This window comes from Talpa occidentalis, unplaced genomic scaffold (assembly GCF_014898055.3).
Source record: "Talpa occidentalis isolate TD23 unplaced genomic scaffold, MPIMG_talOcc4v2.1 talOcc4.2, whole genome shotgun sequence".
Lineage (NCBI taxonomy): Eukaryota > Metazoa > Chordata > Mammalia > Eulipotyphla > Talpidae > Talpa > Talpa occidentalis.
This window is the reverse complement of record NW_023602073.1, coordinates 23,104,374-23,173,927: the sequence shown is the minus strand read 5'-3', so window position 1 is coordinate 23,173,927 and position 69,554 is coordinate 23,104,374. Positions and strand designations below refer to the sequence as shown.

The window sequence follows — 69,554 nt, the reverse complement described above, 5'->3', positions numbered from 1 at the left end:
CCTGTTCTGCTCCCCACTCTGTCTCTGGTGAAGCCTCTCACGCTGCCCCCACCTCTGGTCTGTACCCTAGTTCTCGTATGCATAAATAAATGAATCTTTAAAAAAAAAGAAAAGGAAATATGACTAAAGAACTAAGGACACTGGAGAGGGTACTGGGGGCGAGAACAAGCCAGGTTGGGCACCGGTGGTCTAAGGTGAAGGACTGTGGGTGTCAGGGGTGGGTGGGGTGTCATTGTATACATCTAAGTATGTGGGAACCTGTTTCCCTTAACCAGCTTATCGTGAACATAATTTACCACATGAATCATCTAGTGTTATAAACCATTGTCTCCTCAAAAAAAATAGTTATAGAAAGAAAAACAGTAGATCTTAAGTGTCTTTCTAGGGACAAAAATTGTGGGTATGTATGGTGACGAATTAAGTAATAAAAAACAATAAAAAATATTAAAAACTAAACTGCCATTTACAAATATATCCTAATGTAAGGCTTAACTTCTCAACCCTGTTATGTTTATATCTACAAGTCAAATTAGTCAAATTTGCTCTTGGCACCTAAAGGTAATTCCTGAGTTTCACCAGGGCCTTTGAAATGATTCTCAACCATAAGGAGCTTGGAGAGTCTGATTGTTCCCTCTGCAAGAGGCAACTCACAATTCTTTAAAAAATCAGCTGGGAAGAAACAGAAGAACCATATTCCTTCACAAAATTGATACATGTTTGTCAAATAAGAACAGGTTAAATATGGGCCTCCCCTGTGGCGCAGGGAAGGTTAAATACAACACCATGAAGCTGTCTGCTGTCTGCAGCCTCTGCAGCACGAGTTCCAACCTTGGTTGTCCAAGGAGCTACCCACATGGTGCAGCAGACCTCGCTGACTCGCCCGCTGCTCCCATCAGCAGTGTTTTTCAGTCAATCTGTCTGTTCTGTTCCCCACTCTTGTCTCTGGTGGGTCCTCTCACCCCCACTCTGGCCTCTACCCTAGCTCTTGTATGCAAAAAAAAATAAATCTTTTTTTTTTTAAAAAAAAAAAGGACAGGGCCTCCCCAGTGGCACAGCGGGTTGAACGCAGTGCTGTGAAGATGTCCACAGCCTCTGCGTCACCAGTTCGATTCCAGGCCAGCCAGGGAGATTCCCACATGATGCAGCAGACCTCTCCTGTCTCACCCACTGCTCCCCTCAGCAGTGCATTTCGATCCTTCTGCCTGTTCTGCTCCTTGCTCTGTCTCTGGTGGATTCTCTTACCACCCCCTCCCCCGCACCTCTTACCTGTACCCCAGTGCTTGTATAAATAAATCTTTTTAAAAAATTAAATAAATAAATAGAACATGTTACATGGTGAAATTATAGCCACACTGGCTTTGTGAAGAAGGCTTTTCAGGATGAATCATTGATCACACCTATGTCAAAGCCCTCAGTGGTGGGGTTCCCACAGCTTCCAGGGTGGTGAGTGTATGGGGGTGCTAGGGGTGGCCAGAGAACACTGGAAACTCTGTGGCCCCCCACACACACCTTGTTCTATGCAGTTATTTCCTTTATGAAGAACCAGTAACTTCAAGTAAAGGACTTTTCTCAGTCCTGAGTCATTCTAGCAAATTATTCTTTTTTTTCTTTTTTTTTTTTTAAATAATAAATTTTATTTTTATATTCCCCCATACAATTGCAAACGCCCCATTCTGACCCCAATCCTTCCCCTCCCGCCCCCCACCCCCAAAAAGTGTCTCTGGTTCATAGTTTTTTGTTGATTTTGATTTTCACTTTCTTATATTCATTTTCCTGGTCCCTTATTTAAGTTTTCTAGATTCCTGCTATGAGTGAGACCATCCGGTATTTTTCTTTTTCATTTTGGCTTATTTCGCTGAGCATGATCCCTTCCAGCGCCATCCATGTTGCTGCAAATTGCATGTGTTTATCTTTTTTGAATGCTGAGTAATATTCCATGGTGTATATGTACCACATCTTCTTGATCCAGTCATCTATTTTTGGGCATTTGGGTTGTTTCCAAAGCTTAGCTATTGTAAACAGTGCTGCTATAAACATAGGTGTGCAGGTGCTCTTTGGAATTGATGTTTCTGTGTCCTTTGGGTAAATACCTAGGAGTGGAATTGCATTCTAGCAAATTATTCTATCAAATGTAAAGGAGGCTGTGAATTTGTAGTAATCTGAGCAGAAAGGTGGGTGTCCTGGGCACCCTGTTTGCATCTGAAACCCCCTACTTCCAGGCGCAGCTTTGTAGGACCTAGCCCTTTCACTTACGGTACCCACTAACTCTGGACCATTGGAGGCCCAGCTGGAGGGCTGGCTGGTGTGAGGAAAGCCTTCTCAGGATCTTCGTCCGACTTCTGAGTGTTGCTAAGTTCATAACTATCGTTTCTTATCAGTCACGAGCTTATTACACATGACCTACTGAGAGGAAACCCTAAGATTTTCCAAAGGGACTGTCAGGCCTTCTAAGTGGGTGCTAAGTGGGTGCATCACAGTCAGTGGTCTGTGATGTGTGTCAGTGAGAAGCCACAGGAAACCGTGGCGAATATCCATCTCTGTTCACAGAAATCACCCCTCAAACAAGAACAAGAGAGCTCCTTCCATGCTGCTCTGCAGTTCCCCAGAGAACAGCGGGTGCTCATCCAGGACATCCTTTCCATGCAGCTCAACAGAGAGATGGGTTGGCTCTGTCTAAGCGGCTCACAGATTCAGGGAAACATCAAGTAATAGAATTAGAAAGACACCCAGCAGCAGTGCCCTGTTCAGGAATTTGAAGCTGCTCTGTGCATGAGCAATTAGCAATGAACAAAATGGCACTGACCCCCTCGCCTCTCACACAAAGGGGAACTGCAAGTGGATCGTGGGTTTACATGGGAGATGCAGAACCCTAAACTCTTAGAGTAACCCAAGGGAACATGGTCAGGACCAGCACTTGGTGAAGAGTTCTCAGGTCTGACCCAAAAAGCACATTCCATAGGAAGTAAATTGGAAGAATTCACATGCAAAGGACTGATCTGTCTGCCCCTCCAGCAAGGGCACCACAGAGGAAGATCTCCAAGCCCCTAAGGCGCTGAAACGTCCACATTCTAACTGTCACGGTGTATTGTGCCAATAAGAGCCCCGCTTAGAACCTATTTTAGACCTAACCCAGGCATTGCAGACAGATAGAAATCGACCAGGGAAGGGGTGCCCAGTGTACAGGACACTCCCCTTCTGCAATTATAAGGGTGGCACCCACTGGACCTTCAGCACAGACCTCACACTCTGCAGTATCCATCCAGCCAAGAACTTGGTAGGACAAGAAGCAGGTGTGCTGCAGGGAGTCAGGTGAGAAGAAAGGCCAGCAGGGGGATCAGGGGCTCAGGGGCTGAGATCAGCACCAGCCCCAGCCCAGCATTCCCTGGTGGGGTGGAGTCAGGACCCTCTGACCATGTCACTCTGGGGGTCCTCGGGTCCTTGGAACAGCTTCCAGGCCAAGCTGCTGTGCCAGGATGGTTGGCTGGGGCGGGGGATCAGCACCTGGCTGCTGGAGGCCCTGAGATCAGATTGCTTTTCCTTTCTCTCTGAACTCCTTCCACAGCTGTTTGTAAATTTCCAGGTAGCCAGGGCCTGAAGCCACTTCTCTCTGTGGTAGAGAAAGAGGGAGGAGGCCGGTGAGATCTAGTGCTTATGCATCAGTCACAGAAAGGATTCATTGCATTACTTGGACGCCAAGCAGCCAGCATACCTTGCATCATCCTGATCAAAAATTGGGGAAACTGGGGTTCAGAGCAGGGACACTGGGGTGACCGGGTGCTTAACCATCCTAAGTGGTCTGCCTTCCGCAGGAGGGACAGAGAAGATCTAGTGACATTAGCCCTTGCAGCTGCCCTGCCAGATGGGTTCTCAAACTCCTACAGCAGCTGCTGGCCTTGGGTGCTTACCCTCTCCCAACACTAGGGCCGGTGCCTCAAAGGTGCACTTGACTGTACCTGCTTTGCTGAAATTTGCTTTAATGCATAGGAGGTGGCTGTGGTTATAGAGTAGAAACTTCCTTACACTCAGAGACTCGTCCTCCTGAGTCAGCTGCTGTAGTGTGCGGCAGATTGCGCTACCCATGCTGTCTCTTGACAAGGTCCGTGCATTGGGGGAGACTCCTGAGTAAAGGGGAGTTCCTGTGCTCCCCAGAAGAGGGAAGTTGTACTTCCCAGAAGAGGGGAGTTCTTGCACTTCCCAAGAAGATCTGAACTAGGGAGTCTCCATGGCAATGCCTGTCTCCTCTTTGTTCTTGGTTAGTGCAAAGGTAAGTTAGTTATAAATTGGCCTGTGAAATCCTAATTGAGACCCAGGTGACAATTGGCTCATAGCATGAACTATCACAAAAGAAGTAAAAATTGTTAAAGATACAGTTAGGATAGAAATGCCCTGGCCCTGAGAACTATGGAGAACAAGCTGCCCTGAACCAGCTGTGCTTGGAAACCATAGCCTAACCTGGGGGGTACGTGTTTGTGGCAACAGTACATCTCGTGGTGTATGCGAAAGGCCAACAGTTCGCAGGCTGTGTGGAGGTTAGGTATTTCTAGTTAAAAGTTCGATTTCTGTAGAACTGAACAGTATTGATGAGTTACTTTAGATCACTTTGAAGTAATTGATAAACAGGCTAGATTAACTGAGTGCTAGGGAATGGGCTGATTTTAGTAAATAGCATAACAATGGACGTTCATGTCCACTCCGAAATCAGGAAGGCTTGACAGGATGATTGATTGTTACTGAACATGGTACCGGCTTAGAAAATTGATTATGTTAGAAAAAGAGTCCTACCAAGGAGCATAATTGTCCCTGTTGATTTTCTTAATCAGATTAAAGAAGTGTCCTTCTGTAGTATGAGATCAAGAGGGTCTTTGTATGTTCATGAGAAAATATGTAATGATTGTCTCTGTTCTGCTCACCTTAAGGTATAAATAAAGACCCGCTGAGACCCTCAGCAGGAGATACTTGCAGGAAAGAAGGTGTCTGTGTCTACCTCACTCCTACCTCGCTCCACTTCCCCTCAGCCCTCCGAAAAATATCACCTATCCCGTCCTCTCCTTTCTGTGATCCCTGACGTGACTTCTAGCTGCAGCTGGTCTCCAGCAGCAGGGTCAGACCCATAAAAAACTGGGACCATCGCTTCTCAGGCCATCGATGGTGCCACATTTGTACACTTGGGAAAGTGTTCTGACCCTCCTGGAAAAAAGAAAAGAGGAAGTGACAGGTCCGGGGCGGGGTGGGGGCTCAGGATGGGTTTTTGTGGCTGAGGATGTGGCTGTAGAAATGCAGTTTCTAAAGGCCTTTGCACAGGAAGATGCAGGCTCGGGTCTGTGTTGCAGCCTCACCATGAAGCAGCTGAGCGCCGCCAACTCTGCCTTCCTCCAGGCCCTGCTCCGCACCTTGAGAGAAGACAGCCCCTGTGGGACCCTCTTCTTCTCCCCCCTGAGCATCGCCTCGGCGCTGGCCATGGTCGTCCTGGGGACCAGAGGCAACACTGCGGCCCAGCTGTCCAAGGTCAGCAGAAACAGACAAAATGAGAGAGAGAGACTCCTTCCTCCCCTGTCAGTGTCTGTGCCGAGGATGGGGAGAGCCGGCCTTGGGGCTCTCCCTGCGCATGTAATTATCTGTTTCTGGGCTCAGATCCCCACTGTGGGGGACACTTTCAGGAAAAGCCCCAGGCATAGTCCATTTGCTGCAGGCTTTCCCTTTGAGTCTCCTGTTTAATGAGCACCTACTAGGTGCCAGGCACTGTGGTGTGACTGGCTGAGGATGGGGGAGCAGCTGGCTAGGACCCCTGAGGCAGGGCAGACCTCTGCTGTTCTGGCTGCCAGACCTGGCTCTGTGGTCTCAGTTGTCCTCCGGGAATCAGCATTTTGCTGTTCAGCTTTGCATGAAGCCTGCTGGCCTGCCGAATAGAGAACACCTGTCACGGACATTACTTCTGAGCAGATGGACACCCCGGAAATGCATTCCAGTGGAAGTTGTTGGACTGGCCTGCTTAGGGGGACAAGGAAACAGGGGACCTGTATCCGGAGGCCCTGTCTGTGCCCAGTGCTGGGTGTGGCTGTAGGTTCTGAAGTCCCGGACACTGTGGCAGGAGGCCCTAGGGAGAACAGGTAGCCAAAGGCATGTGACTGCAGTCAGGGCCGAGCCTTGGGTGACTTACTGCAGGTCACTCTGTCAGCCAGAAAAGGGTGTGATGCCCACCTTCTGCTCCCCTTATAGAAGTGGGGGGCACCTGTGTCAGGTGTGCCTCCTTTCCGAGAGAGGGACCCTGGCTCTCCCTGACAGTGAGGGAAGGAGTGGCCGCAGTGAAGGGCTTTCTGCCACCCCAGTCACACCTGACACTCACCTGAGCCCAGCCAGCCAGCCCTGGGGTCATGTTTATGGGCCTTTCCAGCTGCAAAGCCTCTATGACCCCACTAAATGGAAACATCTCTAAGTGAATGAGACCCGCATCTGCAGAACCACAGATGGAAAGCCTTTTAAAGTTATCAAGAATCCACTAGTGCTAACTGGTACTAATTTGGATTTGCTTCTTAAAAGGTCACGTCAGACTCTATTCTGTGCCTTTCTGGACTCTGTGACCTCAGCGAGAATAGTCTTAAGAGCCTTCCGCTTTGTTTCTATTAAAACAGGTGGATCACAGCGTGAGGCAGACATTCCGTGTCTGTGATAACCTGGCCTTGTGCACTGTGTGGGTTTGCTCTTTGGTTTCTTCAAAGTCAGAAACAGCTCAGGCCTCAAAAGCCATAAGCATTCTTGATTTGCAACTGATCTGTGGGGAATTAAACTTTTGTTAAATGTTATGTTTAAAGAAGTATTTTAAATAAGTGAGTTACTTTTGCTCGCAGTGTAATTAGAAAAAAAATTCCTCAATCTGTCATATCTGTGTTCCTGCAGGGGTGATGATTCTTAGTTTTCAGGATTATTTCTCAGAAATTTCAGTCAAATAATATTGGATAAAATTTTATGATGATATACAATTAGATTTGAGGATTCATGTTTACACACCATTTATGATTTTCTTGGGGAAAAGACTTGTAGAAATATTTAGTTTACTAGCCACTCATATTTGCAGAACTAGAATGATAACCCAAAAAACTGACATAAAAGCTGGCTCTAAGGTGGGATGATTAGGTCTCACAAAGCTGTAAGGTTTGGATTCTCCATCGTGTGTTCTCCAAAGAAAACTCACAAGGTAATAGACTGGAGTCCTCAGTGCTTAGTAATGACGACACATTACCCTCATGGAAGCCAACACCTGGGAATCACTTTATAATTTCAAAGCAAATGTTTATAGAACATGTTTTCTTCATTTTAGACTCTTCAATCTGACGCAGTAGAGAAGGCTCATTCCAGATTTCAGGGTCCGGTCGCCGCTGTCACCAAGCCTGACGCCCCCTATGTGCTGAAAGTGTCTAATAGGTTATTTGGAGAGAAAACCGGTATTTTCCTCCCTGTAAGTACTTTCTGCTTCAGTCCTACTGCTCACTAGACACTGTGCTTTCCCAGCAAAATCAAGGCAGTTCAAATTTTTATAAACAGGGCCTCCCTGGTGGCCCAAGGGGTTAAGCACAGCGCTGAGAGGCTGTCCAAAGTCTCTGCAGCACAAAATTGATCCCGGCCAGGGAGGCGACCCACACAGCCCAGCAGACCTCTCCTGTCTCCCCGCTGGTCCCCTCTGCAGTGTATTTCAGTCAGTCTGCCTGTTCTGCTGCCCACTCTGTCTTGCCCCCAATTTCTATTGTTTAAAGATCTTAGAAAATGACTTCTGTAGATACTGAGTCACTCATAACATTTATTGTCTTCTTTTTTTTAACTGGAGTTCTTAGCTTCAACTCAGGAACTGTATGGCGCTGAGCTGGCCAGTGTGGATTTCCAGGGCGACTCTGAAGGTGCCAGGAGTGTGATTAACCAGTGGGTCCAAGAGCAAACGGAAGGTAAGAGGGTGGACAGAGAGTGGTCCTCACAAAGGGTTCTGCCTCTGTGTCTCCACCCGCCCACCTGCATGGGATCCCCTCTATACAACCTCTCCCTACCTCCTCTGTCCTCCTTCACCCTGGCATGTATCCCCCATTTCCAGTGGGGTACAGCTATCAGACATAGAAATTCCAGGCATCCCTAGTGACACAAGGAGTTCAGCCTCAGAACTATGACGCTATCCCCATCACTGCAGCACTATTTCGATCCTTGGCCAGGGAATTACCCACATGGCACAGCAGACCTCTCCTGTCTCCCCACTGCTCCCCTCGGCAGTATAGTTCAGTCATTCTGCCTGTTCTGCTCCCCACTTTGTCTCTGGTGAATCCTTTCATCCAGAAACCTGATGAACCTGGGGTGCTGAACCTCTGGCCTGCACCCCAGCTCATGCAACATGAACAAAATAAATAAATAAAAAAAATTAGATCCATCATGTGGAATAGCAGACATGATTTAACCAAAGCAGCTAAATATTTCCCCTATGTTCCTCAAAGTGCATTTTAAATTTAAAGCAAAAATGACTGTAGAATCAAAGGAATAAAAATTGGGGTAGTGACAGAGGAAATCCAGCCAGTCCAAATTATTTAATACACCACTAGCATGAAACAAACCCCTCAGATTTTGACTCAGAGCTTATCCACTCATGACCAGTGGTCATGAACCTTTTCCTGCATTCTGGCTCGGGGTGTGATGGGTGGGATGTGCTGTCCAGCTGGGTATCTGTCTCTCCCTAGGTCAGGTATGAGATGAGGCATTTATGGACACTGGGAGTGTGTGAGCATTTGCTTAGTGGAGCCTGCAATTCAGTGGAGGAACCATCCTGCCTTTGCATATTTTGAGGGTTGATGCCACTAGCGGATTGGCAGAAGGACTGACTTACTAGTGACTCAAAAACCCTGTCATGCAAGACTATATATAGTGTTATCCTGAAAAGAATGGCCATTTACAAACAAGGCTCCTTGTGATCACACTCCAGAAAAGGGGCATTTTCCTATTTTCTGCTCTTCTGCACATTAGACTCGTATTGAAGTACAGGCTCTAGTGGGGTGGGTGTGTCATTCTTCAGCCTGGTGAGTTGGTGCAGTCAGACACACTGCGGGGATTTCACTCGACACCATGTTCAAGCGTAATGAAATGGAAAAGGTGCACTGAAATACATTTCTGTGCTGATCTAATGTCAGTTTAGATTTGGAGTGCTGAGAAGTGGATTAACAAAAAACAACTCACTTTATCATTTTAGGGAAGATTCCAGAACTGTTGGCAGCAGGTGTGGAGGATCGCATGACTGTGCTTGAGCTGGTGAATGCCATCTACTTCAAAGGCCCCTGGCAGGATGAATTTAGTAAAGAGGAAGCCAGGGTCCCTCGTTTCTGGTTGAATAAGGTGAGCCCATGCACTGTCTCTTTGCTCTACAAGAGCAAATGTCCTCTTTGCTCTACATGAATGCAGATAACAGTGTTTTTACCTCCATCCTTTCAGCGAAGAGCAAATATGGTGAAAATGATGTACCAGAAGAAGAAACTGCCATTCAGCTACATCCAGGAGCTCCAGTGCCACGTGCTGGAACTGCCGTACAAGGGCGGGGAGCTCAGCATGGTCATCCTGCTGCCCGATGACATAGAGGACCAGTCCACAGGGCTGGAGAAGGTGATGCTCCTGCATTTCGTCCTTCTCTCTCCTTTCCTGTATGTGTCTTCCCGTGTGTGCTGAGTGGTCAGTGCTTGTTATGTGCTTATTGAATCACTTCACTTCCCCATTCTGTTGTAATCCAGTCCATCACATTTACTACCTGGGAGTCCTTCACTTCAAATTTCAGAAACTCTCAGTGAACACTTGTGGGGTCCATGTGGAGACCTATACCAGACGTAATGCTGGTCACGGGCAGCTCATGCAAACTCTTGTAATTAAACTTTAGAGACTGAGGCTTGCTTCATTAAAATGAATTTGTTCAAAATTGAAACCCCTATCATATTGCATAAACCTTCATCTTATGCTCTTAGTTCCTTTTATGACACTCTCCGATCTCCTTACAAGGCACACAGATTGTGAATTCAATTCCCAGTAACTCTATCATAGAAGAAGACTCATGAGACAAGTGAGCTTGAGGGTTAAGCCTATTTCCTAGTGTGAACTTTGTATAAAGTTCTACTATAAGGACTTGAAGGCTATGGAATCTCTTGCCAGGCCTGGAACTAGGCAAAACCTGGAGATTATGTTTTTATCTCAGTGTCTCTAACCTTTTGTGTTATATCGCCAATTCCTACTCTCCAAATTTGCTCTCTGGAAGGCATCTAATGTAGTACCTATTTACATATATAGAGGATGTCAAAAATCAGCATGTGCTTCTTTCAGTTGATTTCCGACTTCATCTGTTCTCTGATTTTAAGGAGTCTCATGAAAGGGATGACCAAGAGCATAGAAGAAGGGTAATGATGGTTCTGTTCTAGTCCCATCATGTAATAAAACAGCAGTGATAACAGTGGACACTTACATAGTCCTTACTGTGTCAACCCATTTAATTCTAATGACAATGTTAGAATAAAGGTCACTGTTATTACCCCCATTTCAGATGAGGAAGTAGGATATTTACTATTTTTCCCTAGGAGCTAAATCTATTAGAGATTATTTCACCTCTGTGTGGTTCACAGAATACCACAGTGATTAGTGGGTTTGGAATAATCACAATAGAATAGATAGAAGAAAATTTTCCCTTACACCACTCAACCATTTAGTTAACATGTAATATAGTCTTCACAGTAATAATAACCCGCAGGCCCCATCACAGTGATTCAGTATATAGGGTGGAGTATTACTGCGTCCTGGAAGAGTGGGTAGATAGATGGGTAGGATGAGGCTGTACTCTGGGTGGGTGGTATATGGATGGTTGTGGGTGGATGCATGGACAAGTGGGTAGATGGAGAGATGGATGGTGGTTGTTTGTTTTAGCTGATGTGCAACTGCCCTGTACTGGGGCCCTGGATGCCTTGGAACATACACTCTCTCATCGTCCCAATTGCTGGAAAGAACTGGCCCAAGAGAGGAAGGAAACAAAGGAGCAACTGACATTCGGGTGTGTTCATTCAAATAACCTTAGCACTTACCTATATAAAATTATTTTCTCTTTGCACATTCTAATTCCAGATCCTGAAGTTGACTCTGGAAAAACAGTGTGAGTGGACCAAGCCTGAGAATATGCATAGTCATATGGATGGCCACGTGCATTTGCCCAAATTCAGGCTGGAGAAGACCTATGATCTCAGGTCCCACCTGGCTCGCATGGGTGTGGGAGATCTCTTTAGCAGGAGCAAGGCTGATCTGTCTGGCATGACAGAAACCAGAGGTATTTTCGTATCAAGAGTTATCCATAAGTCCTTTGTGGAGGTGAGTGAGGTGGGCATAGAGGCAGCAGCTGCCACAGCTGTCACAGTAATGCCGTCCGATGTAGATGAACATTTCAGTGCCGACCATCCATTCACCTTCGTGATTCGTCACAACTCCTCTGGCAGCATCCTGTTCTTGGGCAGATTGCATTCCCCTTAGAGGCTGTAGAAATACAAGGTCTGGGCCTCCCTGGTGGCGCAGCGGTTGAGCGCTGGGTTGTGAAGCTCCCTGCGGCCTCTGCTGTGCAGGTTCGATCCCCGGCTGCTCCCCTGCCACCGGAGGAGGGTCCCACATGGCGCAGACCTCTCCTGCCGCCCACTGCTCCCCTCAGCAGTGTACTTCGGTCCTTCTGCCTGCTCTGCTCCCCGCTCTGGCTCTGGTGAATTCTCTCCCTCCCGTGCTTCTGACTGTACCCAGTGCATGTATAAACAAACAAACAAATAAATAAATAAATAAAATACGTGCCTCTTTATTAAAAAAAAAAAAGAAATACAAGGTCATTCTTAAGAGTTTATGTCTGACTGATAGCACAGATATAACTTCACTAATAAAACTACTCTCTAAAACCAAATGTTTAATTTCCCATGTAAGTGCAACCCTGTTGGGTCTTCACATCCATTTACCTTGGCGGGGTATTGATTTTACTCCTTTTCTATTGAAAAACTCCAGTGGTTATTTCTGAAATCATCAAGTTCTAACAAATACCCTAGATGAGTAGATTCTTGACGAACTGTCATCTGTGCAGGGAAACATGAAGATACTGTGATTAGTTAATAGACAGAACTTCGTGTCTGCAGTCCACACCAGTGAGAGAGTCCCCCATGATCCCATGTATATTCCAGCTGTCCTCACTTCATTCTGTTATTTGGGGTACAGCTGCATCTCCCCAGTGAGGGCCCTGCCAGCTCCTGCAGCTCCACCCCAGCGCCACCCTGGGGACTAAGACTGACCCCCCTCGCCTCTTAAACAAAGGGAAACTGCAAGTGGATCACGGGTTTACATGGGAGATGTAGAACCCTAAACTCTTAGAGTAACCCAAAGGGAAAAGTCAGGACCCAGCACTGGGTGAAGAGTTCTCAGTCTGACCCAAAAAGCACATTCCATAGGAAGTAAATTGGATGAATTCACTTGCAAAGGACTGATCTGTCTGCCTCACCAGCAGGGGTACCACAGAGGAAGATCTCCAGGCCCCTAAGTCACTGAAATGTCCACATTCTAACTGTCACAGTGTATTGCGCCAATAAGAGCCCCGCTCAGAACCTATTTTAGACCCAATTCCAATAAGATCAAGAACACAATTGCCAGAATCCCTAATCCCTGTTCCTGCGTCCACAGGGACCCCGGGCCTATCCCTGTAACACACGAGACACAGACTTGGCTCCAGCCTTTCCTTTCAAAGAAGCCCCTCACTCTAGGCCAGGGCAGCCCCAGCTTCACTGTGAAGGGGGCGGGCGAGGGTCAGGGAGAACAGCGTTGCAGGAGATGGCAGGGGTCAGGAGCGACCTAAGAACCTGAAAGAGTGAGAGCTTTTGTAGGGATTTGGGGCTTGGGCACTCATTGTCCACCTAGTACAGCATCTCCCTGTACAAACCGCCCTGAGGAAGGGCCTCCCATGGGTCGGGGGTCAGGACCAGCTCCTGTGAGAAGGCAAATCTAGGAGTGAAGCGATGGCAGCTCTGGGCACTCCCAGCTGGGCCAGCCTCTGAGTTGGGGGTGTATGTGTCTGTGGAGGCTATGGGTCAGGCAGAGACACCCCTTGGGGAGACCACCTCTTCCCAGGGATTTTATTCCAGATTCTCGGAGGGCAGAGACCCGAGATGACCCCTAGAGCAGTAGCCACTGGCCCAGTTCAGGGCTCCCAGTGGAGCCTCTGCGTGGGGAAAAATCCCTGGGGGATAAGAGGTGAATCCATGCCAGGGGATGATGCCCTCCCCACATCCCCACGAATGTGGGTTTGGTGCTCACAGACCCAGTCTCTGCTGGGTCGATGGTACAACTAAGAATCAGGCCTGTTCCCTCAGATGAGCACCCTGTCCCCCAGCATCTGGAAATCACGCGTTACCTGCCAGAGTGGACATCTTCCTAACACTCCCCACTACTCCTGGGGTGGCCCCTGAGACAGGGAGGGGAAGATCCCCACAGTCATCCCCTGCCCGCCAGCGCCACCGTGTGGCTGGAACAGGAAGGAGCCCTCGCCAGGTCTGGGCCCATGGAGGCCTGGCTGGTCAGCCCTTTGCACTGGGACTTGGCTCTTTTATCTGAGGTGTGGACAGAGAGGGGTGGGGGTCACGGATAAGTCCTGGTGGGGACAAGGGTTTCACCTGCAAGAGTCTGAGCTGGTCCCTGTTGTCCTTGGCTCCTGTCCTCTCCCGGCATCTGGAAGCTGTTTCCCTAGTCAGTGGGGAGCCCTGGCTGTGAGCCCCCAGGAGCCACAGCAGGTCAGTGCACATAGCGCGCCCTCTGCCGCCCCGAGGTGGGATGGCGGATCCCCACATTGCCTGGTCACCCTTAAAGCACACTGATTTGGGTAATGTGGTATCAGCATGTCCTGGGTGTCCTGAGCAACCAGTAGCCGGGATAATCGCCAGGGGAATGAGGGTGATTACACTGGCCCCCCTGCCAGAGGGGGAACTCATGGAAATACCCAGTGCTAGGAGGGATGGAATTTGGGGTACATAGCCATTGCCCCGACTTCCGTGGTTCACTGCATGTGATGAAAGCACCAAACATAGGGGTGTCATCTACTCAGTGGGCAATGAGCCTTTAGGTTTCTTGGCACTGCCGGGTCGGAGGATTAGTGGGTCTGCTATTTGACTGGCCTGCTTGGCTGCCATTCTGGTTGCATGTGGTCCATCCTCCAATACAAGGCCAGAACAGCCTGGTTCATCAGTTATATGAAGAGCAGAATGTAAAATACCAGACCCTACAAGGCTCCTCTCCAATTAAACAAGAGCAGCCCCCTTGATGGCCTGGGACAATGGGTACACATCAGAGGTATGACAGCGATGCCGGGGGCCGTTGACTGAGGTGTGACTTTGCATCCCAGAGACTGATCAGTGCAACACCTTGTTGATACGATTGGAACCATGGGTGAGAGTCTGAGGGATAGTTTTGTTATTTTTTAAGACTTATTTTATTTATGTATACAAGAGCTGGGGTACAGGCCAGAGGTGCAGATAGAGACCAGAGACAGAGTGGGGAACAGAACAGGCAGATCTACTGAAACACACTGCTGAGGGGAACAGCAGCGAGACAGGAGAGGTCCGCTCTGCCATTGGGTAGCTCCTGGCTAGGGATTGAACTTGTGCTGCAGTGGTTACAGATTGCTTCATAGTGCTGATGCTTAAGCCCTTGTGACACCAGGGAGGCCCTGGGGGGTGGTTTTGATTACAACACCTGATTGTCAAGCTGATAAAAAAAACCTGGTCAGCAGACTCACCTCCCCCTGAAGCCCTAATGTCGTAATCACATTTCCCATTTTGACCCAACCTTCCTCCTTGTCCTCCCACCCCACGTAACTGAAGCTGTAGGATTATTGTCACTAAAAAGACCAGGTTCTTGCTTTTTTAGCATCAATTGCATTGTGCTGCCCTCACCATGACATCCGTTTCTCCTTCAGCGCTGTGCAGCTGACACAACAGGGAACCACTCAACCTGTCTCCTTCTGCACGCTGGGTCTGCTGAAGCCACCAGCCTAGCGTGGAGCCAGACCATGAAATCGGGGTCCTGGTCTGGCAGAAACACCCTCCCAACTCTCCCTTCATGCCAGACAGTGTGGCCTCCCCTGTCAATATGGAGGATGTGGAAACCAGGTCAAGGTCATCCAGCAGCGGCCACGTTGACACGCGAGGGCCCCAGACGCAGCCCTCACAGAAGGGGTCCTCCTTACCGAAAGGGATTCCTGGAGAAAGGAGTCCTCTGTCCAGTCCCAAGACGGGCCCCAAGGATGCCTCCAGCTGGCGGTGTGTGGGCAGCGCCTCCCTCGACAGCACCCGATGCTGGACCAGACAGCAATGCAGCAGCCGCACCCAGAGGTGGTCCCGGACGGGCAGGAGGAGTTACCAGCTCCCAGAGGTGGCCCGGACGGAGTGTCGGTCACCACCCGTCACCAGCGTTACAGCTGTTTGTGAGTCGTGGGCTCACCAACACCAAGCAGCTCACTGAGATACTGGGCACGGGCCGGCTGCAGGCCTGAGGGCAGTGGCTTCCCAGACTCCACCCCCGGCCTCTGAGAAGCTCTTTGGTGTCTCTACAAACCTTTTTAGCTTCTTTTCTTTCCTCGGAGTCAACTGCTGTCTTTCCTTCCCCTTTGGAGGTCGAGAACGTAGTAGTGTTCTTTCCCGAGAGGCCAGGAAGAGCATCAGGCCCAGAGTGCGTGTCCCAAGCTGGCGCCTGCCCCGCCTCATCTCCTGTCAGGGCGCCCACCTACCAGGCTGATTGGACCCTTCTCAACCCACTGGCTGACTGGACCATTTGCCAATCAGCTCACAGCCGGCCCCTGATCCAGCACCCTGCACCCTCCATGGGCCTCTCTACTGCCTGCAGCTGGAGGAGCCTCAGTGCTGGGGCTGGCCCCGTGGGGCCCCATGCTCCTCCCTGCAGCCCTGAGCCAGGGCCACTGACCATCAATGCTGGCCTCGGCCTGCAGCCTCAGTGCCAGTGCGGTCTCTACTGGCGGGCAGTGAAATGCCCCCACCCGCTGCCGCTTGCATTGCTGCAAACAGCTTCTGGTGCCAGACAGAAAATAGTCACTGCCTCTCCAGTTGCTCCCACTGCTCAGCCAGGGGCAGGAGAGCTGTCTCTGCCTCCCGCTGGGGCCCGCTGTCACCAACACTGAAATGAGCAAAGCTGTTCTCCAAAGCAGAATGGCCTCGGACCCAGAGTCCCTAGTCACTAGAGCACAAACACTCATGTCAGGTGGAAATAAAAATGCAGAACAGGGCCTCCCTGGTGGCTTAAGGGGACAAAACGCAACCTATGAAGCTATCCGCAGCCCCTGCAGCACGAGTTTGATCCCCGGGCAGGCAGCTACCCTCATGGAGCAGCAGACCTCTTCTGTCTCCCCGCTGCTCCCCTCAGCAGTGTGTTTAAGTAGATCCGCCTATTCTGCTCCCCACTCTGTCTCTGGTGAACACCTCCACACCTCTGGACTGCAGCCCAGTTCTTGTATGAATAAATAAATTAATTAAAAATATGCCCCTGGGGGAGGGCTGCCAGCTGCCAGGGCACTCCCTTTGCACAACTATAAGATCCTCTGCAAGGGGATCTTCAGCACAGATTCCGCCCTTCCTCAGGATCCAACCAGCACAGCAGCAGGTAGGATCTGGAAACAGAGGCGCTGTATGCAGTCGGGGTGAGCAACAGAGGCCAGCAGCTGAGATTGCCCATAGCCCAAGCCCGGATCTCCTTGGCTGGGTGGAGACTCGGTGCTCCCCTGGGAGCTCCCCATGCTGCCTGCACTGTGCACCAAGCTCAGGACCCCGGTGCAGCCTGGGGTCCTCTGCACCCTGGAGTCCTGGGCCAGGCGGGTGGGGAGGGGAGGAAGGCCAGGCTTGGCCAGTGCAGGCCTGAGATCAGGTTGCTTCATTTTCTCCCGGGGCCTCCCTCCTTCCCCTTACTACTTGCCAGTTTCCAGGCAGGCTCGGGTCTGTGTTGCAGCCTCGCCATGGAGCAGCTGAGCGCCGCCAACTCCGCCTTCGCCCTGGCCCTGCTCCGCACCCTGAGTGAAGACAGCCCCGGTGGGAACCTCTTCTTTCCGCTGAGCATCTCCTCGGCACTGGCCATGGTCTTCCTGGGGACCAGAGGCAACACTGCGGCCCAGCTGTCCAAGGTCAGCAGACACAGAGAGAGACCCCTTCCCTGCCAGAGTCTCTGCTGAGGATGTGGAGAGCCGGCCTTGGGGCTCTCCCTGCACATGTAAAATCTGTTTCTGGGCTCAGAGCCCCACTGTGGGGGAGACTTTCAGGACAAACCCCAGGCACAGTCCATTTGCCTTGGGCTTTCCCTTTGTCCCCTGTTTAATGAGCACCTACTAGGTGCCAGGTCTGGTGTGATTAGCTGAGGATGGGGGAGCAGCAGGCCAGGACCCCTGGGGCAATGCAGGCTTCTGCTGTTCTGGCTGCAGACCTGGCTCTGTGGTCTCAGCCTGTTTTCCGGGAATCAGCATTTCGTGGGTCAGCTTTGCATGTGCAGACCTGCTGGGAACAGGGAACGCCTGTCATGGAAATTAATTCTGAGCAGAATGACACTGGAAATGCACTGCTGTGGAAGGTGGTGAACTGGCTTGCTGAGGGCGACCAGGAGACAGGGGAATTCTGTGCTGAGGCCCCGCCTGTGCCCAGTGCTGGGTGTGGCTGTAGGTTCTGATATCCTGGGCCCTGTGGGCAGGAGGCCCTCAGAGAACAGAGAGACTGAGACATGTGGCTTCAGGGGAGGGAGAAGCCCTGGGTGACTCTTCCAGCAGGAAAGGTGGGTGATACTCACCTTCTGCTCCCCTTATAGGTGTGGGGGACACCTGTGCCAGGTATGTCTTATTTCTGAGAGAGGGACTCTGGCTTTCCCTGATTCTGAGGGAAGGGAGTGGCTGCAGAGAAGGGCTTTCTGCCACCCCAGTCACACCTGACACTCACCTGCAGCCAGGACGGCCAGCCCTGGGGTCAGGGTGATGGACCTTCCAGCTGCAAAGCCTCTATGATCCCACTTAAAGGAAACATCTCTAAGTGAATGAGACCCGCATCTGCAGAACCACAGGGGAACTGAAAGTGGATCATGGGTTTACATAGGAGATGTAGAACCCTAAACTCTTAGAGTAACCCAAGGGAACATGGTCAAGACCAGCACTAGGTGAAGAGTTCTCAGGTCTGACCCCAAAGCCCATTCATGGGAGGGAAATCGGGTAAATTCACATGCAAAGGACTGATCTGTCTGCCCCACCAGCAGGGGCATCACAGAGGAAGATCTCCAGGCCCCTAAGATGCTGAAACGTCCACATTCTAACTGTCACGGTGTATTGTGCCAATAAGAGCCCCGCTCAGAACCTATTTTAGACCTAATTCCAATAAAATCAAGAACACAATTTCTAGAACCCCTAATCCCTGTTCCTGCATCCACAGGGCCTCCGGGCCTATCCCTGTAACACATGAGACACAGACTTGGCTCCAGCCTTTCCTTGCAAAGAGGCCCCTCACTCTAGGCCAGGGCAGCCCCAGCTTCACTGTGAGGGGGAGGGAGAGGGTCCAGGAGAGAAGGGGACAGTAGAGGGCCTAAGAACCTGAAAGGGTGAGAGCTTTTGTAGGGATTTGGGGCTTGGGCACTCATTGCCCTCCTGGCACAGCATCTTCCTGTACAAACCTCCCTGAGGAAGGGCCCCCATGGGCCCACGGGTCAGGACCAGCCTCCTGTGAGGACAAAATGATGGCAGCTCTGGGCACCTCCCAGTTGGCCAGCCTCTGAGTTGGGGGTGTCTGTGACTGTGGAGACTACGGGTGAGGCAGACACCCCATGGGGAGACTACCTCTTCCCAGGGATTTTGTTGGGGCTCTGGGAGGAGCAGAGACCTGAGATGCTCCATACAGCATCCCTAGGACATGCTCACCCCTGTGGAGCCTCTGGGTGGGGACAACTTCCCTGGGGGCCAAGGGGTGGATGCTCTCTCCACCCATCTCTGCAAGTTCGTCATGATACGAAGAATCAGGCCTCCTGGCATAAATGAGCACCCTGCTCCCAAGTTTCTAGAAATCAGGAGCTCCTGAGCCCTGTCCTGTGTGGGCATCTTCCTAATGCTTTGCCCTATTCCTGGGGTGGCCCCTAGAGAGGGACAGGGGAAGTTACCCCAATGCCTGCCCTGTAGATGGGGCTAGTGGGGCCACAGTCCCTCCCAGCTCGCCAGCGCCACCGTGTGGCTGGAACAGGAAGGAGCCCGCCCCCTTGGGCTGTGCTCACTGATCCTGAGTCCAGGCTGGTGAACCCTTTGGGAACTGGCTCTTTAGTTTTAGGTGTGGACACAGAGGGGTGGACGGTCACGGATCAGCCCTGGTGTGGAAAATGGATTCACCTCTAGACTCTGAGCTGGTCCTTGCTGTCCCTGGCTCCTGTCCTCTCCTGGCATCGGGAAGTGGTGTCCTAATCAGGGGGGAGCCCTACTGTGAGCCCCCAGGAGCCACAGCAGGGTAGTGCACAGAAGATGCCCTCTGCCACCCCCAGGTGGGATAGCGGGTCCCCATGGTGCCAGGTCACACTTGAGACACCCTGAGTGGGGTAATGTCCTGTGTTTCCTGAACAACTTGTAGCCAGAACCAGTGCACAGGTGCAACCCTTACAGAAGGGGTTCTAAGGCACAAAAAGGGTTCCTGTTCACAGAAGTGGGCCCTCCTCAGAGAAGGCTCCATGCAGACTTGGCTCCTGTGGGTCATACAATATCATGGACTTACCAGCACTTGTGCACCCCAATTTGGGAGCCGACAAAACCACTCCCAACAGGCCCCACCCAGCAGCCCAGGGTCATGGGATGCTGTCACGATCATCACCTGTCAAATAAAGGGCAGTGACTGTGTTGTCATGGCTCGGTGGGCCACTCTGTTACTCACTGGTGGCCCAGAGCGGGACCCAGTGCTCCTGTGGCAGAAATCTATGGCGATGGGTCCTATTCAGTGGCTGATTTAAAATCAGCCCAGGTCTGTGGCACCGTTGCTTTCCCTGAGCCCGGGCAGACTCTGCTTCATAGTCAGAAAACTGCACCTGCCTCTCCCTGAGACACGATGGACGAGCTGTGTCCCAAGGTCTGGCATTAACCACTGTCTCTGTCCTCTAGGTGGGGGGGAGCACAGGGGTCCATACAAGCCTCTACCACATTCACCCTGGAGCCTAAACCACAGCCCACAGGCCGGTCCTCACTGATGGGAGGGTGTGCTGTGGGGGCTACAGCAGGCCCAGGGGACAGGGCCCTTAGGGGGCAGGTCAGTGTCTGTAGGTTCCCCACCCCCTTGAACAATGCATGACCACTCCGGCTCAGGGAAATACAACAATGGGGTGTATTTAACAAATGGGGGAAACATTCCTTAAGCTCAAGAGCGGAGGCTCTCTTACCCAGATAGTGACCACAGTGTCCAGAAGTCCCAGGATGGAGCCACCTGGCCAGCGAGGGCCTGGAGCTGGTGGCCCATGAGCAGCTGCAGCCTGGATCCAAGTCCCCGCAGCTGGGGGTGCTCACAGGCGAGGCTCTGAGATGTCGCAGCAATCGCTGTGTGGCCTGGAGGCCGGGACAGCAGCACTGGATACCGGACCAGACATCAATGGAGCAGCCGTGCTGGGAGGCTGTGCAAGATGGTCAGGAGCATCACCTGCTCTCAGGGGTGACCCCGACACAGATGCTGGTCACCTGTCAGCTGTGCCAGGCCGACTGGGCAGCAGTGGTCACCACAGTCACTAGGAGGGGGCACTGTCAGAAACACCAGCGTCACAGCTGCCTGTGGGTTGTGGGCCACCAGCACCACCAAGCAGCTCCCAGGCCCAGGGCGGCTGCTGCGCCTTCAGGGGATGTCAGAGGCAGGGCCTGAGGGTGGTGGCCCCAGACTCTGTGAAGGTTTTTGGCTTCTCTTCTTTCTTCAGAGGTTGCTGCTTGGGGTTTGTTCTTTTTCTTCTGATCTCAGGAACAGTTAGTCTTTTCTAGGAAGCGTCAGGGCCAGAGCATGGGTCCCAAGCAGCCGCCTGCCCTAACTCATCTCCTGTCAGAGCCCCCCTCAACCCCTACCAGTCTGATTGGACCAGTTACCAATCAGCTCACAGCTCACACCTGGTCAGCCCACTCTGCCCTCCAGGCCACCAGGGGCTCTCTACTGCCTGCAGGTGGAGGAGCAACAGCACTGGGGCTGGCCCCGTGGGGCTTCATGGGCAGCATGCTCCAGGGGCAGGGTAGGGGAACCCCTCTGCTTCCTCGGGCCAGTGTGATCTCTGGTGGCAGCAGTAAGATTCCCACCACTTGCACCTGTTTGCCCTGGCCACAGGCAGCTTCTGGGCTGGAGGGAAAACTCACTGCTCTTCCAATGAAAAGAAAAAAGCTGGTCTTGCCCCATAGCTTGTGCTGTGGGGACCCGCTTTCACTGTCACGGAAATGAGAAATCTGTCCCCAAAGTACAATGGCTTTGGATCTGTTACCTCCTCACAGGGAGCCAGCTGGGCAAAACCCGAGCAGAAGGAGGTGGCCCATCCCCAGGATCTGCGCTGTGTCATCTCTAGGAAATCCTACCTGGACACATGAATGCATCCTGGTTTCAATCCCCAGCCTGCGGGTTGGATAAAACCTGGTGTATGGCACATAATTTTACTTCTGTATACACACCTGGGTGGTTTACAAGCCATCCCTTTACAGTCTGTGCTTCTGGGTGTTTTTCTGGTAGTGTGTGTAAGCGCCATTTGCTACATTCTTGGTTCTATGAGAGGTAGATGTTCTACTTCACATACTGAGAATGTGCAACAACACACTCAGGCTTTTAACTTAGCTATGCAACAACAAATTCAGGCTCTTAGCTAAGCAACAACAAAATCAGGCTCTTGATTTAACTATTAAGAGTATGAGGGTAAGTATAGGAGGAGGGATTAAAACAAAGGTAGAAAGAGCATAAAAGTCTATGGTGATGGGCCTCCCTGCTTGTGTAAGGGGTTAAGCACACACTGCGAAGCTATCCACAGCCTCTGCAGCACAAGTTCCACCTGGCTGGCCAGGGAGCTACCCACATGGTGCAGCAGACCTCTCCTGACTTGCCCGCTGCTCCCCTCAGCAGTGTATTTCAGTCCTTCTGCCTGTTCTGTTCCCCACTCTGTCTCTGGTGAATCCTCTCACCCACCCCTGTGTACCTCTGGCCTGCACACAGTTCTGGTATGCATAAATAAATAAATCTTTAAAAAAAAAAAGAGTCTATGGTGATGGTTCATGGGTGACTTAGCAGTTAAATTTTATGGGGATTATACCTGAGAGGAGAAATCACACATTGTTCAAATATGAACATTGTGTGGAATTCAGCTGTGTGGGGCTAGATAATGCTGTGGTCCATACTTTTCTATTGTCACTTGTTATCCGGCTGTATTCATTATGCATCCTTCATGACTGGCGCTATGAGCTTTCCGGGTCCGGTGTCATTCCAAGAAGGGTGTGCTGAGCATGTCTCACATTCACACACATGTCTGCTGGTGTCTTCCCAGAGTGACATCACTGGGGATGGTCAGGAGGAGCGTGTTTTGGAGCTGAGTCGATACAGCAAACACTGCCCCAAACAGGCAGCCCCATCCCAGAGCTCCAGAGTCTCCCCCTGACCTTGGGGAGTGACCCCTCACATTTTAAAGCCACAAGATGATGCCCAACTACTGGACGGAGCAGTGACTTCCCTCTGACAGTGCAGTATGGGTTGATGAAGGATGGTGTTCAGGGGGACACTGTCCGATCGCTCTACAGTGTGTGTGTGGATTTGGGGAGTGCTTTTCTCTGTGATTGACCCAGATTACTAACTCGCCAGAGCACACACACGTGGTGTCAGGGGGAATGAAAAATGCAGGGCACTGTGTCTTTGGTTCATGCAGGTCAACATTCAATAACTTTTCCAGGCAGCTACTTCTCCTGACTTTCTGACTTTAGCCCCTAGTGGAAGCTGAGAGTGGACCTCCCGTTCCATGGGACATGATGGAGAAGTAACAGATTTACTCAAAGGACTTCAATATAGCTATGACAGGCTTTCCACAAATGATGGTTACTCTCTTCTGACAAGCTGGCAATCAGTCTACCGTCCTAGTATCAAACTCCTGTTTGTTCATTTTTAAACAGTGGAGAGAATTTCACTCTCATTACTGAGGCCTTATTTGCCCCGGTGCATTGTAAAGGGTCTTCCCTCTTCCCCCTTCATGTTGAGACTGCATGAGAGCAGGGGGCAGTTTTGATGGCTGGGGAATTACTTCAAAATTGCTTCAGGGAGAGAGTTTGGAGTGTATCTGTAGGGTGGATTCTCTCTATACTGTGCTGGCTAGCTTGCCTTCTAATTGGTGATAAGTGTCATTTCTCACTCTTAGTTAGAAATAGTCCATCAGGTCCTTGTCAGAGATCCCAATTTGCCTAGAACTCAGCAATGTGTTGATCCCCTGTGGAGGGCGCTGTGTGGTGCTGGTGTTGGATCCACTAGTCACCACTAGCCCTGGCAGTGCAGACTCAAGGAAATCCCCTGGGGGAGGAGCCTCCCTGTTGACAGGACACTCATGTCCCCAGTTATAAGGGTGGCAGGAGAGGACCTGCAGCACAGATCTCACACTTCTGCAGGATCCTGTCCAGCCAAGAAATCAGTAGGACAAGAATCAGGGGGGCTATAGTGGGGTGGGGTGAGCGGGAAAGGCCAGCAAGGGGCTCACGGGCTGAGATCAGGAGCAGTCCCTGCCAGCATGTCCTTGGCAGGGAGAAGACAGTTCCCTCCAATCAGGACAGCTCCCCGCACTGCTGGTGCCCAGCTCCCAGCTCTGGGCAAGCAGCAGTCCTCCCTGATGCTTCAGGGCAGCTCTGCCAGGAGGGTGGGCTGTGGAGGGTGGTTGGGGTGTGGCTGCTCCAAGGCCTGAGAACAGATTGCTTATCCTTTCTCTCTGGAACTCCCTCCACAGCTGTTTGTGAGTTTCCAGGCAGCCAGGCCCTGAAGCCACTTCTCTCCATGGCTGGGGGAAGAGGGAGGAGGCAGGTGTGGTCTAGAGATTACAGCTCAACCAGAGAGGATCTTTGCATTACTACACACCAAGCAGCCAGCACCCCCTGTAGTCATCCTGACCTATATGTGGGGAAACTGGGGGACAGAGAGGGGACAGGATCCGGGGACCAGGTGCTTAGCCATCCTCCTGGGCATTGTGCCTTCCGCTGGAGGGACAGAGAGGATCTCGTCTCCCTAGCGACTGCCCTGACAGACCCTGGGCACTGCAGGGTTTTCAAACTGCAGCTGCTACTGGCTTGGGAGCTACCCTCTCCCCACATTAGGGCTGGAACCTCAAAGGTGCACATTATATACCTGCTTTGATGACTTTTGCTTTAATGCATTGGAGGTGGCTGTGGTTCTAGAGTGGACACCTTCTTACTTTCGGGTGCACGCTGCTCCTGGCTCAGCTGTCTGCAGGCTCAGACGTGTCGGAAAGTGGAGATCATCACTTCTCGGGCCGTCCCTGGATCCACGTTGGTGTGCTCTGGAAAGTGTTCTTACCCTGCAGGAATAAAAAAGAGGAAGTGACAGATTGGGGGGAGGTTCAGGGTGGGTGGCTGGGGCTGAGGATGGGGCTGGGGAAATGCAGTTCTTAACAGCCCATGTACACAAGAGGACACAGGCTCGGGTCTGTGTTGCAGCCTCGCCATGGAGCAGCTGAGCGCCGCCAACTCCGCCTTCGCCCTGGACCTGTTCCGCACCTTGAGTGAAGACAGCCCCCGTGGGAACCTCTTCTTCTCTCCTCTGAGCATCTCCTCAGCACTGGCCATGGTCTTTCTGGGGACCAGAGGCAACACTGCGGCCCAAGTGTCCAAGGTCAGCAGAAAGAAAAAGAGAGAGAGACCCATTCCCTGCCAAAGTCTGTGCCGAAGATGCGGAGAGCCGGCTTTGGGGCTCTCCCTGAGCATGTGAAATCTGTTTCTGTGCTCAGATCCCCACTGTGGGGGAGACTTTCAGGAAAGCCCCAGGCACAGTCCATTTGCTGCAAGTTTTCCCTTTGAGTGACCTGTTTTAGTGAGCAAATACTAGGGGCCAGGCACTGTGGTGTGATTGGCTGAGGATGGGGGAGCAGCAGGCCAGGACCCCTGGCACAGGGCAGATCTCTGCTGTTCAGGCTGCAGACCTGGCTCTGTGGTCTCAGTTGTCCTCCGGGACTAGGCATTTCCTGGGTCAGCTTTGCATGTGCAGACCTGCTGGGAACAGAGAACGCCTGTCATGTAAATTACTTCTGAGCAGAATGACACCCGGAAATGCACTGCTGTGGAAGGTGGTGGACTTGCTTGCTGAGGGGGACAAGGAGACAGGGGACTCTGTATTCTGAGGCCCCGCCTGTGCCCAGTGCTGGGTGTGGCTCTAAGTTCTGATGTCCTGGGCCCTGGGCAGGAGACCCTGTGGAGCCTGATCCTGGGGGCCTGAAGAGCAGGGCCAAACCCTGGGTGACTTACTGCAGGTCACTCTTCAGCCAGAAAGGCGGGCGATGCCACCTTCTGCTCTCCTTATAGGTGTGGAGGGCAACTGTGCCAGGTGTGCCTTGTTTCTGAGAGAGGGACACTGGCTCTCCCTGACAGTGAGTGAAAGGAATGGCCGCAGAGAAGGGCTTTCTGCCACCCCAGTCACACCTGACACTCACCTGCAGCCGGGACGGCCAGCCCTGGGGTCAGGGTTATGGACCTTTCCAGGTGCAAAGCCTCTATGACCCCACTTAACGGAAACATCTCTAAGTGAATGAGACCCGCATCTGCAGAACCACAGAAGAAAAGCATTTTAAAGTTTTCAAGAATCCACTGGTACTAATTTGGATTTGCTTCTTAAAAGGTCACCCCAGCCTCTATTCTGTGGCTTTCTGGGATTGGGTGACCTCAGAGAGAATAGTTTTAGAGCCTTCCGCTCCGTTTCCATTAAAACAGATGGATCACAGCACTCGGCAAACATCCCACTCTGTGAATACCTGGACTTTGTACACACTTTGGGTTTGTTCTGTGTCTTAAAAGCCAGGAACAGCCCAGGCCTCATAAAGCCATAAAAGCATTCTTGTTTTGCAATTGATATGTGGGAAATTAAACCTTTGCCAAATGTTATGCTTAAAGAAGTATTTTAAATAATTGAGTTACTGTTGCTCATGGTGTAATTAGAAAAAAAATTCTCAATCTATAATATCTTTGTTCCCACAGAGGTGATGATTCTTAGTTTTCAGGTTTATTTCTCAGAACGTTCAGTAAAATAATAGTTGATAAAATTTTATGATAATAGAAAATTAGATTTGAGTATTCATGTAAACACACCATTTATGATTTTCTTGGGGAAAAGGAAAGACTTGTAGAAATATTTAGTTTACTAACCACTCATATTTGCAGAACTAGAATGATAACTAAAAAAACTGACATAAAATCTGGCTCTAAGGTGGGATGAGTAAGTTTCACAAAGCTGTAAGTTTTGGATTCTCCATCATTTGTTCTTCAAAGAAAAACTAATAAGATTATAGGTTGGGTCATCAGTGCTTAGTAATGACAACACATTCCTTTGATAGAAACAAACTCTTGGGATTCACTTTATAATTTCAAAGTAAATGTTTATAGAAAATGTTTTCTTCATTGTAGACTCTTCATTTTGACGAGGTAGAGAAGGTTCATTCCAGATTTCAGAGTCTGATCGCTGCTGTCAACAAGCCTGACGCCTCCTATGTGCTGAAACTGGCTAACAGGTTATACGGAGAGACCACCTATAATTTCCTCCCTGTAAGTTCTTTCTCCTGGAGTTCTACTCACTAGACAACGTGTGCTTTTCCCAGCAAAATCAAGTCAGTTTAAATTTTTATAAACATTCAGAAAATAATACCGAATGAAAATGTACGACTCATGATGTTCCCTTGGTTTTCACAAGTGAAGAGATGGTCCTGGCTGTGTCCCTTTAAAACAAGAGTGACGCCATTACTCCCTTCCAAGTGCAATCAGTATTTGTTATTTGTGCAGAAGTTAGGAAACTTTAGGTTATAAGAATCAGATGCCTTGAACTCAATTTTGATTGCTTTCAAAGATCTTAGAAAATGACTTCTGTAGATAGTAAGATTCACTCATAACATTGATTTTCTTCTTCTTTTTTTAATAGGAGTTCTTAGCTTCAACTCAGGAGCTGTATGGTGCTGAGCTGGCCAGTGTGGATTTCCAGGGCAACTCTGAAGGTGCCAGGAAGGTGATCAACCAGTGGGTCAAAGAGCAAACGGAAGGTAAGTGGGTGGACAGAGTGTGGTCCTTGTACAGGGTCCTGCCTCTGCGTCTCCAGCTTCCCACCTGTATAGGATGCCCTCCCCACACCCTCTCCCTACCTCCTCCTTCCGACTTCACCCTGCGGGTGAACCTGTTGTCCAGTGCTGAGCAGCTATCAGACACAGAAATTCTGGGCCTCCCTGATGGCCAAGGGGTTGAGTCTCAGCACTATGAAGCTATCCCCAACTACTGCAGCACGAGTTTGATCCCTGGTCGGGAAACTGACACACATGGTGCAACAGACCTCTCCTGTCTCCCTGCTGCTCCCCTCCGCAGTGTATTTCAGTAGATACCGTTGTCCTGCTCCCCACACTATCTCTGGGAAATTCTTTCTGCACCTCTGGCCTGTACCCCAGCTCATGCATGCATGCAAAATAAAACAAATCTTTAAAAATTTAGATTCTGTCAAGCGGAATCGTAGACATGAATGAACCAAAGCAGCTAAATATTTTCTCTGATGTTCCCTTAAACTACATTTTAAAGTTAAAGCTAATATTATCTGTAGAATAAAAGGAATAAAATTTAGGGGCATGGGAGGGTAATCCAGTCGTCCAAATTATTTAATCCACCATTGTCAGTAAATAACCTGTGGGGCTCACACACTAATATTCATGAACCTCTTTCCTGCATCCTGGCTCCAGGTGCGGCGTGGCGGGTGGGATGTGCTGTCCAGCTGGGCATGTCTTTTCCCTGGTCATGGAATGAAAAGAGGCTACTACAGACACCCTGCATGTAGGAGGGGTGCTTGGTGGAGCCTGTGATCAGTAGAGGAACCTTCCTACCTTTGCATAGTTTGAGGGTTGCTGCCACCTAGCGGATTTGAAGGACTGACTTCCTAGTGATTCAAAACCCTGTCATGCAAGACTATATATATTGTTATCCTGAATAGAATGGCCAATCACAAACAAGACTCCTTGCAATCATACTCCAGAAAAGGGGCATTTTCCTGTTTTCTGCTTTTCAGCACCTTAGACTTGTACTGAAGTACAGGCTCTGGGGGACTGGGTGTGTCATTCATCAGCCTGGTGAGTTGGTGCAGTCAGACACGCCAAGGGAGTTTTCACCTCGACACTATGTTCAAGGGAAATGAAATGGAAACGATGTGTTTGAAATGCATTTCTGTGCTGACCAAATAGTTTAGATTTGGAGTGCTGAGAAGTGGATTAACAAAAAAAAATCTTACTTTATCCTCTCAGGGAAGATTCCAGAAATGTTGGCTGCAGGTGTGGTGGGTAGCATGACTAAGCTTGTGCTGGTGAATGCCATCTACTTCAAAGGCTCCTGGCAGGACGAATTCAGAAAAGAGGAAACCAGGGACGCCCCATTCAGGTTGAATAAGGTGAGCCCATGCATGGTCTCTTTGCTCTACAAGAGCAAACATCCTCTTGCTCTACATGAATGCAGATAATAGAGATTTTTTTTCCAACCTTTCAGCGAGAAACAAAAATAGTGAAAATGATGTACCAGAAGAAGAAACTGCTATTTGGCTTCATCCGGCCACTCAAGTGCCGCGTGCTGGAACTGCCGTACAAGGGCGGGGAGCTCAGCATGGTCATCCTGCTGCCCGATGACATAGAGGACGAGTCCACAGGGCTGGAGAAGGTGATGCTCCTGCGTTTCGTCCTTCTCTCTCCTTTCCTGTGTGAGTCCTCCTGTGTGTGCTGAGTGGTCAGTGCTCGTTATGTGCTTATTGAATCACTTCACTTCCCCATTCTTTTGTAACCTAGTCCATCACATTTACTACCTGGGAGTCCTTCATTTAAAATTTCAGGGACTCTAAGAGAACAGTTGTGGGGACCATGCAAAGACCTACACTAGATGTAATGCTGGTCATGGGCAGCTCATGCAAACTCTCTTAATAGAACTTTAGACTGAGGGTTGTTTTATTAAAATGAATTTGTTCAAAATTGAAACCCAGTAATGTATGACTTATAGCGTCATCCTATGCTCTCAGGGTTCTTTTATGACACTCTCCGATCTCCTTACTATGCACACAGATTGTGAATTCAATTCCCAGTAACTCTATCACAGAAGTCTCCTGAGACAAGTGAGTTTGAAGGTTAAGCCTGTTTCCTAGTGTGAACTTGGTATAAAGTTCTACTATAAGGACTTAAAGGCTATGGAATCTCTTGCCAGGACTGGGACCAGGCAAAACCTGGAGATTATGTTTTTTCTCAGTGTCTCTAGCCTCTGTGTTATATCGCCACTTTCTCCTCACCAAAGTTGCAGTCTGGAGGGGATCCTAATGTAGTATCTATTTGCATATATAGAGGATGGAAATATCAGCATGTCCCTCTTTCAGTTGTTTTCCACCTTCATCTGTTCTCTGATAATAAAAAGAGTCTCATGAAAGGGATGACCAACAGCAACAGAACTAGTGTAATGATGGTTCTGCTCTAGTCCTATCATGCTAATAAAACAGCAGTGATAACAGCGGGCACTTCCATAGTCCTTACTGTGTCCAAATCATTTAATTCTAATGACAATGTTAGAATAAAGGGAGGGTCTGTTATTAGCCCCATTTCAGATGAGGATGTAGGATCTTTTCTATTTTTCCTTAGGAGCTAAATCTATTAGACGTTATTGTAGCTCTGTGTGGTTCACGGATCACCACGGTGTTTAGTGGGTTCAGAATAAATAGAATAGGATAGAAGAAAACTTTTACATTTACCCTTTCACCACACAACCAATTAGTCAACATGTAATATAGCCTTCATGGTCATAACCCATCACAGTGATTCCGTATAATGGTGGAGTAATATTGAGTCCTGGGAGAGTGGGTAGACAGATGGGTAGGATGAGGCTGTACTACGGGGTGTGTGGATGCATGGACAGGTGGGTGGATGGAGAGATGGATGGATGGTTGTTTGTTGGAGCTGATGTCCAGCCTCCCTGACTGGGGCCCTGGATGACTTAGAACACACACTCTCTCATTATCCCAATTGCTGGAAAGAACTGGCACAAAACAGGAAGGAAACAAAGGAGCAACTGATATTAGGGGCTATTCCTATAATAACCCTTTAGTACTTACCTATATAAAATTGTTTTCTCTTTGCACATTCTAATTCCAGATCGAGCAGCAGTTGACATTGGAAAAACTGCATGAGTGGACCAAGCCCAAGAATATGGTTCATAGGGATGTCCACGTGCACTTGCCCAAATTCAAGCTGGAGGAGACCTATGATCTCAGCTCCCACCTGGCTCGCATGGGTGTGGAAGATCTCTTTAGCAGCAGCAAGGCGGATCTGTCTGGCATGACAGATACCACAGATATTTTCATATCAAAAATGATTCACAAGTCCTTTGTGGAGGTGAATGAGGAGGGCACAGAGGCAGTGGCCATCACAGTTGGCATATTCATGCGTAAATCTGGGATAGAGCAAAATTTCGTTGCCGACCACCCATTCATCTTCATGATTCGTCACAACTCCTCTGGCAGCATCCTGTTCTTAGGCAGATTGTGTTCCCCTTAGAGGCTGTAGAAATATATGGTCAAATTAGAGTTTAATCATCTGACTTTTAATGCAGATATAACGTCACCAATAAAACTACTATCTAAATCCAAATGCTTCATTTCCTTTGTAAGTGCAACTCTGCTGGGTCTTGACATCCAAGTCCACTGCCACAGGTGTCATATTTCCTCTCTTTACAATGCACAGCTCCAGGACTAATTTTGAAAGTGTCAAGTTAAAACAGATCTCCCAGATGTGTAGATTCTTGACAAAGCCGTTGTCTGTGCAGGGAAACATGAACACACTGTGGTTCAGTGAATAGAACTTTATACAATTTTAAAAAATATTTATTTATACAAGAACTGGGTATAGGTCAGAGGCACGGGAGGGTAAGAGAATTCACCAGAGACAGAGTGGGGAACAGGCACATGGACCGAAGACACTGCTGAGGGGAGCAGCGGGGGAGGAAGACGAGGTCTACTGCGCCATGTGGGTTTCTCCCTGGCTTGATGGGAATCGAACCCGCACTGCATAGACTGTGGACAGCTTCATATCACTGTGCTCAATCCACTGCACCACAGGGGAGGTCCTTTAAAAAAAAAAAAAAGGATATATTTTATCCATACAAGAGCTGGTGTACAGGTTAGAGGTGTGGGGGGCCCGCCTCAAAGGACAGAGTGGGGAGCAGAACAGGCAGATTGAAATACACTGCTGAGAGGAGTAGTGGGTGAGTCAGGAGAGTCAGGAGAGGTCTGCTGTGCTATGTGGGTTGCTCCCTGGCCAGGGATCGAACTCATGCTGCAAAGGCTGCAAACAGCTTCATAGGTTGTATCTTAACCCCTTGCGCCACCAGGGAAGCCCCAGTTAATAGACCTTTAGCCGTCATCATAGACACTCTGGGAGTTGCAGGGAACCTTAAAAGGAGACAATCAGTTGAAATGGAGGAGAGAATCCCGACTAAGCCTCCATTTAGCAAAGATAACCTTACCTTGATCTTTGTCTTAAAGAGTTACGTGCCATAGGACTGGTTTTCAGGCCACTAATTTTTTTTTATTAATATATTTCTCTTTCATCTTTGTAGTCCCATGTTCTCCCACCACCATATCTCCCATAAACTATCTTCCTATGACCTTTGTTCAAGGCCCCTCCTCCCCACCCCTTCCTTTGCTCTGCACTTCCTTTGCTATGGTCAGCTTGATAGTTTTGACATTTTCTTGACCTTTTGTTTGGTTTCTCTATATTCCACATATAAGTGTTTATCTTTTTTCTTCTGACTTACTTTGGCTGGCATAATGCTCTCCAGCTCCGTCCATGTTGCCACAAGAGGCACAAGTTTTCCTTTTTGACTGCCGAGTCATAGTCCACTGTGTAAATATATCACGTCTTCTTGTTCCATTTGTCTATTTTGGGGCATTTCCATAACTGGGTTATTGTAAATAATGTTGTAAAAAGCATGGGTGTGCAGGTTCCATTCGATTTAGTTTTTTAATGTCCTTTGGGTAGATCCCTAGGAGTGTAATTGCTGGATCAAAGGGTAGATCCAGTTTTAGTGTTTTTAGGGTTCCTCTACCCAGCTTTCCAGAGTGACTGGAGAGTTTAGTTCCCACCAGCAGTGTAAGAAGCTTCCTTTATCTCCACATACTTCCATATTTGTTCTTTCTAGATTTTTTTTAATGTGGGCAATTTTCACTGGAGTGAGGTAGTATCTCCTCGAGGTTTTGATTTGCATTTTCCTGATAATTAGTGATGTCGAACATTTTTTCACATGTCTATGGCCATTTCCGTTTCTTCTTTGGAGAAGTCTCTTTTTCTTTTTCTATCCAACGTTGACTGGGAATTTTGCTTTGTTCAGAACATTAAAGAGCTGCCTGCCAATCCCCTGTGCTCCCTGGTATGTTCTCCTTTATCTGACCCACGTGTCACTCTCATGAGGTCCATGGAGTCAAGAAGTAGGGATTCCCATAAAGATGCCAAGAAACTACCAAAAGAAAACTGGAGTAGGAGAGACTGTTAAGCAAAGATCTCAGCTTCCCCCCCACTACTCGGGTGTTTTCTCATAAAGACTCTCCACATCCATTATGACACTGGTTGCTATGGCAGTGGCTGGCTTATGTGGGCTGTGGTGGAAGATGGGGCTCTCTGCGTGGCAATTTATGGTGGAATGAAAGGAGAAACTTGCCAAGGAATAGTTCTGGGTCCTTTGGGATCATATGTGGATAAAAAATCAAGTTGATTCCTGCCTTAAAACCCAAGCAAACATGAATAACAGAAGGACTATAAAACTAAGGCAAGCCAGCATTTTTTAAAGATTGATTTATTTATGCATACAAGAGCTGGGGAACTGGCCAGAGGTGCAGGGTGTGTGTGGGGAGGGGGGGGGGGTGAGAAGATTCACCAGAGACAGAGCAGGGAACAGAACAGGCAGATTGACTGAAATACACTGCTGAGGGGAGCAGTGGGGGAGTCAGGAGAGGTCTGCTGCACTATGTGGGTAGCTCCCTAGCTGGGGATGGAACTCAGCTGCAGAGGCTGCGGACAGCTTCCCAGTGCTGACACTTAACCCCTTGCGCCACAGAGAGGCCTCAACACAGCATTTTTAGAAGATAATGTAGGAATATACCTTCATGACCTTGTGAAGGGAGTGATAGCTGGGCAGGAGACATACATGCACAGTCATTGTTTGATATTTCTAGTCTTTTGGACATCGTTGAAGGTAAATTGGACTAAGTTCAAAACACAGTGAGACACCATCTCACACCTGTGAGAAAGGCCCTATTAAAAAGACCCCCGACGAGAAGTGTTGGAGGACGGGGAGAACCAGGACCCAATTCCCCTGGACGTAAGCTGGTGTGGCCACTGTGGAAAGTGGGCTGCATTGAAATTAAAATGGAGATACCATATGACCCAAAGTCCCACTCTTGGTTGTCTGTCCATAATTCATCACACTATCAACCCCAAAAGCCACATGCTGTGCAGGGTTTATTCCAGCCCCATGACAACAGCAGCCCAGGGTCCCTGGAATAGCCCGAATGCCTGTCCATAGGAGGCCGGGTCAAGGGTCCACACTGTGGAATACTGTTCACCACAAGGAGCCATGACAGGCAGTGATGGAGCAATGGGACAAGTCCAGGGAAATGCATGCAAGAGCTGGGGTAAAGCAATGAAAAAGACAAACACTGGGTTTAGCTAGTAGACAATAAGACAAAGTAAAACAAGCACTGGGAGACATTAATAAGCAAAGAGGGGGTGTAGGGGAGTATTGGGGAAGGGAGTGTTCAGGACAGTGGCAGAGAATACAACTGAACTTCATGTCCACAACACACACCAACGAGAGTGTGAGAAGAGACACGGAGGGAAGGTTGAGGGTTTACATGGGAGATGTAGAGCCCTAAACTCTTAGAGTAACCCAAAGGGAAATCGTCAGGACTCAGCACTAGGTGAAGATTTCTTAGGCCTGAACCCAAAGCACATTCATGGGAGGGAAATTGGATAAATTCACATGCAGAGGACTGATCTGTCTGCCCCACCAGCAGGGGCATCATAGAAGATGATCTCCCGTACCATTAAGGTGCTGATAATTCCAATAAGAGCCCTGCTTAGAAGCTATTTTAGACCTAATTCCAATAAGTTCAAGAACATAGTTGCTGGAACCCCTAATCCCTGCCCCTGCGTCCACAGAGCCCCCGGGCCTATCTCTGTAACACACGAGACGCAGACTTGGCTCCAGCTTTTCCTTTCAAAGAAGCCCCTCACTCTAGGTCAGGGCAGCCCCAGCTTCACTCTGAAGGGGATGGGAGAGGGTCAGGGAGAGGAGGGGGCAGGAGAGGCCAGGGGTGAGGAGAGACCTAAGAACCTGAAAGGGTGAGAGCTTTTGTAGGGATTTGGGGCTTGGGCACTCATTGCCCACCTGGTACAGCATCTCCCTGTACAAACCGCCCTGAGGAGGGGCCTCACCTGGACCCAGGGATCAGGACCAGCCTCCAGTGAGAAGGCAAAACCAGGAGTGAAGCGATGGCAGCTCTGGGCACCTCCCAGCTGGGCCAGCATCTGAGTGGGGTGTCTGTCACTGTGGAGGCTATGATACCCCATAGGGGGTGAACCCCCACCCAGGGATTTTGGTCCTGCCTCAGAGGGCCAGTAAGGACATCCCCAGAGGGCAGCAGCCCCTGGCCTGACACGCACTCACTCCCCGAGCTGGAGTCTCCTCGTGGGGAGAACTTCCTTTGGGTCAAAGTCTGCCTGTTCTCTCCACCGTCTTGCCAGGTCGAAGTGACACTAATGGTCACACCTGTTGGCTTAAATGAGCACCCTGCCCCCGAGGGTCTAGAGATCAGGCGCTCCTGAGCCCTGTCCAGTGTGGGCAGCTTCCTGATGCTTCGCCCTATTCCTGCTGTGCCCCCAGAGAGCAGAAGTTTCCCCTTTGCCTGGCCTGATGATGGGTCTAGCAGGGACCACAGTCATGCCCAGCCCGCCAGCACCACCGTGTGGCTGGAACAGGAAGGAGCCCTCGCCAGAGGCCACTGCTCCGTGGAGGCCTGGCTGGTCAGCCCTTTGCACTGGAACTTGGCTCTTTTGTCTTAGGAGAGGGGTGGGGGGCAGACGCTACCAGAACAGGACCCCTATTTAATGGCCAAGGTTCCATCGGGCATAGAACCTTCAGCTGACAGAGCCTGGAGCAGGACTACAGGATCCCAGTGCAGGTTGAATCATTTCCCCCCCTCCTCATGCCTGACATGCCACCCCCACCGAGGGTGCAGAAACCAGGTCAATCCTAGATGTGGCCACATTAACATGCGAGAAGCAGCCATAGTCCACTTCTCACAGAAGGGGTTGCTCCCCACAGAAGGGGTTGCTCCCCACGGAAGGGATAGCTCCCCACAGAAGGGTCCTCCACACAGAAGGCTCGGGGAAGATTTGGGCTGTGCCCTTGTGGCTCACACATCATAGACTTACAAGCACTGTGCACCCCAATTTGGGAGCAGACAAAACCACTCCCAACAGGCCCCACCCAACAGCCCAGGGCTATGGGATGGTGTCACTGGAGCCATCATCACCTGCAAATAAAGTACAGTGACCATGTTGTCACAACTGGGTGGACCACTCTGGTACTCACTGGGTGGCCCAGAGTGGGACCCAGTGTTCCTGTGGCAGAAATCTATGGCCATGGCCCCAACTTGGCGGCCGATTTGAAATCAGCACAGGACTGTGGCACCGTTGCTTTCCCTGAGCCCGGGGAAAATCGGCTTCATAGTCAGAAAACTGCACCTGCCTCTCCTGGAGACACAACGGACGAGCTGTGTCCCAAGGTCTGGCATTAACCGCTGTTTCTGTCCTCTAGGTGGGTGGAGGACAGGGTCCCACTCAAGCCTCTAGCACATTCACCCCGAGCCTAAACCACAGCCCACAGGCCGGTCCTCACTGATGGGAGGGTGTGCTGTGGGGGCTACAACAGGCCCAGAGGACAGGGCCCTTAGGGGTCAGGTTAGTGTCTGTGGGTTCCTCACCCCCTTGAACAATGCATGACCACTCAGGCTCAGGGAAAAACAACAATGGGGTGTATTTAACAAATGGGGGAAACAAAGACACCTTAAGCTCATGAGCGGAGGCTCTCTTACCCCAGATGATGTCCACAGCGTCCAGAAGTCCCAAACGAAGCCTGCTCAGCCAGGATGAAGCCGCCCAGCCAGCGAGGGCCTGGAGCTCATGGCCCATAGGCAGCAGTGGCCTGGATCCAACTCCCCACAGCTGGGGGTGCTCACAGGCGAGGCCCTGAGATGACGCAGCAGCAGCCACAGAAAGGCCTGAAGGCTGGGATGACAGCAACGCACACCAGACCAGACAGCAATGGGGCAGCCGCACCAGGAGGCTGTGCAAGATGGTCAGGAGCATCACTTGCTCTCAGTGGTGACCCAATCAAGGATGCCAGTCACCTGTCATCTGTCCTGGGCAGACTGGGCAGCAGCAGTCACCACAGTCACCAGGAAGGGGCACTGTCAGAAACACCAGCGTCACAGCTGCCTGTGGGTTGTGGGCCAATAGCACCACCAAACAGCTCCCTGAGACCCAGGCCAGGGCGGCTGCTGCCCCTTTCAGGGGATGTCAGAGGCAGGGCCTGAGGGCGGTGGGCCTGGACTCTGCGAAGCTCTTTGGCTTCTCTTTCTTCAGAGGTTGCTGCTCATGTTCTTTTTCCTTCAGTCCTCAGGAACAGTCTTTTCTAGGAAGCCAGGAAGAGCCTTAGGGCCAGAGCGCATGTCCCAAGCTGCCGCCTGCCCTGCTTTATCTCCTGTCAGGGCTGCCCTCCCCCACCCCCCACCAGTCTGATTGGACCAGTTACCAATCAGCTCACAGCTAGCACCTGGTCTGCCCATTCTGCCCTCCAGGCCACCCTGGGGCTCTCTACTGCCTCCAGCTGGGGCTGGCCCCGTGGGGTCATCTTTTATCCTGTGCTGTTAGTTTTGAGTCTCTCAGCCACTGGGTGATTTTGAGCTTTCTAGGTCCCCTCAAATACAAATACAAGCTCTGGGGGCAGAATAGGGGAACCCCTGCTGTCGCCATCACTGCCTGCCTCTGCCTGCAATCTCATGCCTGTGACGCCTCTGGTGGTGGCAGTAAAATAAAAATGCCCACCACTCGCAGCTGTTTGCACTGACCACAGGCAGCTTCTGGACTAGAGAGAAAACTGCCACTTTTTTAATGGCTCCGCTACTCAGCCAGAGGAAAAAGGTGTGACTCACACCTTGCGGAGTGGGGCCCTACATTCACAAACGCTGAAATCAGCAATCTGTGCCAAAGTACAATGGCGTTGGACCTGTCACTGCCTCTAGGGAGCCAGCTGGGCCTCACCTAAACAGGAGAACTTTGCCCATCCAGAGGCGTCTACCACTGTGTCATCTCTAGGAAATCCCACCAAGACATGCATGAACGCCCTGTGCTACCAATCCCCAGCCTGGGGTCTTCATTAAGCCATGGTCTGATCTCTTCTGACTTAAACCCGTGGAGAGTCTGCCAGCCCTTGAACGTGTTATAACCAGATCGTTCAGTTCTGTGGGCTTCTCTGTGTCTGCATTTTTTCATTAAACAATGTGGGATTCAGGTGCGTGGGGCTGGGTATTGCTGTCATTGATTCAATTTTATTGTCATCTATTATCCTGCTGTATTAGTTTTGTGTCTTTCAGCCAACGGGTGATTATGAGCTTTAACTGATGTAGTCAAATACAAAGAAGGGTGTTCTGAACATATCATATTCACACACGTCTGCTGGTGTCTTCCCGGGCTGGTATCACTGGGGATGGTCAGGAGGAGCGTGTTTTGGAGCTTAGTCGATACAGCAAACACAGCATCAAACTGGCTGCTCCATTCCATGGCTCCAGTGTTTGCCCGTGACCTTGAGGAGTGACCCCTCACATTTTAAAGACACAAGAAGATGCACAACTATTCAATGGAGCAGTGACTTTCCTTTGACCTTGACAGTGCAGTATGGATTGATGAAGGATGGTGTTCATGGGGACTTTGTCAAACCCTAAAAAGTGTATGTGTGGATTTGGATTTGGGAAATGGTTTTCTCTGTGGCTGACACAGCTGACTAACTCACTGGAGGACAGTGAGTCCCATGTCAGGGGAAAATAAAAATGCAGAACACTGTCTTTGGTTCATGCAGCTCCACATTCAACAAGTTTTCCAGGCAGCTCCTCCTCCCAACTTTCTCACCTTAGCCACCTAATGGAAGCTGCTGAGTGGACCTCTGTTCTGTGAGAAATGATGAAGTAAAAGATTTACTCAGGTGAATTCAACATAACCATGGCCAGCTTTCATTGGCCCTTTTCCCCCTTTCATGTTGAGACTTGCATGAAAGAGCAGGGGAAAGTTCTCATGGATGGAGAATGTGGAACCAAGCTTAGCCGAGGTTTCGCCATTTTGTATATCCTCCACCTTGGTATGTTAGTCCTTGTCCAGCCGCATTCCGGAGAGAGTTTCAGCAGTCACAACCCTCACTCCACTTGGTGACGAAAAAGCAGACCACCCCAACCGCCAAGGAGGGCAGTGCTATCCATAACTGGGACAGCATCTCTAACCGTCCAATCAGTTTGAAACTATAACCGCGCGCGCCAAAATGCCTTTGTAGTAGCCAGTGAGTAATTGCCAGCTTCTTTCAAAATTCGCGCCACTCGTGACCCTATAAGATACCCCAGCTTCCTCTGTTCGGGGCTCTCGACCTCTGCCGTTGCATCAGTGCGTGTCGAGGGCCCGGACTCGAGCCCGCAATAAACTCCCTTTTGCATTTACATCAGCTGTCTTTGGATTCTTGGAGGCTATGCTCCCCGAGTCTGCTGAGCTTGGGCACAACAGAGAATTACTTCAAAATTGCTTCAGGGAGAGAGAGTTTGGAGCATATGTATAGAGCGGATTCTCTCTATAAAGTGCTGGCTAGCTTGCCTTTTAAGAGGTGACAAGAGGTTAAGTCATAGCACTATGAAGCAGCCACTGCAGCACGAGTTCGATCCCTGGCCATGGACCTGAGCCACATGGTGCAGCAGACCTCTCTTGACTTGCCTGCTGCTCCCCTCAGCAGTATATTTCAGTGCATCTGCCTGTTCTGTTCCCCACTCTGTCTCTGTTCCCCCCTCTTACCCGCCCCCCGCACCTCTGGCCTGTCTGTACCCAGTTCTTATATGTATAAATAAATACTTTTTTAAAAAAAAGTGATAAATGTCATCTCAGTGATTCACCCCTTAGTAAGAAACAGTCCATCAGGTCCTAGTCAGAGATCCCAGTTTGCCTAGAATGCAGAATGGTGCTGATCCCCTGTGGAGGGAGCTGTGTGGAGCTGGTGTTGGGCTCCATTAGTCATGACTAAGCCTGGCTTTGCAGACTCAAGGAAATCCCCTGGGGGAAGGGCCTCCCTACGTACAGGACACACCCCTTCTGCATTTATAAGAGTGGCAGCTAGAGGACCTTCAGCACAAGCCTCACACTGCCACAGGATCCAGGCCAACCAAGAAATCGGTAGGACAAGAAGCAGGGGGCTGCAAGAAGGTGGGGCGAGAGGAAAGGCCAGCAGGCGGCTCAGGGGCTGAGATCAGGAGCAGTGCACGTGTGGCATTGCCTTGGCGGGGTGGAAAAAGCCCCCCCCACCCCACACCAGGTCACTCCTGGCGAAGTGGGGTCGTCGGAAACAACTTCCGGGCTGCTCGGCCAGGAGGGTTGGCTGTAGAGGATGGTTGGGGCGTGGCTGCTCAAAGGCCTGAGATCAGATTGCTTTCCTTTTTCTCTGGAACTCCCTAACTCCCCAGCGGTTTGTGAGTTTCCCGGCAGCCAGGCCCTGAAGCCACTTCTCTCTGTGGCTGGAGGAAGAGGGAGGGGCCGGGTGTGATCTAGTGATTATGCATCAGTCACAAAAAGGATTTATTGCATTACTTGGACGCCAAGCAGCCAGCACCCCTTGTATCATCCTGACCTAAACTTGGGGAAACTGGGGTTCAGAGTAGGGACACCATGGGGCGATCTGGTGCTTAACCATCCTGGGTGTTCTGCCTTCCCCTGGAGGGACAGAGAGCATCCCCTCACCTTGTTGTAGAGCAATCCCGATACAAAACGGGGTGCCTGACTGTGGGTCCTCACCCGCGTGCTTAAAAGGACTTATCAATGCTTTACTGCAGGCACACGCAAAAGGTTACTGCCCTGCCAGATGGGTTCTCAAACTCCTACAGCAGCTGCTGGCCTTGGGAGCTTACCCTCTCCCAACACTAGGGCCGGTGCCTCAAAGGTGCACTTGACTGTACCTGCTTTGCTGAAATTTGCTTTAATGCATAGGAGGTGGCTGTGGTTATGGAGCAGAAACTTCCTTACACTCAGGGACACGTCCCTCCTGATTCAGCTGCTGCAGGGTCAGACTCATAAAAAACTGGGACCACTGCTTCTTGGGCTAATGCTGGGGCCACATTTGTATGCTTGGGAAAGTGTCCTGACCCTGATGGAAAAAAAGAAAAGAGGAAGTGACAGGTCTGGGTGGTTCAGGGTGGGTGGTTGGAGCTTAGGATGGGGCTGGGGAAATGTGGTTCCTAACGGCCCATGTGCACAGGAGGACGCAGGCTTGGGTCTGTGTTGCAGCCTCGCCATGGAGCAGCTGAGCGCCGCCAACTCTGCCTTCGCCCTGGACCTGTTCCGCACCTTGAGTGAAGACAGCCCCAGTGGGAACCTCTTCTTCTCTCCTCTGAGCATTTCCTCGGCACTGGCCATGATCTTCCTGGGGACCAGAGGCAACACTGCGACCCAAGTGTCCAAGGTCAGCAGAAACAGACAAAATGAGAGAGAGAGAGAGACCCCTTCCTCCCCTGTCAGTGTCTGTGCTGAGGATGGGGAGAGCCAGCCTTGGGGCTTTCCCTGCACATGAAAATCTGTTTCTGGGCTCAGATCCCCACTGTGGGGGAGACTTTCAGCAAAAGCCCCAGGCACAGTCCATTTGCTGTGGGCTTTCCCTTTGAGTGACCTGTTTAATGAGCACCTACTAGGTGCCAGGCACTGTGGTGTGATTGGTTGAGGATGGGGGAGAAGCAGGATAGGCAGGGCAGGCCTCTGCTGTTCTGGCTGCCAGACCTGGCTCTGTGGCATTAGCCTGTCCTCCGGGAATCGTCCTTTCCCAATTCAGCTTTGCATGTGCAGACCTGCCAGGAATAGAGAATGCCTGCCATGTAAATTACTTCTGAATGAATGACATCCTGGAAATGCACTGCTGTGGAAGTTGGTGGGCTGACTTGCTGAGGAAGACAAGGAGATAGGGGAATTCTGTATGCTGATGCCTCGCCTCTGCCCAGTGCTGGGTGTTGCTGTAGGTTCTGATGTCGTGGGCCCTGTGGCAGGAGGCCCTGCCTCGTGGAGCCTGATGCTGAGGGGCTGCTGGGCAGGGCCAAGCCCTGGGTGATTTATTGCAGGTGAGTCTTCCAGCTGGAAAGGCGGATGATGCCCACCTTCTGCTCCCCTTATAGGTGTCATCTGTGCCAGATGTGCCTTATTGCTCAGAGAGGGACTCTGTCTCTCCCTGACAGTGAGGGAAAGGAGTGGTCACAGTGAAGGGCTTTCTGCCACCCCAGTCACACCTGACACTCACCTGCAGCCAGGACTGTAAGCCCTGGGGTCAGGGTTATGGACCTTTCCAGCTGCATAGCCTCTATGACCCCACTTCACGGAAACATCTCTAAGTGAATGAGACCCGCATCTGCAGAACCACAGATGGAAAAGCCTTTTCAAGTTTTCAAGAATCCTCTGGTACTAACTGGTACTAATTTGGATTTGCTTCTTAAAAGGTTACCCCAGCCTCTATTTGGTGGCTTTCCAGAAACTATGTGACCTCAGTGAGAAAAGTCTTAAGAGCCTTCCACGATATTTCCATTAAAACAGATCGATCACAACACTAGGCAAACATTCCATATCTGGTGAATAACTGGACTTTGTACTTGGTTTGGGTTTGTTCTTCTGTGTCTTAAAAGCGGGAACAGCCCAGGCCTCAGAAAACCATAAAAGCATTCTTGATTTGCAATTGATGTGGGGGGAATTAAACTTTTGCCAAGTTTTGTGTTTAAGGAAGTTTTCTTTTTAATAAGTGAGTTACTGATGCTCATGTGATAATTATAAATAAACACTCAACCTGTAATAACTTTGTTCCTGAATGGTGAGAATTCTTAGTTTTTTTTTTCTTAGAACTTTCAGTAAAATTATATTTGATAAAATTATATAAGGATAGAAAATTGGATTTTAATATACAAGAAAACACACCATTTAAAATTTTCTTTTGCAAAAAATCTGGCTTGTAGAAATACTTGATTTAATATCTACTCGAATTTGCAGAACTAGAATTACAATGAACTTCTAATATTGGCAACTTCTAATATTGGGATTATGTCTCATGAAGCTATAAATTTTGGATTCTCCATCATTTGTTCTCCAGTGAAAAACTTATAAGGTACTAGGCTGGGGTCATCAGTGCTTAGTAATTAAAACACATTCCTTTGATGGGGAGGCAAACACCTGGGAATCACTTTATAATTTCAAAGCAAATGTTTATAGAAAATATTTTCTTTGTTTTAGACTCTTCATTTCGATGCAGTTGAGGAGGTTCATTCCAGATTTCAGAGTCTGAACGCCGATATTAACAAACGTGATGCCGCCTATGTGCTGAAACTGGCTAATAGATTATACGGAGAGAAAACCTATAATTTCCTCCCTGTAAGTACTTTCTGTCTCATGTTCTAAAACTCATTAAAGAATGTAGGTTTTTCCCAACAAAATCAAGCCATAGAAATCAGTTTAAATATTTGTAAAGATTCAGAAAAATAATACAGAATGAAAATATAGGGCCCATGAAGTTCCTTGTGACAAGACTTCACCTTAGTGGCTGCTTAACTGGCAAGAGTGACACCATCTTTCACTTCCAAATGCAATCAGTATTACTATTTATGAAGATGTTAGGAAAGATTTGGTAAATTTTATAAAATACCAAACCTACTGAACTTTACATTTAAAAATGGTTAAGAGGAATAATTTTTGTTACGTATTTTTTTTTACATATTAAAAAATTATAATAGAATCTTTTGGTTATAAGGAAATGGATGCCTTTGAGGTCAATATCTATTGCATTTAAAGATCTTAGAACAGACTTCTGTATATATGGATGGTAGGAGTCATTCATAACATTTTTGGTTTTTTTATAGGAGTTCTTAACTTCAACTCAGAAAATGTATGGCGCTGGGCTGGACAGTGTGGATTTCCGGGGCGCCTCTGAAGATGCCAGGATGGTGATCAATGAGTGGGTCAAAGGGCAAACTGAAGGTAAGGGGGTGGACAAACTGTGGTCTTTGCACAAGGTCTCTTTTACCTGTGCGTCTCCACCTTCCACGCCTGCATGAGATGCCCTCTCCACACTCTCTCCCTACCTCCTGCTCCTCACTTCACCCTGGGGTGTACCCCCATTTCAAGTGTTGAACAACTATCAAACATAGAAATTTCTTGAAGTGGAATCTTAGAGATGATTTAACCAAAGCTGCTAAATAATTACACCATAAGTTCCCTCAAACTACATTTTAAATTTAAAGCTAACATTGACTGTAGAATAAAGGAATAAAAATTGGAGGCATGAGAGGGGAATCCAGCCAGTCCAAAATATATAATACACCTATAGCAGGAAATACCCTGAGAGTATGAATCTGGGCTCTCACACTACTGGTCATGAACCTCTTTATTTTAAAAGTTGCTGCCACTGAGGGGATTTAAAGAAGGACTGACTTACTAGTTACTCAAAAATACTGTCATGCAAGACTATATATATTGTTATCCTAAAAAGAATGACCACTCACAAACAAGACTCCATGTGATCACACTCCAGAAAAGGGGCATTTTCTTGTACACCACCTGTTAACACATTAGACTTGTATTGAATTGTGGACCCTGGCGGGTGGTTGTGTGTCCTTTGATCAGCCTTGAGAGTTGGTGCAGTCAAATACACAAAGGTGTTTTTACCTCATCATCATGTTCAAGGAAAATAAAATGGAGAAGTTGTTTTTGAATTGCATTTCAGTGCTGAACAAAATCAGTTCAGAGTTGGAGTTTGGAGATGGGAAGTTACAAAAAAAATCGCTTTATCTTTTCAGGGAAAATTCCAGAAGTGCTGGCTGCAGGTGTGGTGGATAGCATGACTAAGCTTGTGCTGGTGAATGCCATCTACTTCAAAGGCTCCTGGCAGGACGAATTCAGAAAAGAGGAAACCAAGGATACCCCATTCAAGATGAATAAGGTGAGTCCATGCACTATCTAAACATACTCTTTGCTCTACAAGAATGCAGATAATAATGAGTGATTTGTCTGCCAACCTTTCAGAAAGAAACAAAAACAGTGAAAATGATGTACCAGAAGCAGAAACTGCCATTTGGCTACATCCAGGACCTCAAGTGCCGTGTGTTGGAACTGCCGTACAAGGGTGGGGAGCTCAGCATGGTCATCCTGCTGCCGGATGACATAGAGGACGAGTCTACAGGGCTGAAGAAGGTGATGCTCCTGCATTTTGTCCTTCCCACCCCCTTTCCTGTATGAGTCCTCCTGTGTGTGCTGAGTGGTCAGTGCTCGTTATATGTTTACTAATGTCACTTCACTTCCTAATTCTTCTGTAAATTAGTCCATCAACATCTACTGCTTGGCAGCCCTACGAGTGGGGACCATCCAAAGACTAACACTAGATGTAATCTGGTCAGTGGCAGCTCATGGAAATTCTTAAGTGAGCTTTAGAGATGGAGAGATCTATTATTAAAACAAATTTTTTTAAAATTAAAGTGCCCAAGACCTGTAGCATATAGCATTATCATGAATTCTAAAGTCCTTTTATTACACTGTTCCTTCTCCCTACAAGTCATACAGATTGTGAATTAAATTCCCAGTAACTATATAATAGAAGAAGTCTCGTGAAGCTTGAGGGTTAAGACTATTTCCTATTGTGAAGCTTGAGGGTTAAGACCATTTCCTGTTGTGACCTATGCAAGAAGTTCCTACTGTAAGTACCTTGAAAGTTATGGAATTTCTTGCCAGGGCTGGGACCAGGCAAAACTGTGAAGATTATGTAATTTCCTCAGTGTCTCAGATGTGCTGTGTGTTTTTTCTCTACCTCCTCCTTACCAAACTTGGTGTCAGGAGGGAGTCCAATCTGTCATCTATTTGCATGTATAGAGAATGTCTTAAAATCACTGTGTTTCTTCTTTCTCTGTATTTCCACCTCTATTTGTTCTTTGATTATTAAAAGAGAGTCTCATGAAAAAGATGATCAACATCAATAGAATAAATGAAACGATGATTTTGGTCTAGTCCAATCATGTTATTAAAACAGCAGTGATAACAGCAGATATTTACAAACCACTTACTATGTGCCAATTCATTTAATGCTCATGACAATGTTATAAGTTAGGTGCTGTTATTACCCCCATTTTAGATAAGGAACTAGGAATTTTTCTATTTTTACTTAGGAGTTGAATAGCTTTGAGATTATTTCAGCTCTGTGTGGTTCACAGATCACCACAGTGATTAGTGGGTTCAGAATAAATATAATAGAAGAAATAGAAGAAAACTTTTACAACGCTCAACCAATTAGTTAACATGTAATTACATGTTACACCCACTCAACCAATTAGCTAACATGTAATAGAGCCTCCACAATAATTACAACTCTCAGGGCCTATCACAGTGATCCAGTATGGCAGGGCATTATTGAGTCCTGGATGAGTAAGTAGATAGATGGGTAGGAGTGAGACTGTATGTATGGGTGGGTAGGTGGGTGGGTGGGTAGGTGGGTGGGTGGGTGGGTGTATGGATGGTGTGCCAGCAGATTAATGGATAGATGGGTGAATGGAGAAGTGGATGGATGGTTGTTTGATAGATATGATGAAACTCTTACTTGGGCCCTTGATGACTTGGAACACACATTCTCATTATCCCTAATGCCAGAAAAAACTGGCACAAAACAGGAAGGAAACAAAGTAGCAACTGACATTAGGGTCCGTTTTAGGTATTTAAATAACGCTTTAGTACTTACCTATATAAAATTGTTTTTCTTTGCACATTCTAATTCCAGATCGAGCAGCAGTTGACTCTGGAAAAACTACGTGAGTGGACCAAGCCTCAGAATATGAATCATATGGATGTCCACGTGCACTTGCCCAAATTCAAGCTGGAAGAGAGCTACAATCTCAACTCCCACCTGGCTCGGATGGGTGTGGAAGATCTCTTTAGCAGCAGCAAGGCTGATCTGTCTGGCATGACAGAAACCAGAGATATTTTCATATCAAAAATTATCCACAAGTCCTTTGTTGAGGTGAATGAGGAGGGCACAGAGGCAGCGGCTGCCACAGCAGGTATTGCCATGTTCTGCATGCTGCCGCTGGAGGAAAATTTCGTTGCCGACCATCCATTCATCTTCATGATTCGTCACAATTCCTCTGGCAACATTCTGTTCTTAGGCAGATTCTGTTCCCCTTAGAGGCTGTACAAATACAAGTTCAAACTTAGAGTTTTATCAATAAAACGACTATCTAAAACCAAATCTTTAATTTTGTTTCTAAGTGCAACTCTGTTGGGTCTTCACATCCATTTACTTTGGCAGGGGTATTGATTTTCCTTTTTTTACAATGAAAAACTCTAGAACTGTTTTTGAAAGCATCAAGTTCAAATTTACATAACGAATATCCAGATGTATAAATTCTTGACAAAGCAGTAATCTATGCAGGGAAACATAAAAATACTGTGATTTATTTAATAGATTGAACTTTAGAAGTCATCATAGACACTCTTGTTATTGAAGGGAGACTTAAAAACAATCAGTTGAAATAGAGAAGTGCACCCCAATTAAGGATCCATTTTGTAAAGACAAACTTATCTTGACCTTTGTCCTGTAGCTGATGTTCTACAGGATTTGTTTTCAGACCATTAAATTAAAGAGCTGCCTGGGGATCCCCTGCATTCTCTGTGTTGTTATCCTTTATTTGACCTCATGTGTAGCTCTCAAGAGGTTCCATGTATTCAAGAAGTGGGGGGTCTCAAATATGGATGTCAGGAAATGATCAAAAGAAAAATGGAATAGGAGAGACTGTTAAGCAAAGAGGGGGTGAAAAAATCTCAGTTTCTCCCCACTACTTGGGTGTTTTCTCATAAAGACTCTGCAAGTCCATTATGATACCGGTTGCTATGGCAGTGGTTGGCTTATGTGGGTTGTGGTTGAAGATGGGGCTGTCTGTGTGGCAATTCAAGAGTGGGAATGAAAGAAGAAATTTCCAAAGGAATAGTTCTGGGTCCTTTGGGATCATACATAGACAAAAATTCAAATTGATTCCTGCCTTAAAACCTAACCAAATTTAATATCCAATGCACTGTATACCTAAGACAAGTCAACAATTTTTAGAAGATAATATATGAATATATCTTTATGAGCTTGTAGAGGGAGTAATAATTTAACTGGAGGGGACACACACACACTCAGCTTTTGTTAGATTCATTTCTAGACTTTAGGACCCACAGGTTAATAACAGAAGAGAGGGCCTCCCCGGTGGCGCAGCGGTTGAGCGCTGGGTTACGAAGCTGCGCTCAGCCTCTGCAGCGCCGGTTCGATCCCCGGCTGCTCCCCGGCCACCGGAGGAGGGTCCCACATGGCGCGCAGACCTCTGCTGCCGCCCGCTGCTCCCCTCAGCAGTGTACTTCGGTCCTTCTGCCTGCCCTGCTCCCCGCTCGGTCCTTCTGCCTGCCCTGCTCCCCGCTCTGGCTCTGGTGAATTCTCTCACCCTCCCGCGCTTCTGACTGTACCCAGTGCATGTATAAACAAAACAAACAAATAAAATAAATAAATAAATAAAGCATGCCTCTAAATAAATAAATAAATAAATAACAGAAGAGATCATTTCACACGGGTGTAAATGGCCTCTATTTAAAAGACCCCCAACAAGTTTTCTACATGCTGGAAAGCATGTAGAACCCTATTCCACTGTTGGTGGGGATGTAAGCTGGTGTGGCCATTCTGGAAAGTGGCTGGATTTAGCTTTACAAAATAAAAATGGAAATACCATATGACCCAGCAATCCCACTTACGGTCCTCTATCCAAAGAACATCAAATTATCAACCCCCAAAGCCATATCCATGCAATGTTTATTATAGCACAATTACATTAGCAGCCCGTTGTGAATGGGGGCAACCTGTCAACAGGTGACTGGATTAATAGTCCATATTGTGGAATACTGTTTAATCACAAGGAAAGATGAAATGCAGCCATTTACAGCAAATGGAGCGAGTTCCGGGGAAATATGTGTAGTAAAGGGAGTTAGAAAGAAAAAGGCAAATACTGCACATTTACCTAGTGGAGAATCAGACAAGTAAATTACAAACAATGACACACATTAATAAACACAGTGAGAGGGGAAAGTGGGCGGGAATGAGGCAAAGGGAGTAAGGGATAATGGTGGAGGAAAAAAAAGGAATTTCATGCCTGCAACATACACCAATAAGAGACAGAAAAGAGGGTTCTGGAAGGTTGAAGGGGGCCAAAGCCCCAAGTACAGGTGACATCTAAGAGTGGCCCCAATGACGGGATTCCAACTCTAGAGCTTTTCCCACTTCATTCTGTTATTTTCTGGGCTACAATGAAAATCCAACCCGCGGGGCGGGGGGGGCGGGGGCGGGGGGGGGGGGCCTGCTGGCGCAAGGGGTTAAGCACAGCACTGTGAAACTATCCGCAGCCTCTGCGGCACGGGTTCCATCCCTGGTCAGGAAGCTACCCACATGGCGCAGCAGACCTCTTCTGCCTCGCCCTCTGCTCCCCTCAGCAGTGCATTTCAGTCAGTCTGCCTGTTCTGCTCCCCACTCTGTCTCTGGGGAATCCTCTCACCCCCCACACCTCTGGCCTATACCCCAGCTCTTGTATGCATAAATAAATATTAAAAAAAAAAAAGGAAAATCCATTCTGTGAAGGCCCCTGTCAGATCCTGTTGCTGCCACTCCAGTTGGCACCTTGGTGAGTAACTGGAACTTCTTTGTCTCCCCTCTTCCCTTTCCTCATTCTCTTTTTTGCTGCACCAAAGGCCCTTTCGTTTGCATTGCAGTAGCAGGTGTCCCAACTCAGAATGGGTGAGAGCAGTTCTTTCTGACCCGGGGTTAGTTTCCAGACTCTGCCCACAGACTATAATTTTGGAGAACAGGCTTCCAAATGTCTTTAGAATCTCTCTCTCTCTCTCTCTCTCTCTCTCTCTCTCTCTCTCTATATATATATATATATATATATATATATATATATATATATACACATACATACATATATATATGACTTTATATTTATATATATATAAAAGCGTGAGGACAGTAACACCTACTTCATGAGGTCAGTGTTAACGCAAATGTCACGTCTAGGCCACCTCGTTCATTCATTACTGGGTTTACCCATACCCCACACACCTGCCCCCAAAGTGGTAGCCCCTCTTGAAGACAGAAAGAAGGGGACTCTAGTTGAGTTTACACAGTTAATTATGCTTTTCTAATCATTACAATAAAGTCAAATGTGTCACGTGATTTCTGCACTGGTTCGTTTCTTAAAACAGATTACTACCTGTTTATTTACCATTGTTGTGATGTTTTATTGTACTTTGCACAAGAGTAGCTTCCTGACCAGGGATGGAACTCATGCTGCAGAGGCTGCGGATAGTTTCACACAATTAATAACCATCCTGCTCTTAATTTAAAAATAATGAAATGGTTAATATAGCTTCATGAACTTGTGGTGGGAGTGATTTCATAACAGGACATGCACACACACAGGTTACTGCCATGGTCTTTCTTACTCAGAAATAAATTCTAACTTGCAACCTAGAATTTTCATCTGACCATAGCTATCTCTCCCAACTTAGAGCAAGGGAGAGGGAGGGTCAGTAAAACCCAGTAATGAATGAGCAAGGTGGTCTAGACGTGACATTTGTGTTAACACCAACCTCAAGTAGGTGTTACTGTCCTCATGCTGTGAGAATAAATGATCTGCCTGGGATCTCATGGCAGAATGGGGACCCCTACTCACAGCTGGGCAGTGCAGAAGCCTCCAGAGTCCATCTCCAACTGAGGTCCTTAGCTTCACCATAAAGTCCCATCAGCAATTCACTCTAAGCCATTCTAGGGGATTCTCGCCCATCAGTATTTACACTGTGCTTTCATTCTTGGCTGGGAATCTTGGCCAATTAAAACAAAATGTTCCATACTTTTATGATCCAGAGTCTACTTGCCTGGGAAAGGCAGAAGTTACCCAGGCAGGAAAGGCTTGGAAGCAGAAAGTGGTGGGCACTTCAATAAGGCTGGGGGGTCACCATGTTTCCCTGGCACAAATTCCACACCTGCTCCCCTCCAATGTCACTGCCAAGAGCTGAGCCTCAGAGACCTGTAATCAGAGTAGGAATAAGAAGTATTCTAGAGGGTGAATACGTCATTTTGAAAAACAACTCAAGGCAAAGGAAGGCTCTACTGTACTCAACCGTGGACAGGTCAATAGTTGTTAGGCCTGTGCAGATTCTAGAATGTAATAGCATTTCTTCAACACAGAGTTCAGGGGTCTGATGACACACATAGAGTTGCCACACCAGAGACCTACTAATCTGAAAACCCAGTCAGTGGCACAGAACACAGGGTGTGGTCAGAGTGACGTGGAGCGAATGAATCAGTGCAGGATTCCTTGTTCCATAGCAAGGGGACGTAGACAGAGTGGTTACATCAAAAGTCACATGGAAGTGACTCAGAGACTAGAAAGCACAGTCTTGGACTCTGAGATTGTGGCATTATAGCTGATTAGCTTTCTTTTTTGTTTTTTAAGATTTATTTATTTATGCATTTATGAATACAAGAACTGGGGTACAGGCCAGAGGTCTGGGGGTAAGGGGATTCACCAGAGACAGAGTGGGGAACAGAACAGGCAGATGGACTGAAAAACACTGCTTGAGGGGAGCAGTGGGCGAGAAAGGAGAGGTCTGCTGTACCATGTGAGTCAGCTACCTGGCCGAGGATTGAACTCATGCTGCAGTGGCTGCTGATAGCTGGTCTTTCCTTATCAATCCGCCTTATGGGGCATAGTTTACATAGAATCACCCATTTTAAGCATCATGGTGACAAAAGTTGATACCCATGAAAACTCCATTCTGATCAATACATAGAACACTCTGTCTCCCTATATCACTGAATTTTATGTCCCTGTGCATTGTTTCTGACTGCTGGAGAATTTTGTATAAATTCACAGAATCCATGCCTTTGGTGTTTGCCATTTTTTGCTCATGTGTTTGGGATTTATCCATGTTGTTACAGTGCCACATAACCTCATTGTACGGACATCCAATAATGCACATATTCATCTTTGAAGGATATAATTAAGTTGAATCTATGCCATGAGGCCAAGAGTAATTCAGCATAGGTATCCCAAGAGGAAAACAATATGAAGAATACAAACAATATAGGAAGAAATATGCTAAATAAAAAAAGGACTGAATGAGAGAAAACCTAAAAGAATACCAAGAAGGAAAAACATACAACCATTTTGATAAAGAGCGCAAAAGCGTTTAGCAATATTTAACATCCTAACCTGATAAGGAGTTTCTGTTAGAAATCTACTACATCTTGGATAGTGGAAAAATATCAGTATTTCCATGAAAGTCAACACCAAAACAAACCAACCTGCCATCACCAACACTATTATACATTTTCTAGACATTCTAGAGAGTGAGAGTATGAAAGACAATAAGTCAAGAAAGAGAACTCAAATATGAATATTAAGGGAAAAAAAGAAAGAAAACAGCTGAAAGATTAGAGACTCAATAACCAAAACCATTAAAACTATTTTGTTAGGGCCTCCCTGGTGGCACAAGGGGTTAAGCACAGCACTATGAAGCTATTCACAGCCACTGCAGCAGGAGTTTGATCCCCAGCCAGAGAGGTGACCCACATGGCACAGCAGACCTCTTCTGTCTCATCTGCTGCTCTCCTCAGCAGTGTATTTCAGTCAATCTGCCTGTTCTGCTCCCCATTCTGTCTCTAGTGAATCCTCTCACCCCCCACACCTCTGGTCTGCACCCCAGTTCTTGTATGCATAAATAAATAAATGTTTAAAAAAATTAAAACTATTTTGTTATAAGATCAGTAGGATAGCAAGATTCCAGGTAAATTCCAGGTAAAGAAAGAACAGCTTTCTTATATGGCTACAATAGTAAATTAGAAATTATAATAAAAATCCCATTTACTCTATCAACAAAGCAGAAAATATCTAGAAATTAATGGAGGTACAAGAGTAGGAAGAAAATAATGAAACGTCAGTGAAAGACATAAGAGGAAATGCTGACTCAAGTGTTGGGTGCCATTTAATAAGGTTAACAACAAAGCGTCCACTCCTGGCCCAGCAGGCAGGTTTGGAATCCTGGAATAGATAAGGGACAGGATAAGGCTGCCCCAGGAACCAGGCCATAAAACTGACCACTATAACTAGAAAAACCAACCCAGCTCCAGGAATGCAGCTGCAGGAATGCAGTAATAGAGGCCAAAACATGTTTCTGTGTCAAAGGACAGTGCCTGAGATCAGATATCCCAGCAGAAACTGGTGCAGAGTGGTGCCCCAAGTTAGCAAGCCCGTGAAAACAGTATAACAGAGCCTCAAATCCTCCTTTGGGCACAGACTTCTCCCATCTTGCACTGCTTCCCTCAGCAGCGTATTTTTTTTTTTAAAAGATTTATTTATATATGCATATAGGAGCTGGGGTACAGGCCAGAGGTGCAGGGGATGAGAGGATTCACCAGAGACAGAGTGGGGAGCAGAACAGGTGGATCTACTGAAATACACTGCTGAGGGGAGCAGTGGGTGAGACAGGAGAGGTCAGCTATGCCGTGTGGGTCACCTCCCTGGCTGGGGATCGAACTCAGGCCACAATGGCTGCCGATAGCTTCATAGTGCTGAGATTTAACCCCTTGCACCACCAGGGAGGCTCTTAGCAGTGTATTTCAATAAATCCACCTATTCTGTTCTCCACACTATTTCTGGTGAATTCTTTTACCCCAATGACTCTGGCCTCACCCTGATATTTCTCCCCACTAAATGGAGCATGACATTAGAAGAGACAAATCCAATACTATGAAGATGCAAATCTCCCTTAAATTCATCCTTAATTCTAAAATAATCCCAATCAAATCCCATTTTGATCAACTGACTTTAAGGCCTTTCTGGAGGAGGAAATGAGTAAAACAGGAATACACTTTTGAAAAGAGCAGGGACATGGGAGAGTAGTCCCCTGAGGGTGATGAAGGCCTGTGGCTCTGACTCAGAAGTAGACACACAAGTCGACAGAATTAGATGAAACAGGTAGGGGTTATTTGTATGACTGCTGTGGTATCCCCAGCAGGGAAAGGGTGAACTAAATGATGTGGGGCCATTGTCTGTCTTTCTGGAACAGATACCTCTCTTGTTCATACCCTGACCAAATTTCAGGGAGATTAAAGGTCTGAATTTAAAAAAACAAAGCTATACGTTAATAACAGAAAGCCACAAAAGTAATGGAATATAATATTAGAGGATACATTTAAAATCCTTGAGAAAGGACTTCTTAAACAAGACAAACAATCCCAAAGCATAATGCAGAAATTTACAGATTTGATTCTAATTTTTTTCTTTTTAAAGATTTATTTTTGCATGAAAGAACTGGGGTGCAGGCCAGAGGTGCAGGGGGTGATTCACCAGAGACAGAGTGGGGAGCAGAACAGGCAGATCAACTGAAATACACTGCTGATGTTGCAGAAATAAATTCTAACATTTCACCCAGGCAGGGGAAGAACAAGCGGTACTTCAGGAATGGTGAGGTCAGGAAAGCTTTATTACTCATGCATGAGGTCTCAGACCTGGGTATCCCATAGGGTCTGAGCACTGGTCTAGAAACAAAGAGTTTCTTTTATACACAACTACTTTACATTGATAAAGCTGGCTAGAGAGCATACAAATTCTTGACACAGAAAAAAGGGAAGGATACAGATCTTCCAGGATGGCCTGGGAGATGAATCATCCTAGCAAGGCTGCCAGACCTTGCTTAGATATGCTTATTAAGGAAGCAAACTTATTATTTACTTTACATTTCCAGGTCTATGACTCTTTAAGGGAAAGATTTTTTCTTAACAGTTCCCTTTCACTGAGAGGAGCAGAATGGGATACAAGAGAGGTCTGCTGTGCCATGTGGTTCAGCTCCCTGGCCGGGGATCGAACTTGTGCTGCAGTGGCTGTGGATAGCTTCATAGTGCTGTGTCTTAACCCCTTGTGCCACCAGGGAGGCCCCTGTATAGTTTTTTTTTTTTCCTACCAGTAGAAAATATTGTCAAGGCAGGTAAGGAAGGCGCAGTGTCCCTGCGACTTGTACCCTGAAGGCAGTCACTCTGCACAGGCACTAGGCATCAGGACAGGGGCTGCCTGGACAACCTCTCAGATGCCCCGGGGTCCTTGTCTCTACAGGGATTAGGAAGCTCCCAGCCCGGGACCCAAAAGGTACGTCCTCTATCCACCATCCATTCAACAGGTGGAAAGGAGCGCAGAGAAGATTCCACTTAATGTCCTAGATGCTAAAAATCAAAAGATAAATAAGACAGGCCTCCCTGGTGGTGCCGGGGTTAAAGACAACACGGGCAAGCTATTGCCAGCCACTGCAGCATGAGTTCCATCCCCAACCAGCCAGGGAGCTGACCCACATGGTGCAGCAGACCTCTCCTGTCTCACCTGCTGCTCCCCTCAGCGGTGGATTTCAGTCAGTCTGCCTGTTCTGCTCCCCACTCTGTCTCTGGTGAATCTTCTCACCACCCACATCTCTGGCCTACACCCCAGTTCTTGTATGCATAAATAAATAAATCTTTAAAAAAATAAAAAAGATAAATGAGACAAAGGGATTCTTTGGAAGGCGTCTATTTAGAAAGACAAGCAACTTAGAACAGTAAAGCACAGGGGTGCAGGTCAGAGGCAGGGGCCAAGCATTTGGCAACTCAAAGGGCAAAGTGAGTCATTTTACCTTGGGGCAAGGGTGGGTAGGCTGTGGTCAGTTAATCCACACATGGGTGACTTATCTCCCCCCCTCCCAGCATTGCCATTCACTGCTCTCTATTGCTTTTGAGTAACATTTGCTTTGTTTCGTGGTTGCAACCATTAACTTTCCCAACGAGGGATTGCCTCTATTTGACTTTACCAAGGGTATTAAGCTCCTTAAGAGCATTGTCTACATTTCCATACATGACATTTGCTAAAAATTAACTCATGTTTTATCCAGTGACTTCCATAAATTGAAGCAGAACAGCTCAAAAATATTTCACTCTAAGAACACACCCTGCATGCAACAGCCAGGTGAAGCAACAGAATTCTCCCAGCACTTACAAGGCACCAGCCCCTGTGGATATCCTGTGAATTCTACTATGGCCGAGTCATCCTCGAATCCGGAAATGACAGGACCAGCAGAGGCAGAGGACCCTGAACGGGAAGACTAGGTTCTATTTGAAATGACGGGTTCAAAGTGCAAAGGAGGAGGGTGTTAGTATATCAGGTGCAGAAGCCTCATTTCCTGTCTGGGAAAATTAAGAATGTGGGTCCTTCAGCTGTAACATCTGGCTGTCCTTGTGAGTGGCCTGTCTGTGAACAGGACTCACCGGGTGACCAGTTAGTGATGATGTCGGCCAAAACTTGCCAGGTTCAAAAACAAGATATGGGGTGCAATTTGGGTGTATCCTGTGACCACAGCCCATTGTGTGAGTAAAATTACTAGAGCTGGGAGTACAACCATAAAACACACACACACAAACACACAGTGCTCCAGTTAGCACGGAGGTCATACTCCAACAGAGAGACCTTACATCAACAGGAAACATGATGCATGTTGATGGCATGAAATGGGAGAGTTGGCTCTTTCATTCTCTGGGAAAGTATTTGCCTTAACCTAGTCATGACACAGGCATTTTCAGTTTGGAGACTTACGGGTTCAGATCGGAGATGGCTCATGGGTCATTATTGATGAGTATTCTGTCTCTGACGACCAAGTACGTTGCCTGGCAACTATTTCCTTGTTGATTTCCTATCTCCTCTTATCATGGTTCCTGTAACTTCAGCAAATCTAGCCCTGTTCCCTGCTATATATAATAAAGTCCCCGTGTTCCTGAATTACCAGATAGGATAGAGTGATGGATTCATCCGGCTTAATGATACAGAAAAGAGACTGGGTGTTTCGCTGCTCTTATTGGAATTGTTAGAGGAAGAATAAGGAGCAAACTGGAGGCAGTGAATGAAAGAAGCTTCACTCTAAGAGTCTGCATCCTTTGCCTTTCTGCAAGAGCTTGCATCTCTTTATAGTTTGGGGACTCTAGATGCCTCTCAGTCACCTGCTAACAATTGCAGTCTCAACTGTGGCTAGAGTTTAAAGTATTATGAGACAAAATTCTTGTTGATTTTTTTCAAACATCCCCTGCAAGACCTGCGGTGACTTTTGCTTTACTGGAAGACAGCAAAGGAGAAATTTCTTTTTCAGGTTCAGATTCAGGTTCTGTCAAGAGTTTGGTAAGAGCAGGGTTTTCCCGGGTCTGGTTACCTAGAAATCTTCCACACCAAGCAATATGTGACGCTTCCTTTTTCTAGTGGTAAAAATGTTGGAAGAGTCTTAAATAGTTGTGATTCAAACATGGAGGACATGAGAACTTACTGTACCTGAAACCAGGTTGGTGGAAGGTGAACAGAAATGCTGATCACCTGCAGTTATTCTATACAGTTTAGGATGCCAGCTCTCCAGCCAAAGGGGTCTGCTTCCTCGATGCCTGAAATTTCAAGACTAAAAGACATCCTATTAAATTTTCAAGTGCTTTTTTTTTTAAAAAGAGGTGCAGGGACCGGGAGAAGATTCACCAGAGACAGAGTGGGGAGCAGAACAGGCAGATCCACTGAAATACACTGCTGAGGGGAGCAGCAGGGAGTCACGAGAGGTCTGCTGGGCCATGTGGTAGCTCCCTCGCCAGGGATCGAACTGCAGTGGCTGTGGATATCTTCATAGTATTGAGACTTAACCCCTTGCACTGCCAGGGAGGCCCTTAGGTGCTCTTTTAAAACATAAATGTTTGCCACAGAAATAATAGCCTCAGCTACCATTTACATGGTAGAAAATATCTGTCATATATATTTTTTTTAATTTAAATTTTATTTTTATATTCCCCATACAATTACAACCCCTTTATTTTGAACCCAATCCCTCCTTTCCCCGCCCCACCCCCCATAGAGTGTCTCTGGTTCATAGTTGTTTGTTGATTTTGATTGTCATATATATCTTCACAGGACTGAGGATCTGAGAACAGAGCTGGAGGGAGGGCGAGGCCACGAGGACACTGGGCTCTGGGGAAATGACAAAATCGTGGACCCTGAACACAGACTTTGAAACATCATTGGCTGGAGGCTGATTCTGACCGGGGCACCCCTGCCCGGTGACTCACGTAAATACCTGATGACGGACATCACATCAAAGCCTATTTTGATGCCTCCTTCTTCCTCACCAGCCCCAGACCTATCAAGAATTACGGTTTTGTCCCCACACCCATTCCTGTTTATGCATATAACAGAGGATCAAAATGCAATGAGCAGAAAACTGGTAAACTGAGAGGAGAAATAGCTTAACTCACCATTCTAGCTGGAGGCTGTAACATATCTCACACGTGAATGGTGGAGCTTGGCACATTGCGCTCGCCGGTGGAAGGAGGCACCACATCTGGATGGGCCCCAACAACGTTGGTCACTGTAGTGATAGGAAAGGCACAGAGCAGGGTTTCTATGAATGGAGCAGACGGGTAAGGGAGGAGTCCTGGAGCCCTCAGTGGCTTTTTCAGGCTTTTTTTGAGTTTACCAGGTTACCCCAGGCAAGCCGGGGTGCTGGGGGGGCCAGGAGGCTGGCAGGCCCGCTAGCCCTCGGCGAATCTTCACTCTTTACTGGGCTCTCTCGCATGTTCTCTTGGTAAAGACCTATAAACAGGAACCAACCTACAAACCAAAATACTCTGTCTTTCTCTGTCTGGCCTATTTCACTCAGTGAGACATCCTCAAGTCCAGCTCACGGTGTCTCCAATGGCAGGGGGTCCTGAGCCCTAAGATATAAACCACAGTTCCTTGATCTATTGAAGCAACTTAGGTTGCATCATATCTTGGCTACTCTGGAGCAGGCTGCAGTGGACATGGGGTGCATGCAGTGCCTCAAAGACCCTGTTTTCATGTCCTTTGGACCGATGCCCAGACTCGAGATGATGCATCAGATGAAATGTTCATGTTGAAGTTTTCCTTTCCGTTTTGACAGGAGCCCTTCTGACAGGTGTGCCGTGATGTCTTGTGCAGCTTTGACTTGTATTTCCCTGGTGCTGAGTGGCATTGAGACCTTGTCAGTTCTTCTTGACCTCTTTGGCAAAATGTCTTTTCAGTTTCTCTGACCGTTTTCAAATCAGACTCTTTGGGATTGTGTTTACTGACTATATTAATGGAGAAAGTTGTGACTGAACTAGCGATCCCCCACATTGTTGCTGCGAGGCTGATCTTTGCCTTTCTTGGTGCTAGAGCTGAGTCTCTGTCACAGAGTGGGGATGAAGCACATTTGCTGTAGGAATTGGATGAAATGACTCAGAAGTTCCTTTCCAGTCCTATGACACCACATGAGATAGTGTTGATTATCTTTAAGTCACCTGATCTTGGGGCTCAAACAGTTTGCCCGCCCCCCCAGCTCTGTATATGTATGTGTGTTGCAGCCACACAAGGGCAGATGCAGTGAACCCAGATGCAGTGAACCCCGAAGGGGAGCTTGGCACACTTGGGTTCACCAGAGGAAGGAGGCACATCTGGACAGGCCCCAACAACGATGGCCACCTCTGAGGATGCCAAGGATCAGAGAAACAATAAACTTGACTTCCAGCAGAAAGGGGTATTATTTAGGTGACTTTCAAGACCCAGACCATTTGCCAAGCATCTTTTGATGCCTCCTTCTTCCTCACAAACCCCAGACCCGTCAAGAATTACAGTTTCTCCCTCACACCTATTCCTTTTTATGCACACAACGGAGGATCAAAATGCATTGAGCAAAAACTCCACTTGAGAAGCATCTTTTCGGCTTTATTTTGACTCCTCTCTGGCCCAACAGGTAAGTGCCATTTGCTCAGTTTGACCAAGGCAGAGACTAAAGTAGAGAGTGGCAATCATGTGGGCCAGGGAGGACTCGAGTCAGGCTCAACTTCTGACCGCTCCATGTCCTCACCACCCCTCTGCGCCGCTGGGTGAGCAAAGTGGTAGCAGGGTGCGGGGTGGGGATAGATGACTCCAGAGGGAGGAGGGACAGAGGGATTCCCTAGCCTTACTGAATCAGCATTTCTAAAGGGCTTGGACTCAGGATCACTGGAACAAGTTCTCCAGTGATCTCTATGCTGCTAAATTAAAATGTGAACGTTCCACCATTCCAGGCCCCTTTGGTGTTATAACACAAGGGAGTGGCTCATGGCTTGGTGAGTAGGAGTATCAAATAACTTTCAGGTGTTTTTATTTATTTATTTTTTAATAGAGGCATGTTTTATTTATTTATTTATTTGTTTGTTTGTTTTGTTTATACATGCACTGGGTACAGTCAGAAGCGCGGGAGGGTGAGAGAATTCACCAGAGCCAGAGCAGGGAGCAGAGCAGGCAGAAGGACCGAAGTACACTGCTGAGGGGAGCAGCGGGCAGCAGGAGAGGTCTGTGTGCCATGTGGGACCCTCCTCCGGTGGCCGGGGAGCAGCCGGGGATCGAACCGGCGCTGCAGAGGCTGCGGGCAGCTTCGCAACCCAGCGCTCAACCGGTGTGCCACCAGGGAGGCCCACTTTCAGGTGTTTTAGATTCTTCTCTGCTCCCTGGGGAAGTCAGAGACCCTGCTTATCTCTTCACTGTTCTGGAATATTTGCAGGGCAAGGAGGGGCCACCTGTAAGCCCCAGCCAGACCCTGGTCTCCAAGAGCAGACCCACTGGCCTTTCCCCCAAGTCCAAACCTCTTTCTAGAAGGACATCCAGGACTCCCCAAGGCTGGCTACCCCTCAACGGAAAAGAGCCCCACTCAACTCCACCCCCTGAGTCTTTGTTCATAACGTTTGAAGATGTGAAAATGTGTTTCCTGCTTCATGAAGAAAGCGGGGATGAGGAAACCACTGACCCGGGGGAGACCCGCGGCCTGGACGCCCTCCCTGCCTTAGCGAGGTTGTTCTGAGCCCAGCCGCACCCTACCGTTTCTACGGTGACTTCAAGCTGCCAGTAATCCCCCCTTTCTTTGCTGCTAATCCAGTCTAAATTGGGTTTCCATAGTTTGCAACCTAGGATTATGACAAATGAGCCGCCGGCTGGAGCAGGCCAGAGTGGGCGTGGCGAGGCGTGGGGCCAGGTCAGCCTGACTCCCCTCAGGTGCCGGGGAGGGGGCAGGCGAGGGCACCCTCATGCCCACTGGCTGCTTATTGACAATTTGGGACTTCAGCCTTGCTATTTAAAAAAAGAACATAAATAAAATAAATATAAATAAAATGCCCCCAATCTATTTTGTAAAGGGGGAGGGGGCAAAGGAGAGGGTCTTTGTCCCCCAGTCCTATGAAATTCCAGTGGGAAGGACCTTCTTTTCTGTAATTTTTTTAAAGATTTATTTATTTATGCATACAAGAACTGGGGTACAGACCCAAGGTGCAGGGGGTGAGAGGATTCACCAGAGACAGAGTGGGGAGCAGAACAGGCAGATCCACTGAAATACACTGCTGAGGGGAGCAGCGGAGAGACAGGAGAGGTCTGCTGCACCATGTGGGTAGCTCCCTGGCTGGGGATGGAACTCGTGCTGCAATGGCTGTGGACAGCTATAGGTTGTGTCTTAACCCCTTGCGCCACCAGGGAGGCCCTCTTCTATAATTTTTTGACATCTCATTACAAAGCAGCCAGGGATGGCTGCTGCTCCCCTTTCTGTCCTCACCCCACGTTGCCCACCTAGTGGTAAAGAGGGGTTGTGAGGAGACCAAGGGGTTGGAAGTTGAGCCTCACTGGACTCTTCCCTCAAGTCCTCCCTGGCCCATACCATTGCCGCTCTGAACCTCAGTCTCTGCCTTGGTCAAACTGAGCGAATGGCACTTACTTGTCAGGCCGGAAAGGAATAAAAATAATGCCTGGAAGATGACTGACACATGCAGTGTTTGGTCTAGGTCTTGAAAGTCTCCTAAGCAATACCCTTTTCTCCTGGGAGTCAAGTTTATTGTTTCTCTGATCCTGGGTATCCTTGGGGATGGCCAATGTTGTTGGGACCCGTCCAGATGTGACGTCTCCTTCCACCAGCAAAGCCAAGTGTGCCAAGTGCCCCTTCTGGGATTTACTGCTTCTGGGGCCCTTGTCTTTGTGCTGTTAAAGCATGAATGAATGAATGAATGAATGAATGAATGAGTGGAGCAGGATGACAGTCTGAGTTTTTCATGAGCTTTAGCGAAACCCACTGGAATATCCCACACTTAGCGTTCATGGCCCGGCTTACTCCAGAGTCTTGGGCAGTTTGTCACCCACCCTGGAGTCAGCCATGCTCCAAGGTATTGTCTCACCCCAGTCTCTTCCCAGGTCTGCCCTGAGGTCTTGGTGACACTCACCTGGCAGAAGAGGGAGTTTCCTGACAGGAAGTGGGCTGAGGCCTCCTCTCCCTGATGGCTCCTTCAACACCCTCGGGGCATTGCAACACCATCACCAGCTGCTTGTTAGGAGAACAGCGAGGTGGAGGAGACAAAACCCTTTCTCTCCCTCAGAGGAAGCAGGCAGGATGGCGGGAGGAGATGAGCAGGAGTGTAGGGTCAAGGCCCTGGCTCTCCCTGGCGTCCCTTCCCTTCCTGCTTGAAGGTCGAGCAAGCTGATGAAAGTAACCTGGTTCCACGAGCACCGGGCCTCCAAAACGCGTTAATATACAGGTGGGGGAGCCATGGGAGCCCCTCACTGGCACCCAGGAGGCCTGGGTCTCGTCACTTTTGAATCATCTGTCAAGCAGGGGGCAGGGGGTGCGGGAGGTTTAGTCAAGGCCTGTGTGCAGCTGGTGTTAATGGTGAGAGGGTGCTTAAAGGTTAGGGTAGTGGCTAAGTACACACACCCATACCCAGGGAGGGGTTATATTTATGTGCATGAGTCAGGGAGGGACCAGGACAATGACAGGGCAGGACTCAAGGAAGAACTTTGCAGCTCTTCCGCCTTTCCATTTTCCCGTTCCCACGGGCAGGTAACCAAGCTGTAACAGACCTGGTGACCCTGGGCCCCAACACCAGCTGCCATAGCTCCGTTGGCTCATAATCTCTCTTCATGAATTTTCCCCAGCGTGTGAGTCCCTGAATTGTTTCCATGGCTTATCAAGCTGGCGGCTGTGGGGAGAGAAAGGGAGTTGAAGGCCTGGAAGGAAAGAGACACAGACCCTGAGACCAGGCGGGTCCACACTGGAGCTGCAGGCCCGGCCTCCCTGAGCTGCTCGCCTGGAAACTGTCTGGAGCCTACGAGACCCCAAGTCGCAGCCCCTCGGAGCTCACAGCCAGCAGCCCAGTGCGCTTCAGCAGAGTCCACGCTCCTTGCTTCCTCAGCCAATCTGTTAGGGGGAAAAGGATGTCCCAAAGCAAATTCCATACAGGCTTTGTGGACTCCACCCCCACCCCAGGTCAAAGCCAAAGACACTGGGAACTCCAAATCCCATCACCACCAAAGGGAAGGTGGCTGGGACCTGAGGGTGGGGTTAAGCAGCCAGGTGGATACAAAAGGCAGACACGTGGGCTTAGGGGGTCTCTCCATTTTTGGGCTCTCCGCCAGCTCACAGCGTCCGGCCAGCTCTGAGGGTGACTTTGGGTTTCCAGGTCGGCGGATCAGGTACGACGCATTAAAGACTTTATTTCCCTATTTTCTCCCTGAGTTGTACATTTTCCTTATTTCTTTTTCTCTTGTAAATAAACCTTTTATTAACCCTTTTGCGTGTGTCTGTAGTAGAGTATTCATAAGTCCCTTTAAAGCGCGCGGGTGAGGACCCACAGCCAGGAACCCGTTTAATATCGGGGCTGCTCTATAACAAATCGAGTAGCTCCTCTGTTCTCAGCCCCGCCCCTAAAGCCTCTCCAGGCCCCGCACTTGCCGCGTCTCTCATGCCTGAGGCCTCCCCAGGTTCTCTGTCCTGCTCTTTCCCTAATCAACCAACACCGACTCACTGCCTGCGCCCACCGAGTCGGTGGAGTCCCCTTTTCAGGCCTGACCTGGGGTCTCAAGAGCCCTTTCCTGCTTCCTAGCTGGAGCAGGGACAGCAGCCAGCTGGCTCCCAGCTTACCCGCCTGTGCTGTTGGGGGGAGGGGTGGGGCTGGGGGCCTCCCCTGTCTGGTGACATGTATCTTCTAGATCTTTGCCATCTGTTTCACATCTGTATATTAGAGCCGTATCTATATATAAGTTTGCACTTCCAAATATATTCCAAATATACATATTCACTTTCACATGTATGAAGATCTCACCGTTTTGATGAATTGTGGGGTAGGATTTCAAAAAATTCATAATAGAAGAAACATGGGGTCCAATCAGGTCCCCCGTGCCGCAGAGGGAAGCGAGGTGGTCCTGGGCTGCAAGGGGTGAGCCCCACCTGCAGGCAGGATGGGCGAGGACATGGCTGCTCGCTCGGGCACGTGGCTCGTAAGCGGAGTGTGGCCAGCGGGAGGGACGGCAGCCCGTGTCCAGGGCTAGCAGGGCCCTCTGGTGCTCGGGACGGAAGCAGGGACATCTTGCTTTCACTGTGACTGTTCCCACTCACCAGGATAGCAGGCAGAGGCGAGGCCGCTGAGGCTTGCGGGTGCCAGGGGAGGGCCGCGCAGCCGTTCCTCTGTAAGAACAGGTGAGTCAAGTGTGTTTTCAATGAAAGTTAATCAGAATAGGTGAGAAGTACAGAAATTGGCTTGCTCAAAATTGACTTGCTCCCCACCCCATCAGCCTCCCTTGCCTGTGGGGTGCTCTGTGAGGCCTCCTCTTTCCTCTGGGTTTCAGCCTGGCTCACACTTGTGGCTGGCTGCCTCGCTGTTCACTGCAGGTGTGGGTGACCCAAGCCAGCCGCAGACAATGCCAGCAGCTGCTGCTTCAAGGACTGAGGGATAAAAGTGGTGAGCAGGGTCTCCCTGGTAGCACAAGGGATTAAGATGCAACCTATGAAGCTATCCGCAGCCACTGCAGCACAAGTTCGATCCCCGCCAGGGAGCTACCCAGATGGTGCAGCAGACCTCTCCTGTCTCACCTGCTGCTCCCCTCAGCAGTGTTATTTTGGTCAATCTGTATTGTATTTGTTTCCCATGCTGTGTCTGGTGAATCTTCTCACACCCTGCCCCCCACACCTCTGGCCTGTACCCCAGCTCTTGTATGCATATAAATAAATCTTTAAAAAGTGGGGAGCAAAAGGGGAGAGGCCCAGGTGACACAGAGACTTCGGGCCCCTCACAGATTTAGGGGTATAGCGCCAGCAACGCACAGAGCGGGATCTCTATGATCCGGGCAGATGGGTAAAGGAGAGTCCTGGAGCCCTCGGTGGCTTTTTCAGGCTATATTGAGCTTTTTACATCATTTGTAGTGCGGCAACCAGGTACACGGCAGACAGGGGTGCCGGGGCCAGGAGGCTGGCTAGTCCTCACTTTTTCTGGGCTCTCCGGCTCTCTGGCATTCTCTCGAGGGCTCTTCTCTGCTGCTGCTTTTGCTGCCGTTGCTATTGCTGGCATCCGCATGACACCGCCCTTATATGCCCAGTCCCTCAGCTCAGTGTGCCCACACCCTACTGCAGGTGTCCGCCACCAGGCATACCTATAGAACCACAGGAGTCTATCATTAATGCTAATGGCGGGAGGGCCGAAAATCCTGACAATTTTCACTTACCCTTCAAGGGGCCACTGAATGTGCTGGAGCATCAAGAAAGAGAAGTGCACTTGGTGGGGAGGCAGATGAGGAAGCACAACACTGCCATTTTATTCTGGGTCTGAAATGAGTCAGTTTGCCATTGAGAATGCCTTCCAGAACATCGATGGCAGGTGTGCAGCGCTGTACAGAGGGTCCCAGAGTGAGGACTGCAGGGACCAGGAGCTTAAGCATCACTTGAGAACTTACTAGAAGCCTAGATCCTTAGGTCCTATGGCTGCGTGACTGACCAGAAATCTGGTGTTTCCACAAGGCCTCCGGGTGTTTCTGAAGCATGCAGTCTGAGAAGTCCGGTCAGGGGCCCACCAGGTCAGGTGGCACAGCTTCACCTGCCCCGGGGGCCTGGGAAGTCACTGCACGTCAGTAAGTCCCACAAGCCAGTTCTGAACTCCACTTGGCCCAGGGGCCAGAGAAGTCTTCCCTAAGGAGCTGGAGCTGAGGTCAGAAGAATGAGTAAGGGGGACAACTGGCCCTTCCTAAGCACCTACTACATGCCATTGTTGTAAGCCACTACCTGTTTCAAATCAGGTGATCCCTGTTGTGATGAGGTCATACTTTGATCCCTGTTTTACAGAAGAAGAAAGTGAAGAACCATAACCTAGGGCCTCCCTGGTGGCGAAGGGGTTAAAGACAGCACTATCAAGTTATCGCCAGCCTCTGCAGCACGAGTTCAATCCCCGGCCAGGGAGCTGACCCACAGGGTGCAGCAGACCTCTCCTGTCTTGCCCACTGCTCCCCTCAGCAGTGTATCTCAGTCAGTCTGCCTGTTCTGTTCCCCACTCTGTCTCTGGCGACTCCTCTCACCCCCCACACCTCTGGCCTGTACCCCAGTTCTTGTATGCATAAATAAATAAATCTTTTAAAAAAAAAAGAACCATGATAAACTTGACAGGAGCCCATGTTGGGCACAGAGCACAGACAGGATTCGAACCAGAGCATTCTCCACGCTATTCCTGTGGTGTCACTGGCATGAGGGTTGAAAGACTTGGGGAAGGGGCTGTGGGCAGAGAGGCAGGGCCGAGAGGTGCATGGGGCAAGGAGATGGTCTGGCCACGCCATGCAGTCCCGAGGGCTGGCAGTGAACTTGATTCTGCGCTGAAAGCAGAGAAAGACCACACGTGGGTTTTAAGCAAGGGAGAGGGTGTCCAGGAAAGAGTGGAGGGCAGTGCAGCCCAGGGGGCTGGTAAATAGGACAAGAAAGCAGATGGAGGCCCTGAGGTGCCCCCCCACCCTGCTTCTGAGACTGTGTGGATGGGCCAGCTGGTGTCCCGCAGCTCAGGAATGGGAGGCCCCCGGTGCTCCGTATGCAGCCAAGTCACACCCTAGAAGACTAACCCAGGATGTGAAAAGCAAGCTGTAAGGTGGATAATGTGTGCTGTCATTTCTTAGACACACACACACACACACACACGCACGCACACAGAATCTCAAAAAATACCCATGTACACCGTTAACAGTGGTTATCGCTGAAAACAAAAGTCAAAGTTGCTTTTTCCTCTTTATTTTTTGGTACACCTTCTGGCACAAAGATCTCATATACTTTTAGTTCTTCAAAAATAAGTTCTTTTAAAAAACTGTTCAGTATCGGAGTTTCATCACCAACACTGAAACTCCCTGTGGCTGAGGGCGGGTCAGCGGGACCTCAGGTGGAAGCTCAGGTGCTGGTTCTGTCAGGGCGGAGCCTGTCCCCTAGTGGACAGAAGCGCAAGGGCGCCTATTTCAAGGCATCTACATACATTCTGTCATTCACTCAACAAGTATGCACCGATCATATCCTAAGTGTCAACCAGGATGGGACTCTAAAAACATTTAAATGACGTTTATAATCAGATCATGTTTAGGAGTATGGTCTGTCTCTACTTTTGTACAAGTTTTCTTTGCTGTCAATTGTACGGTAGGTTCTTCACATCAGTCCTGCCTATAAAATACTAGTTTATTTGTGGGAGGTTATTAAGAACAGAAATCTTTTTCTTGGTATATTTCCTGAGTCCTCTGGAAGCAGTTGGGTCTATATTGTTTACACGTGATCTTGACTAGTTTTTCAGACGGTTCTCTTTGGCCCTCAGGGTATACACGATCGTGTAGAATTTTTTTTCTTCTAGAACAGGGTCGTTATGTCACAGATCTGGGGTTCCCTCAGTTCCCTCTGCCCCAGCCTTGTCAGGACTTGAGGCATAACTGCTTCTGCCTCAAGGTTGTGGGCTGAAAATATCTCAATTCTCTTAAATATCTTACATGTTAGTAAAGACGATCTAGTTAGGAAAGATGGACCCCACCCTGATTTCATTTCCTTCCAAGCCCCCAAACTACAGTAATGAGCCTTTGGAAACCATCAACCCTTAAGGTGGGGAGAACAGATGAGGTGATCACAAGGTGACGTTGGAGGCTGGGAGGATGAGGGCCAGTGGTTACTGGGCAGATTCCAGAGGGGAAGAGTCGAGAATCTCCCATCTACAGGACACCTGTCTCACGGGCCGGGACAGCGGCAGGTACCCTCACCTCCTTGTAGGGTAAGTAAATGATATCAGGCTTTTCTGCTCTCCTGCCATTAGGATTGATGATGGATTCTTGTGGTCCTGAATGTATGCCTGATGGCAGCACCTGGAGTTGGTTGTGGGCATGCGTAAGTGGGTACACCTGGGCTAAGAGACTGGGCTTATAAGGGCAGCGTCACGTGGACACCAGAAGAACGAGAGGAGCAGAGAACAGGGCCACCAGAGAACACCGGAAAGCCCAGAAAGAATGAAGACTTGCTGGGGACTGGTAGGCCTGCCAGCCTCCAGCCCCCCTGGCACCCCTGCCTGCCGTGTACCTGGTAAATCCCAAATAAAACCTGAAAAGCCACTGAGGGCTCCAGGACTTCTCCTTTACCCCATCTGCTCGGGTCATAAGAAAACCTGCACTGTCCCTTCCTGCCCAGTACACTCCTCAAAGCCCCTGGAGGATCTCTGAACTGGCCCTGGGGGAGCTGAGGGCCTGGGAGCCACCTCAGAAATCAGATGGGATACTGCACGTGGACTGCTTCCTCCCCACCCCGTGGCACCAGAGTGCAGGGAGCCAGGCTTCACCCTGGGCAGGACAGACGTGTCCTGACTAGTCCTGGAGGGAGGCCCTGAACACATGAATGGGCTTCTGGGATTCGGACAAATGCCTCTGAGAGGGTCAAGGTCAAAGGGTGGCACCCCCTACCCCACCCCCACTCCGCATGCTCCCAGCTTCCCGTCTGCTCTTCCTGTCTACATGTCTACACACGAGCACAGGACCCAGTTACTGGACAGACTGAGAAAACAGAAAAGAGCACAGGAGGAAAGACAGTAGTATGTAGGGAGACATTTCAAAATAAATTTAATACCCCTAGGAGATAAGCAGAAGCCATCAAGCAAGCCAATAAGCACAAACCTTTGCAAGAAAACGAACATGAAGAGAGGAAAGCGAGCTCTTGGAAATTTAAAGGTGATGACGGCAAACACGAAGCTGACGCATCTGCCAGAAAAGAGAGGACGGGAGACGGGAAAGGAGCAGTAACAAGGGCTGTTCAAGAGGGCAGACCAGGAGTCCCCGCAGGCGCGCGGGAGCCGGGAGGCCACCAGGTGAGTGAGGACGCGACTCTGTGGCAGGGGTCTAAGGCCCGTCCTCGCAATGTGCATGTCAAAACTTGTTGGGCTTGATGAGGATTGCACAAATGAGCCCATGAAATCTAAGAGCCAAGGTGGTATCCTCGGTAGTGAGACAGCCGCGGTCCCATCCTCTGATGCGGAGGCCCTGCGATCTCCCCCCAGGGTGGTGCTCCCCGTACATATGTTGATGACCAAACCCCAGGTCACTGCCTCTCCTGGAAGGCGGCAAAGTCTCACCCCTCTCCCACCTGTAGCCTCTTGACTGGTCTCAGCACCACAGCAAGTGATCCTTCTAAAATTAAGTCCCACGTGACAGCCTTCCCCGGAAGCCTTGAGTAAAAGCCAAGGTCTCTGCCATGACCAAGGTCTGACGGTCATACCCACTCAACTTGGGCCACCTCCTCTCCTCAGTACAGTTAGAGGAGTCTCCTTCCTGGACAGATCGGACACCTCCTCCTCAGGCCTGTGTGCTCCCTGCGCCCTCTGCTGGCAACACTCCTCTCCCTCCTCCCCAATTCCCCATGGCACACTTGCTCCTCTCACCAAATCCTTGGGTCTGCCTGGACCATTTCCTCTCCATCCCATTATTTTCTCCTTAGCACTTAGTAACTGACATTAAAGTCCTATTTCCCACACCGCCTCATGAGCACTTAATTTTTGG

General features: G+C 48.8%; 3 protein-coding genes and 1 long non-coding RNA gene across 9 annotated transcripts; 3 read left to right on the top strand and 1 right to left on the bottom strand.

Moving 5' to 3' along the window:
- Window positions 1–5,337: 5,337 nt before the first annotated feature.
- Window positions 5,338–11,542, top strand: LOC119251055 (leukocyte elastase inhibitor-like). The gene is made up of 5 exons (XM_037518560.2): window positions 5,338–5,505; window positions 7,877–7,934; window positions 9,215–9,357; window positions 9,454–9,621; window positions 11,116–11,542. The coding sequence occupies exons 1-5, from the start codon at window positions 5,338–5,340 to the stop codon at window positions 11,512–11,514; spliced, it is 936 nt and encodes a 311-aa protein (XP_037374457.1). The 3' UTR covers window positions 11,515–11,542.
- An 8,534-nt stretch (window positions 11,543–20,076) lies between these two features.
- On the top strand, window positions 20,077–30,818 carry LOC119251894 (leukocyte elastase inhibitor-like). The gene is made up of 7 exons (XM_037519168.2): window positions 20,077–20,132; window positions 24,710–24,884; window positions 26,666–26,803; window positions 27,174–27,291; window positions 28,528–28,670; window positions 28,766–28,933; window positions 30,403–30,818. Exons 2-7 carry the CDS (start codon window positions 24,717–24,719, stop codon window positions 30,802–30,804), a joined length of 1,137 nt encoding a protein of 378 aa, XP_037375065.1. The 5' UTR covers window positions 20,077–20,132; window positions 24,710–24,716; the 3' UTR covers window positions 30,805–30,818.
- On the bottom strand, window positions 22,304–32,804 carry LOC119251895 (uncharacterized). 3 transcript variants are annotated; one of them, XR_008553032.1, is made up of 8 exons: window positions 32,063–32,804; window positions 31,187–31,372; window positions 30,363–31,064; window positions 29,550–29,657; window positions 25,699–25,806; window positions 25,192–25,261; window positions 24,381–24,570; window positions 22,304–22,561 (listed from the first exon to the last, which is right to left on the bottom strand). It is a non-coding gene; the product is annotated as an uncharacterized LOC119251895 (long non-coding RNA). The 3 variants fall into 3 exon arrangements; XR_008553033.1 differs by having other exon boundaries at window positions 25,192–25,258; XR_005126638.2 differs by lacking the exon at window positions 29,550–29,657.
- An 88-nt stretch (window positions 32,805–32,892) lies between these two features.
- On the top strand, window positions 32,893–46,911 carry LOC119251893 (leukocyte elastase inhibitor). 4 transcript variants are annotated; one of them, XM_054698419.1, is made up of 7 exons: window positions 32,893–33,070; window positions 40,891–41,065; window positions 42,865–43,002; window positions 43,488–43,605; window positions 44,424–44,566; window positions 44,650–44,817; window positions 46,388–46,911. In XM_054698419.1, exons 1-7 carry the CDS (start codon window positions 32,994–32,996, stop codon window positions 46,790–46,792), a joined length of 1,224 nt encoding a protein of 407 aa, XP_054554394.1. In that variant the 5' UTR covers window positions 32,893–32,993; the 3' UTR covers window positions 46,793–46,911. The 4 variants fall into 4 exon arrangements, with proteins under 4 accessions (XP_054554394.1, XP_037375062.1, XP_037375064.1 ...); XM_037519165.2 differs by lacking the exon at window positions 32,893–33,070 and adding an exon at window positions 39,730–39,786 and having other exon boundaries at window positions 46,388–46,910; XM_037519167.2 differs by lacking the exon at window positions 32,893–33,070 and adding an exon at window positions 39,795–39,816.
- Window positions 46,912–69,554: the final 22,643 nt, after the last annotated feature.

Coding starts and splice junctions, on each gene's coding strand:
- LOC119251894 (XM_037519168.2), top strand. CDS start 24,717: ATGGAGCAGCTGAGCGCCGCCAACTCCGCCTTCGCCCTGGACCTGTTC. Junction 24,885..26,665: donor CTGCGGCCCAAGTGTCCAAG/GTCAGCAGAAAG, acceptor TCTTCATTGTAG/ACTCTTCATTTTGACGAGGT. Junction 28,934..30,402: donor AGTCCACAGGGCTGGAGAAG/GTGATGCTCCTG, acceptor TTCTAATTCCAG/ATCGAGCAGCAGTTGACATT.
- LOC119251893 (XM_054698419.1), top strand. CDS start 32,994: ATGTGGATAAAAAATCAAGTTGATTCCTGCCTTAAAACCCAAGCAAAC. Junction 44,567..44,649: donor CCCCATTCAAGATGAATAAG/GTGAGTCCATGC, acceptor CCAACCTTTCAG/AAAGAAACAAAAACAGTGAA. Junction 44,818..46,387: donor AGTCTACAGGGCTGAAGAAG/GTGATGCTCCTG, acceptor TTCTAATTCCAG/ATCGAGCAGCAGTTGACTCT.
- LOC119251055 (XM_037518560.2), top strand. CDS start 5,338: ATGAAGCAGCTGAGCGCCGCCAACTCTGCCTTCCTCCAGGCCCTGCTC. Junction 5,506..7,876: donor CTGCGGCCCAGCTGTCCAAG/GTCAGCAGAAAC, acceptor GTGGATTTCCAG/GGCGACTCTGAAGGTGCCAG. Junction 7,935..9,214: donor GGTCCAAGAGCAAACGGAAG/GTAAGAGGGTGG, acceptor TTATCATTTTAG/GGAAGATTCCAGAACTGTTG.